The sequence below is a fragment of the Mus caroli genome, unplaced genomic scaffold, assembly GCF_978045245.1.
Source record: "Mus caroli unplaced genomic scaffold, Mus_caroli_1 scaffold_10, whole genome shotgun sequence".
Lineage (NCBI taxonomy): Eukaryota > Metazoa > Chordata > Mammalia > Rodentia > Muridae > Mus > Mus caroli.
The window spans coordinates 34,696,836-34,767,692 of NW_028227265.1; the positions used below are offsets into that span (position 1 = coordinate 34,696,836).

Genomic DNA, 70,857 nt, shown 5'->3' on the forward strand with positions numbered 1-70,857 from the left:
GTGCCCAGAAAAGAGTTTCAGGACAAGTCACTATTAAGCAAAGCCAGGGTTTACTGAGAAAAAGAACCAACATCCCAGCTACTGGGGAGGCTGAGATAGGAAGGTTCCAAGTTTGAGGCCAGCCTGAGCTACCAGGGTTCACAGGTGCTGGAGAGATGCTATCACAATAAAGGGAAATGTCACTGCTTTGCAGTGTGACCCAGGGTGTCTCACAGATAAGGCATGTGCCGCCATGTGTTTTACTCTTTAAAATTTTAATTTATTAACATTTATTTATTACATTTGTGTGCATAGGTGTTTTGCACGCATGTGCTAGCAGACACTCTACCACCTGAGCCACACCCCAGCTCCTCCTGCCATTTTGTTAGAACTTTTGGCTCTCAGTCAGCAAGAAACACAGACCGAGGCTGAGGGGGGCCCCTTACCCTTCTCATGTCTCCATTTTCCTTCAATCCTGCCCTACGGCCACAGCATCACTAAATTTGCTCATTCTCCCAGACTAAGAGGTCTTCCAAGGCCAAAGCCGTCCATTCTCTAAATACCTGTCCCCAGGTGTGCAGTACTGTGGCAGGCAGGTGCTAAGGCTTTGAATCTGACACTTGAATTCTGGGTCTGGCTTCTCCTTGCCCCTAAGTGACCAGAGGCAGTTTGCACTGACACCTCACCCTCCCTCACCCCCTCTCATGCTGTCAGGTCTGGCTCCATATTAATCATTGAACCACCATTAAAATTTCACTAGAAGGTAATGATGGTAAGAACCAGGTGGTGGTAGCACACGCCTTTAGACTCAGTACTTGGGAGGCAGAGGCAGGTGAAGTTCTGTGAGTTTGAACCTGCTATGTTGCCCTCTTGCCCAGGCTACTCTCAAAAACCTGGGTTCAAGAAATCCTAGCTGGGCGGTGGTGGTGCACGCCTTTAATCCCAGCACTTGGGAGGCAGAGGAAGGCGGATTTCTGAGTTCGAGTCCAGTCTGGTCTACAGAGTGAGTTCCAGGACAGCCAGGGCTACACAGAGAAACCCTGTCTCAGGGGTGGGGGTGGGGGAGTGAGAGTAAGAACAGCAGCCGTTATCTATTGAGACCAGTCTCCTGGAAACAGTGCTCAGAGTATAAACCCATCAGTCCCAGGGACACTCCTGAGATCAAGAGGAGAAAGTCCAGGCATCCTCTCTCCCCTGCAGGATGCTGACTATTTCAGGTCCTGAGGCCTGGGCTTTCCCCTACTTTGTCCAAACTTCCCTGTGGGCTGGGTCCTGTGCCATTGTTTTACTGTGTGACCTGGGGCATCTCACAAATGTTCTTGGGTGTCAATTCCATCCCCTGTAGGGGGAAGTCCACATAGTTCCCAGGAGCCTACTAAGATGGTAGAACTGGCAAAGGTGGGATCTTCCTTTGGCCATCCATCCTAGCGATTCTCTGCTTCCCTTGGAGTCCCGTGGCTGCCAGACTCTCTGCCCTCCCTACAGTCACAGCTGAGGAGGGTCTTTGCCTTTAGCTTGTCTGGCTGCACCCCTGTTCCCCAGGCTTCCAGTGCTTCAGACAGGATGCAGGGGAGGCTGACTGTCCTTGTGACCATAGAGAAGATTATATATGTCTAGCAGTGTCCCAGTTAAAACTGGTTTGGTCTGGCCTGAGAACCAGGTAGGAGATTGTAACCTGGAGACAGGAGCCTCACGCTTGAGGAAAAGGTGGCTGTCTGCTGATCCGCATCTTATGGGTATCTCTTAACCTCACTGCACCCCTGCTCTCCCTGGACTCCCATCCTCATCCCTGCACCCTCTTCCCAGTGGTTCCTGTGGCAGAGGCCAGCACATGCTGCTCTGTGCTGGAGCACAGTCACTGATGAGTATGCTGAAATCAACAACTCTGTTGCCAGGGACACGGCCTGAGCACGGCTTTGGAAACTCCCCACATGGGTTTCAAGGTCTCTGTTTGACTGCACACTGAAATATTTTCTCCAGAAAAAGGTCCAAATCCCCCATCCTTCTAGGGAAGCAGCCAGCAGCAGGAACAGAGTCTCTGAACATTACCTCTTGACTTGAGGCGGGCAGGACAGCCGTTGATTCAGGTCCTGGCAGCCCATCACCTACTCTTGGGGAGGTTCCCCAGGAAGTGGGGAAGGAGCTACAGGTGAGATAGACACTGTGGAGGGCTGTCTAAGAGGATGTGACAATTCGATAGTCTTTGCAGGTAGAATTCCTACCCAGAGAGGCAGGGAGGGCCATTCATATACCCATGGCAGAGGTACAGAGGGAGCACGCACACACACACACACACACACACACACACACACACACACACACACAGAGAGAGAGAGAGAGAGAGAGAGAGAGAGAGAGAGAGAGAGAGAGAGAGAGAGAGAGAGAGAGAGAGAGAGAAGCTGGGAGGCAAGCATGAACTCTGAGGGAAACAGCCCAGTCACTAGGTCAGAACTGTCCATAGCTGGTGAATAGACAAGAAGAGGTGAATACAGGACCAGGCTACAGTTGAACACTGTTGGGGAAGCAACATGAAGGGGCATTTGTGAGGGGTTTTCCTCGCCAAGGGATTACCCACAGCATATCTGCTCCATTATCCCAGCAATGAAGTGGATTCACTGGGGACCTTCCAAATGGAATGTCCTAGCATCTTTGGGCATGGCATGTTCAGATCCCTCCAACTCAAGGCAGCCAGACTCATGACCTATGCTCTGGCTTCCTCTCCTGCCCCTACCTCTGAACTCCTGTCTCAACAGAGTCCTTAGGGCAAAGCCATCTAGACTCTAGCTGCTAGAGGCATTGAGACCCCTCCCTTTTTTGACCAGAAGGAGCTGGGCCAGTGGAATTCTGGGTCTTTTATCCTGAGAGGTCCCTGATTCTATTCAAGTCTCTTCCTAGGAATGGATCTTAAGGTTTGGGATAGACTTGGGATGCCCTAGGTCACAGAGCAGGTAACTGGACTGGAAACTCTTCATTGCCTTCAATGGTTTGGGACATCTGTCACATAGCTGGAGCTAAAGGTAGCACAGAAATGTCATCCCAGGGCCTTGTGCAGGGAGTCCTCTTTTTTAACACCCAACAATCTTTTCCCATACCTCCCCTCCCCAATACCCTCAATCAAGTCACACACACCCCTGTACTTCCCCAGCCTCGGCCCTTCCTGCTGATCCACCTCCTCCTACTGCTCAGCTTTCAGTTCATGGACACCCATGGCTGTTCCTCTTGTCCAAAGCCTTCGCATCCATTTCTCCCACTCCCTTACACTCTAGACTCCTTCAGATCACTGCTGGGACTCCTTTGATGCCCACCCTACTGTGTTCAGAGGTCACCGAGTGACCTCTTCACACTTTACTTTTCTTCACATTGCATTGTGTGTTGTGTCGCACTCAAAGACTGTGGAATCCACAGAAACAGGAAAGACCCAGTAACACCCAGAGAACATTGCGTGTGCTCAACTAAATGCACCTGCTAATGAATGGTGCACACGGGGCTGGCTGGCTGGCTGGCTGGGTGAATGGCTGACAGGTGGGTCAGCAAGTGGACGGGTGGATATGTGGATGAATGGGTGTGTGGGTGGATGGCTGAGATGATTGATGCACACATGTGCACATGCATGGCCACTTACCAGTTTCTGAGCTGTCTAGAACTCACAACCCTCTAGCCTTGGCTTCCAATGTGCTGGCAATGGAAGGATGCTACACCATGCCAAGTTTTTTTTTTTTTTTTTTTTAAGATTTGTTTATTTATTTTATGTATGTGAGTACACGGTAGCTGTGGTTGTGAGCCTTCCTGTGGTTGTTGGAAATTGAATTTTTAGGATCTCTGTCCGCTCTGGTCAACCCCGCTTGCTTCAGTCAACCCCATTTGTTCCAGTCGGCCCTACTCGCTCTGGTCAACTCTGCTCACTCAGTCCCTGCTTGCTCTGGCCCAAAGATTTATTTATTATTATACATAAGTACACTGTAGCTGACTTCAGACACACCAGAAGAAGGCGTCAGATCTCATTACGGGTGGTTGGGAGCCACCAATGTGGTTGCTAGGATTTGAACTCAGGACCTTCAGAAGAGCAGTCAGTGTTCTTACCCACTGAGCCATCTCACCAGCCCCCACTATGTCTAGTTTAACAGATTTATTATTATTATTATACATAATTTCACTAATGTAGCTCAGGTGGCCTTGGAGTCACAATCCTCCTGCCTCAGCTTTCTGAATATTGGGATCCTAGGTGTGAGGCACCATACGGAGTTTAACTTATTGTGTCAATGTGTCCCAGTACTCACGGGTCTCTCTGGAGTCCCTCTGTCTCAAAAGAGGCAGAGAATTGAGCTAAATGCTCTTTATGAGCAGAGACTGGGCGTATTCGGGGCAGTTAGGGTGTAGACATGACCCTTTATCTCGTTCACAGCTTCCTGTGGGGAGTGGGCACGCCTGCTGATCTGAATCGCTTCTGTGGTAGCTGGAGTTACACAGCCTGCCTTCATCCTGGAGAGGCCCTCTTTCTCATCCACGGCTTGAGCACTGACAGAAGTTTAAGTGACAAGGTTTCTGTCAGTTTCTGACAGAAAAAGAAAAAAAAAAAAAAAGCCAGACTCAGGGCCAGGAAAATAAACAACAGCCACAGTAACGACAGAGAGTAACTGCAACAGTTACCATCTGTGAGCATCTACAAGGCACCTGTGGTAGGGATCCCAGGAGCCCTCTCCACCTGTCCCTCTGCTCCATAAAGAACTCTGTTTGACCCACGCCCTTCTCCAAGTCATCTTACTTCTTCTTTCACTGACAGCACACTGCCCTCTCCCTCGTGTGGTCCACCCTTCCCACTACCACTTCCTCTCCACTCATCTGTGAGGTGATTGCTCCTCGGCAGTGTGGCCAGAGGATTAGCTCATAAGGGTGCTAATTTCAGTCTTCATTCTTCATGTGTTGTGGGACTCTGAATTGTCCAAGGCTACATCCCAGGATGTGTGGCCACCCAGCATACACCCTGGGAGGAGCATCACTGTTCCTGCCCTGTCCCTCTTCCATCTTTCCAGGTTGATATAGCCAAGGACCATTTGGTGACCTTCACCTTTCTATCTGTGCAATGGGCATGATGCCCGGACACTCCATCATGGTGCTGTAGGTGAAGTGAGTATGTGAAGTTCTTTGTTCCCAAGAAAGGAGGCCATTCCTTTCCTAATCCTCCATTCCTCTGGGATGTGGGATGGGATCCTTCCTCAGGATCCCAGGGTGGGCCAGTAGGCATTTAGCAATGATAGCTCCTGGTTACACTGTCCTTGGGACAGCCATAGCATCCTTTGTATTTTCAGATGAGACTCTTCAGAGCGGTTTAGAGGCTTATCCCAGGGCACGGGGTCAGCAGTTTGCAGGAGCCCAGGTCTCTGGTCTAGACTTTGCCCACTTTCCCTCCTACTGTCACCTCTCCATGCTTCTGCCCTCTGGACATGTACTTCCTTAATAGACACCTATGGCTCCAGATGCTGACCACAGAATGCTTCTCGCTCATTCACCTGTCTATCTGTGAGTTCCTCAACCCTTCCCCTCGCTGCCGTCTGGCAACTGGGAGGTTGTCCCGTTAATGAATGGATATGCTCCCGAAAGACAGAATGCCATCCCTCTGCATCCATTCAGCCTCAGGACCGAGCTCCCTCTCCAACCGGCTTTCCCCTTTTTCCTCACCCCAGCATCACTCTCACCTCCCTGTCACCACCCAGTCTGAAGCTCTGCCCTTGACTCATTCCTGGCCTGCTTCCCCCACACGTCATCAGACAGAGGCTCTGCTCAATCACTTGTCCTCACCTCCTCCTCATTCCACTACCTCAATCTTTTCCTTTCCACCCACACAATCCAACCCATGGGGCCCATTTCCTCCTGGGAACTTTCTCCTACTACTACCTAGCCTGTATACAAGGCTACACCTGTATATCCAAGAGGTTGAGGAAGGGGGATTAAAAGCTTGGGACCAGCCTGGGCTATGCAGTGAGATGCTATCTCCCCTCTTGAAAAGCTATCATCACTTAGGGTGGTGCCATACACCTTTAATCTCAGCACCCAGGAAGTAAAGGCAGGAGGATCTCTGTGAGTTCAAGGCTAGCCTGGTCTACATAGTGAGTTCCAGGACAGCCAGGATGAACCTGTCTCAAAAAAATTTATCCACAAATGGTTCTGTATGGTTTGAATATATGAAGTGTCCCCCAAAAGGTTTATTTATTGGTTCAGAGGTTAAGAGCATTTATTGCTTTTGTAGAGGACCCATGTTTGGATCCCAGCACCTACACCGTAGCTCATAACCACCACTAGACACCTCCTTTTGGGCACTAGGCATACATGTGGTATATATACACACATACAGGAAAAGCACTCAGATACATACAGTGGAATAAATAAACACGGAGATTTGGTTCTGTGGCTTAAGGCATTCTCTGCCAAGCCTGACAATCTAAGTTTGATCCCAGCAACCCACATGGCAGAAGGTGAGAACCAACTCCAGCAAGATGTCCTCTGACCTACACAGGAATGTGGTGGCACATGCCACACACACACACACACACACACACACACACACACACACACACACACACACTTTTCCACAGTAATTAACATTTAAAGAGAAAGGTGATTAGCTCCTAAGGGTGCTAACTTCATTCTTAGGTCTGTCCACTGATGAATTTGTATTACATGGGCTCTGCGAAAATGGGGCCTGTGTAAAGGAAGTGGATCCCTGGGGAGGGGGGTAATGTCTTGTAAAACTATCTTATCTCACTTCCTTTGCGTCCTGTCCTCCGTGAGACAAGTGACCTTGCTCCACCATGTCCCTCTGTCATGCCTTTATGACTCAACACAGACCTGAGTCAATACACTGAAAACCTAAGCTACACGAAGCCCTTCCCCCTTAACATGTTTCTCCCAGGCATGTGTCACATGGTTAGAAAAGCTGACAACACCGGCTCTCCGTGTCCTTCTGCCTCTGGGTGGCTGGGACTGTCCCTTTCATTCCTAGCATCAGTCTACCCCTTGAGCATAACTCTCTAGACGATGCAAAATCCGTGTGCTCTGTGCAGCAGAAGAGTTCAGAGCAGTGGGTAAGCTGGGTGCCTGGCTTGGGATTCCTGTGTACCATTAATGGGTGGTGGCACTTCTTAGGGTCAAAGTCACCTCCCTCTGAACCCTTGGTTTCTTCATCTGCAAGATGAAAGAATTAATAGCAATGACATCAGAAGTCTACAGTGCCTTTTGGTGACTATAGCAGGCAGAAAAAAGAAAAAGAGAAGAAAAAGAAAGAAAAGCCATCTATATGCTGGTGACTCTGACTTTCACAAACTGCAGAATTACACGTATCCAGCTTCCTACTCAACACACCAAATAGGCATCTCCAGCCCCCGTGTCCAAAGCTGAGTTCCTGATTCCCTCACCCCCCACATGTTTCGCCCCCGTTCTCCACCAGCCCCTTCCTTCCGGTTGAACGGGCCAGAAGCCTGAGCGCTGTCTTTCTGCCTCTTTCTCTCTCCCTGCATTCCATCTGCTAGAGGGCACTCAGTGCATCCTTCGCCAATTCTCAGGAGCCATCCCTTCTCCTCTGGATTCCTTCATCCACCTTCTGGCCACTTGTGCTACACTTGCTCTGCACTCTGTCCCCAGACCAGTAGCCCCAAAGCCACAGCTCCCCTATGCTTAGAAGTTCCCCGAGTCTCTGTGTTGACTCAGGGAACAAGCCCGCAGCCCTCTTGGGGCACTCCCAGCCTTCCCCACTGACCCCACATGCCCTGACACACTCCCTTCTGGAAGAACCGTCTGCAGACATTCATTTGCACACCTCTAGATCCTTGTTCGGATGTTCCATGAGGTGCCCCAGTTTCAGCTGGCGTCCTGCCCCTCCTTGGCACTACTTTTTCCTTTTCTGCTGGCCTTCTGCTGCAGACTCATTCACGTCTCCTGCTTGTCACCTGCTTTCCAGTTGCACCCCAACCACATTCCCACTGGGCTGAAATATGTCTTTATTGTGGGCCCCTGGCCCACAATCAGCTAAGACAGAGAGAGAAGGAGGGGAAGGGGGAAAAAGGAGAGGAGAGGAGGGGAGGGGGGAAGGGAAGGGAGAAGAGAGGAGAGGAGAGGAGAGGAGAGGAGAGGAGAGGAGAGGAGAGGAGAGGAGAGGAGAGGAGAGGAGAGGAGAGGAGAGGAGAGGAGAGGAGAGGAAGCCAGCCTGGTGTGATTCTTGAGGCAGAATGCATAAGCTTTGCATAAGCTCTCTCATGATAATGAGCCTGTCTCCATGTCTCTGATGTCTCCATGTCTGGACATCAGGCGCTGAACTTCCATCCAGCATGTAAGTTAGTTCTTTTTGCCCATTGCTAAGGGCCAGCTCTTCCCAAGGAACACTTATTCCAGTTCCCAGGTTACTTCAAAGGCGGATCCTTGGTTCTCCAATGGCCCTGGGACCGTCCAAGGCTCACCCAACGGGTGCAATGGAAAGAAGCCATGGAGAAGTCAGTAGTCTGCCGTTGCTAGGGTGGCAGCTTGTTTGGGTTGCTAGAGGCTCTTTCCTGCCCAACCAGACCCTCTTGGTTCAGCACCAGGGCCAGCGCTAGGCACCCAAGTCAAGGAAGTGCAGTCTAGGCTAAATCTTGCCAGCTTGAAAGGCTAGTGTAGAAGGATCCCTGGCCCTGCCTCCAACCTTATCCAACGCCAGCCAGAGCCAAAAAAGCCATCAGGTAGAGGTCAATGAAGCCCCATCAACACTGGTGATTTGACCTCCCAACCACTTCATTTGGGGGAGGGGTGTGGCTCCTTCTGAGCAGGGTCCAGACCCAGAGTCTTCGTGGCTCTGAAGACACTCCCCCCCCCCCCCCCCCCCCCGTGCTTCTGAGAGAAGCTGGCACCCCACAGCTTCTGCCCCAGCCAGAAGGGACAGCAGCTTCCTCCCTGCTTTGCCTGCTGCTGCTCGCACACCCTTCCTGCCACGCCTGGGCTCCTTCCAGCTCTCAGCTGCGGCTTCTATTTTTAAATGAAACTAACGGAGCGTAATCCACCTCCACAGATGACTGGAGCTGCGTTGACTTTACAGATTACCTAGGGAAGATGGACATCTGTCCCATGCATCCTCTCTGCTCCCCATCTCCTCCCCAAGACAGTTCTTCCACCTTGCCTTCTTCCCATAGGAGCAGGGGGGTGGGGCTCCTTCCTCTTAGGTGATCTCCTCGACCCTCTTGGTTTCTCTAGATAGGGTTTCTGGTCTCTTTGTGTTGTCCTGGTGAACCTGGAACTTACTCGGTTGACCAGACTGGCCTTGAATTCAGAGATCTGCCTCTGCCTCCCAAGTGCTGGGGTTAAAGGTTTAGACCACCACTACCTACACACTACCCACCTCTTAGGTGGGCCTTTAAGAATGTGCAGGCAGGTCTTGCTGGCGTAGGCTTGTAATCCAGCTACTTGGAGGACTGAGGCAGGAGGAATACAAGTTTAAGGCTAGCCTGGGCTACTTAATGAGACCCTGTTTCAAAACACAAAAGTAGAAGTAAGACCGGAGAGCTGCTTCTGGGGAAATGGCTCAGTGGTTAAGAGGACTTGAATTCAAGTCCTCACATCTGTGTTGGTGGCTCACAACTGTCTGTAGCTCCAATTACAAGGGATCTACTGCCCTCTTCTGACTGCTGCAGTCACAGGCATACAAGTGATACACAAACATATAGGCAGGTGAAATATCCACAAACATAAAATAAAAGAGACAATTGCAATATTTTTGAAAAAGAGATATCTGGGAATGTGTATGAGTGGTGTAGCCTTTGTTTGGATATGTATGAGTCCCTGAGCTCAATTTCAAGTACAATACACATACACACACACACACACACACACACACACACACACCATATAGTGGGGAAGGAGGTGGTGAGGGAGTCGGAGTATAAGAAGGAGGTAGAGTAACTTAAGAAGCAGAGGGGAACTTCAGCATGCTGCCCTAGGTTGCTCAGGACTACAGGTTAGAAGTCAGACCAAGGGCTGGTGAGATGGCTCAATGGGTAAGAGCACCCGACTGCTCTTCCAAAGGTCCAGAGTTCAAATCCCAGCAACCACATGGTGGCTAACAACCATCCGTAACGAGATCTGGCGCCCTCTTCTGGAGTGTCTGAAGACAGCTACAGTGTACTTACATATAATAAATAAATAAATCTTTAAAAAAAAAAAAAAGAAGTCAGACCAAACAAATGGAGCCAGGACAGACATGGTTGGCACAGTGAGCCACACCCTTGTGCCCTGCCCAGGACCTTAGATGTGTTAGCCATGTCCATGAATGTGCAGGTGCTTCAGCAGTCACATCCCCTTGGACTAGGAGGAGCAGAGTTGGGCATCCGCTGGCCCCATGTTTCTTTGTACTTTCCTAAGCAGTGTGTACACCTTTAACATACGGTTGTTTCTCAGTACCCCAGGGTACTGAGATCCCAGGGTGTGGATCCAGGCCTTTCTGAAGATACCAATGCCTAAGAATGTTCAAGTCCCTACTGTGAAATGACCCAGTATTCACCAGTCTCTCTGATCATCCTCCTACGTACTCCCTTTAAATGATCACTTACATTGTCCGCCATTGTGGAGGCACCGTATGAATGCCATCTACCTTGGACTGCTGGAGAATAATAAATGATAAGAAGAAAAGCCCTATGTGTTCACTGGAGATTTATTTATGAGGACAGAAAATGGGGCCTTGTGTGTAGCAGACAAGCACTCTGCCACCGAGCTATATCGTCATTCCTGTTTTTGGTTGTTCTTTCTCTTAGACCAGATCTCACTAAGTAGCCCTGGCTAGCCTGGAACTCATTATGTAGACTGGGTTGGACTCGATCTCACAGAGCTCCATCTCCACTTGACTCTGCTTCTCCAGTGTTGGGATTAAAGGTGTGTGCCACCACACCTGGTGACACATTTTGACCTGATATTTTGGGTCTATGGTCAGTTGGTTTTGTGTGTGGACCCTGGGGTCTGGGTTGACTGTGTGCAATTCTGAAAGCGTACTTTAGCTTTGCACTAGCAGGATCACACTGGGTCGGTGTTCACACCCCCTAGCATTGTTAATCCTTTGCTGATGGGTGCCCATGTCTTTCTTCCCATGACTGTATGCTATTCTACACGTATATACATTATTCTTCTCAGTACGTTTGTGACTTTGGTTTGTGATATTTCTGAAACTTCTCTGTGTCTTTGTACACCCAGGAAGGTACAAAGAGGTGTGGAAGAGGTAACTCTTTTCAGTATGAACTAATCTTAGAGCATCAGCAGGAGTTATATAAGAACGTTTGTCTAAACGCTTGCAGCAGGGAATGAGGTCTAGCTTGGTGGTTAGGATGCATGAGGCTCTGGTTCACCACCACCACCACCACCACCACCACCACCACCACCACCACCACCACCACCACCAACAACAACAAAGCTCATGACACCTTTCAGGAAGGTGCCAATGAGATCAGAGCCTCTGGCAACTGACAGTGGCTCTTCCTCTTACCTCTGGGCCATGTGGATGACACTTCGATCCTATCTAGCTGGTGGTGACCATGATAATACAGGGTCCACTAAAAAGTGGTCCCATGTGCCCAGCAGAGAGCACTATGGACCAGAAAATGTTTGGTTAGGAATGAGCTTAAGTTCTGAGGCTGCCCAGAGCTCAGGCCCGCTAGGTTTCTCAGCTAGCCAGGTATCTAAGGAGGCTGGAGGAGAAGCAGGGCATTGCCCCAGCCCAGGCTTCCTGGGAGTTCTAACCTAGCCTAGGAAGGAATATCTTACAGAATATAACGGTGGGTGGAGGTTCATTCAGTTCCACTGGGACTTGAGTGCATTGCCCCGGCAGCCATCAGCGTCTTGTGTCTCATGGAGGCAATTACATATATCCACCACTGTCATTAAACTAAGTCAAGAAAGGCCTTTGAGATAAGTGACATCCAAGCTAAGCTCAAAGGTGACAGGGGAACAAAGATGGGTAACTTTTAGAGCCAGGCAAGAGGATCTACAAAGTGTGTGACCAAAGGGGTGGGTAGGTGTATTGGTCAGGGTTTTCTAGAAGAATGGAACTGATAGTTGATCTATGTATATACAGAGGGGCTCATTAGAATGATTTACAGGCTGTGCTCCAGTTAGTCCATCCATGGTTGTCTTTCACCAGAAAGTCCAAGAATCCACTAACCGTTCACAGTTCACAAGGCCAGAAGTCTCCGTTGGTCTTCGGCGAATGTTGTGATCCCAAAGAAGTAGGTTCTAATGCCAGTGAAGGAGTCAACTTGCCAGAGAGAGGCGAGCATGGGAAGTGCAAGTGGTTTTTTCTCCCACGTCCTATATATGGGCTGCCATGAGAAGGTGTGGCCCAGATTTAGGGTGAGTCTTCCTGCCTCCAATGATCCAATAGAGAAAAATCCCTCACAGGAGTGCACAGCTGTGTGGGCATTTAGTTAGTTCAAGATGTAGTCAAGGTGACAACCGAGGTTCACCATCACAAGTCCTCCCCTTGTCACCTGGACACCCACTCACATCTCCTTATGTCATGCTTTATTCCCAAATGAAAACAGTAACCGAGCCATAATTACACCAAATGTGATTCAACTGTCCCATGTACAACCTAAAACACTATGCATTTTAGAACAGGTGGCAATGTGGATTGAGGAACATAGTGTCTCATAAGTTAACTATGATAACCACTGACACGTTGCATGATGAAGAAATCGAGGAAAGAAAACAAACATCTGGACAAACACATTCCTAACAGAACAGGACAGAAACACTCAGATCAATTTAACCCTCATTTCTGCAGCTGGTCATCTGGCCTTAGCTGGTATTTAAAAATACCCATACTGTATTTCCTTATCTTCAGCAAGCACCTGGGCAGGTCTTGGTTGTATCCCCAGAGGATCGATCCATTTCTTCATTCCTGAAGGGCCTGTGCCCTTTGTCATTCTGACTGTAGTGGGCTGTTGTGCTTTTCCGTTGACTTTAATTACAGGCCCTGATAACTTGGAGAGATACCATAAATCATTTCCTGCATTCTCCATGTAATTTTTCTTATCTCCATTCAGGAGAATCAATCAGACTTTTTTCCTAGAAGTCTGGATCAATCACTCCCTCCTAACACTGCTATTCCTGTCTTAGCCTGTTGGCTTAAGGACATCAGAAGCCCAAAGTGGTCAGGGGGAAGTCAGAGCTTCCAGTTCAATGACATGTTTGTTGTATCTCCAGGCAGGAGCTCCTCCCACTCTGGAACCAAAACTTAGCAAAATTTAAGAGCTCTGGAGCAGGAAGCAAAAATTTTCTTGGTGGGCCACTAGGGATGAGAGTAAGTGCAGGCATTCCTCTTTCCACCTTCGATTAAGTCAACTGCCATTCTCCATGACCCCCTTCTTCTGCACAGGTCACATAGAAAAGTTAGAGAGAGATGCGATGTAAACCACCACCCCTACAGCTTTTAAGTCCTTGATGGTGGCCCTAATTTCTGCAGTTCCTCCAGGAATGCAACAGTCTTTTTGGTTCACATTTTCCCTGGTAAAGGTAACTCCCAAGGCTTCCGTTTAGCCTCTCTATAATAGCCCCATTCCACAGGTCAGAAAACCAGTGTGGGAATTCCTAATTTCTAATTATATCTATTCCAATTATACCTTCTGGAATTGGGGAAATAATCACAGGACGAGTTCGGAGATGTGCTCAACTTACTATGAAGCGGACTTCAGTCAAAACTCCATCAATCACTGGACCTCCATAAGCTCCAGCTTTCACTGAAGGGCCACGACGTTTCTTGGAGTCTCGTGGCATTGGAGTTAGTTCAGAACCAGCATCCAATAGACCAGGAAAGTTTCTTTTTCTGCCTTTTACAGGTTACCCAAGTAAGAGGCCAGAGGGTCTGTATGACTGGGGAAAGGCTAACAGGAAAACGTTTGGGTATTTTATCCCTTCTCAGAGGGAGCTGGCTATCCGTTCATTCAAGGGGTTCTGAGTCTGAAAACTGGTTCAAGTCTGGAAATCAACTTATGGGCCAAGATTCCCCTTTGCCACAATCCAATGTAGCCGTTCTTTTATTTGTTTGAGATTTTTTTTCCACTTATGCAGATCAAGCAAAACTACAGTAAGCTCCTTATCTGTTTCATGCCTGGAAACACCGTGACTGATCAGCCAGTACCAAAGGTCCATATAGGTCATGCTACTATATTAGTCCTTTTACCTGGAAACCCATTACAGGTCAGGCCATGATGGATGCCACTTTGTCTGTGCTGCCTGTTCTGACAACTGTGGTCATCTTGCCTTTGGCAATTCAGTGCAGCCACTTGGCCTCTGGTACTCTGAAGCTAAAATAAACCCATCACATCTAATTTATCCAACAGCATCTCTGACCCTAAGGTCTGACACAAGGAAAAGGGCAACCACACAGCTCTTCAAATGTGCTGGTGCCCCTCTCATCATTTTGAGTCTTAGAGGATTAGTGGAAGGCATGTTTCCTGGGCCTGTCCATGGTGGAGGATTAGGCTTTACAAAGAGTACTCAATCTAGCATTGTGATTTCCCTGAAGGGAGCCTTAAAATCCCTTCATCAATATTGTGGGGTATTCACCAGAGAAGGCAGCTAGGTTAAGCCAATAGAAAGTCTATATTAGCCAGCCAACAACTAGACTAGACTAGACTAGGTATTTGGGATCCCGGTGTAGCCCTGAGCCCTTTTTCAGGGTGAGTTTTAAACCCAAGAAAACAGTGTTCTGGTTTGATATAACTGTTAACAAGAAGAGTTAGCCTGAAGCAGAACTACAGAAGCCAAAAAGCAAGGTTAGCACATCTAGGGAGTTTTCCAGAAGTGTGGACTTTGATGGACAGGGCCTTTGTTCTGGTTTGGGCGGGTGGTGCTGCCTACATGCTGAGTTTTGTGGCCTGAATGGTACTTTCGTCACAGCATCAGTTGGGCTAAGGTCTCAGAGCCCACTAAGTCTGGGATCCTTTATGACTCTAAGCCAAAGGATCTAAGTAATTTCTAGCTTCTTTTCAGTAGGCCATCCATTTGACAAATGCTTCAGGCAACTGATTGAACTTTTAACACCATGTTTAACTGATCAAGCTTCCTAAACCTAGACTCAGTGGTCCAGATCAATAAACTCAGCCTGATCCAGTTGTAATGTAATCCCAAATGCTTAAAATCCTCTCCCACACACATTCCCCACATTTCTGCTTGAGTCATCGAGTCATTAAGCTCTTTCGTGGTGCGGTGCACTTCCCCATGGGCTACACTTTCTTTGTACCTCCCCTCTAGGAGCCTGCTTTGCCTTAAGTCTGGTTTACAGGTCTAGAGGCAACTACCAGAGGGCCCTTAGGGACACGGTACTATCTTGTCTGGTATCTTCTTCAAGGATAGCAGACAATGAAGGATTGATTTCCTCAGGAGGTGAAGGTTGGGGTACATTCTTTGCTAAGGGCGGAAAGGCTACCCAGCAAAGAGATGCCTCCGCAGCAGGTATATGAACTTGCCAGTGAGTGAGGGCAAACTGGCAAAAAGCAAAAGCTTCCCCCCTACTCCCTCTCTCTTTTTCTGTGTCTTTTATATGGACTGCTGTGAGAAGGCATGGCCCAGATTTAGGATGGGTCTCCTACTCTCACATGATCCAATCCAGAGCAACCCCTCACAGGTGTGCCAAACTGCTTGGGTTGTCAGGTAATCCCAGGTGTAGACAGGTTGGCAACCAGGAATGGCCATGGTAAGGGGAAAGGATGGAGCAACCATGGCCAGTGAGCAAGGACTGGGCTCAGCATATTTATGTCCATTAAGAGACAGTGTTCAGGGCTGGAAAGATGGCTCAGCGGTTAAGAGCACTGATTACTCTTCCAGAGGTCCTGAGTTCAATTCCTAGCAACCACATGGTGGCTCACAACCATCTGTAATTGGATCTGATGCCCTCTTCTGGTGTGTCTGAAGAGAGCAATGATGTACTCATATACATAAAATAAATAAACACATATTTAAAAAAAGAGAGACAGTGTTCAGCTGGGTATGTGGGTATGGTAGAGCATATGGGGGTATGGTAGAGCATGCCTGTATTCCTGGCACTTGGAATATGGAGATAGGAAGAGCAGGAGTTCAAGGTAATCCTCTGCTACATAGCAAATTCAAGGTCAAGGCCAGTCTGGGGTGCCTGCAATACAAGACTTATGTCGTCACCAGAAGGGTTCCAGCTTTTGAATGGCATAATGGCCAATAAGTCATCCTCCAAGCTGAGCCTGTGTTTTCTTGATGGTGTCAGAGCTAACCGGATGGGCCGGTTATGCTGACTCATAAAAACCCTCCAGCCTTCCAGATTAAAACCACAAATGTTTATTTGTTCTACTCCTGCATGTTGATTAGTTGGACTCTCTTCCACAGCCAGAAGTTCCATGTCCCTGGGGCTCTGGGACCAGGTACTTCCTGGAATACTGTAGAGGCTGGGCCAGTGGTGACACGCACGACATAAGTAAGTCCCAGAACCCTAACTAGGGACAATGAAGACATGACAAAAACATGTGATTGAGAAGTCACAGCACCCCCAGAAACTCAAAGCCCCAGCACCTCTCAAAACTCAATATGTTTAGTGAATACACAACTGACCGGGGAGGTGGGGTTGTTGCATACAGATAAATGAAAAGCAGGATTGGTGCATACAGCTGAACAAGAAGGCGTGATTAGCTAATCTCAGTAGGAGCAGACTCAGCAGGGGAGCAGCCCTTAGGCCATAACCAGGGCAGTTGGTGGAGAGAAAGCTTCAGCGGGCACATTCTGCACCCGGGATGGCTTGGCCACTCCCACAGGGCTCAGACATGGGTCCTTGACACAAGGCTTTCCGAGCAGTGCTCAGTCACTTAGCCTCCACTCGCTCCCTACTGTGCAGAGCGCTCTGGGGAGTGTCTGTCTGTCTACTCTGCTACCTCAAACTCTGCCAAGTCTACACACTGCTTCCCATCTCACTTACCAGAGCTGCCCCGCCAGCCCAAGAGGAGTGCCAGGTCATGTGCCCAAGAGGCAGCAAGTCAGGGACATTAATGACAACTCCAGTCTCCAAGGACTTGAGAACTTAAAAGACAAAAGAAAGAAAATAATAAGAAAACCCTGCCAACTTCCCTTCCTGCCCAAGCACCAAGCATCTTGCTAGTCTGGTTTGAATTACTTGTGATTCAATAAGTTTTGCTTTACCAAGTTCAAAACAATAGAGAGGAGACAACTATCAGCTTGAACAGAAAGTACTAGCTTAGGGCAAATGGTGCAAATTGCTGATTCTTCTTCTTCTTCTTTTTTTTTTTTTGAGACTTTATGTATTTTTGTTTTATGTGTATTTGTGCTCCATGTGCCTGCAGTACTAGAGGAGGCCAGAGATAGCATTAGATTCCCTGGGAATCTGGGCCTAGAATTAGGGACAGTGATGGATGAATGGTCATGTGGGTGCTGGGAATTGAACCTGGGCACTCTAGAAGAGCAGCCAGCGCTCTCTCTTAACCACTGAGCCATCTCTCCAACTCCAAGTTACGGATTATTGTTATCTGTTTAATAATACCGTAATGTCTTTTTTCTCCATTCTTCCCTCCCTCTGCTTCCTCTCTTCTTTTCCTTCCTCTTCTTTTTTTGAGACAGGTCTCCCTCTAGGTCTGGCTGGTTTTGAACTCTCAGCAATCCTCCTGCCTCTGCCTCTCTAGTGTTGAGATCTGACACTACAGTATTTCTTTACTTCCCTGAAGACCAGGAAGACTATATTTATTTATGGTCATCTGGTAATTCTATAGTCTTGTCTGAATACCCAATAACAAAATCCTGTATTCCTAGACCCTTGGGAGGCTGAGAGGATACTGTGCCCACCAGTTTGAGGTCAGCCTGGGCTACATATGATGCCCTGCATCCCCTCCCCCTCCCCTAATTAGGATGGTGGCAATCCCAGCACTTGGGAGGAAGAAGTGGGAAGATTATGAATTCATGGCCACCCTTGGAGACAAGTTATGTTCAAGGCTAGTCCACCCTATGTGAGACCTTATTTTGTCTTTGAAGATTCTATTTGCTGTTTATTTATGTGTGTTATATGTATTTTTTGTGTGTGAGCATGTGTACATGATATGGTGCCTTTGGAAGCTGGAGGAGGGCATCAGAACCCCGAGAACTGTTGATACGAGCTATTCTGAGCTGCCTGCCATGGGTGCAGAGAGCTGAACTCAGGTCCTCCAAAAGAGCAGCAGGTGTTTTTAACCACTGAGCCATTTCTTCAGCACCCCTCCAAGATCAAGTTTCAAAAGTGTGTGTGTGCAATTTCAAATCATGTAGAAATATGGATCATAGGTTCTAGTTACTAGCTAGGAACCCACCAGCCATAATTACGTGCCTTAAATGTTTGGTAAGGATTATTTTAAGATTTCTGAGATAAGTTCTTTTTTTTTTTTTTTTTTTTGGCTTTTCGAGACAGGGTTTCTCTGTGTAGTCATGGCTGTCCTGGAACTCACTCTGTAGCCCAGGCTGGCCTCGAACTCAGAAATCCGCCTGCCTCTGCCTCCCGAGTGCTGGGATTAAAGGCATGCGCCACCACGCCCGGCTCTGAGATAAGTTCTTATTCCTGTTTCTTTGGGGGGGGTCTGGGGGGGTTGAGATAGAGTTTCTCTGTATAGCTGTGGCTGTCCTGAAACTCACTTTGTACACCAGGCTGGCCTCGAACTCAGAAATCCACCTGCCTCTGCCTCCCAAGTGCTGGGATTAAAGACATTCGCCACCACTGCTCGGATTCTCATTCATGTTTTATATAGGAGAAAAACAAGGGACTGAGTCAAAGTTGCACAGCCAGAAAATCCCAAGTTATATTGTGTCCCAGTAGACAAGGTGCTCATTTTGAGCAGTACTGCTCTGCCCTCTAGGGGCAGCAGGGTGACCTGGAGGTTAAGGAAGGGCATCTGCTCTGGAATTCACCTGGCAGCAGAGGCACTGACTGCAATGGGTTGAGATTACAGAGGTCCCTCGGGAGTCCTAGCCGCTGAACTTGGCTCTGGTTCAGGTAAGCCAGCCTAGAACTAGGTTTTGCTTCAAGTCCTTGAAGTTGAGTCATTATGTACTTTGAACCTGTGCACGGGCCCTTGAGGCCTCTGAGCCCTCCCTGCAAACCCCCTTAGAGCAGCTGTATGCACTGATATATACTATGCTTGAACACATATACTACATGCAACACACACACACAAACACACACACACACACACACCCCTATTATTCGGCTCAAAGCTGGAAATTCCCAGCCATTCATTTGTGTGTTGTTCTTGTCTGTGGCCTCGCCCGTCTGGGGAATGCAGAAGTTGACCACAGATCTAGGAGTGATGGGACTAAGGTGGCAGGGCTGAGGCTGCCTACTGCCTAGGTTCCCTGATGACCGGGGACGGGGGGGTGGGGGGAGGGAGAGGGAAAGGGGTGTACCTGTTGCAGTGAGTCCTAAAACTCTGGCCAAGTAGGAGGTAGAGGCAAAGGTTGAGAAGGAGGGGCTGTAGCTTAATAGCACAAATCCCAGGCCTATACTCCCCAGGGCTGAGGACAGGAGGTCGGTCGGAGGGGCTCAGGAGTCTGCACACCTATGAATCTGTGGCTCAACCATGACCCATAGGAACAGTGTGGAGCTGGGCATAGTGGCACACACTGCGGCACTGGAAAGGTGAGGGGAGAGGGTAGACCATTAAGGCTTTAGTAAGTTGCTCTGCCCCTTTATTTCTGCTGGACTCCTTGCAGTGTAGGAAGAGGTCAAGAGAGACACCGTCAAAGCCAGCCTGGGCCACATGGGGAGACCTGGTCTCAAAAAAATCAACCTCCAACCCCCCAAAGTCTAATGACATATTTCTTAAGATCTGAACTCTGGAGAAAGGCCTGGTCCCGTGCCAGCTCTGTGGGAGACTGGAACGAGACTGGAACAAATCACAGGTCTTCAGATCCTGGGATGGGCCAGGTGCTATACCACTGAGCTGTGCCCCCGAGCCTGAGTTCACATATCCTTGGCAAACTTTATTGTTATGGTAAAGCTCACTGCCGGAAGAGCTTGGCACACAGCCTGCCACGTGGAAATTATGAAGGAGGAGTGCCTATTATCAGCACGGTTGCACGGAGTTTCAGAATAACTGCCATTTCAGACTTGGAATTGGGGACGGGAGTTGCCTTCGCTAAGTCAAACTGGCTGAACTGAAAGAGAAAACTGTGAGGGCGTGGAGCTTTGAGGTCCCTGGGGAGCCTTGAACCGGGATCCAGTTTTCTCGACTCCCTTCCTCTTCCTGAACCTGTTCAAGATGTCACCCACACCTGCAACCCTTCCGGCCAGGGGAAAGCCTGGGGCAACAAACTGGGGAATTAGGTCAGGAGGATGCAGGTCTGCCTGAAGAACTCTCCTCAAAGAGGGAGAGCTGACTGCAGCTATCATGGACTGCGGGTCTCTGCTCCTGATGAAAATGGGCAGGAAACGATGGGGCGAGGGAGGCCCCAGAAGAAAGGGAAGTGAGATCATGGTCTGCCTTCCCTTGACGTGTTTTTGATAGACACAGGGGCTCCAAAATAATGTCCTTACCAAGAGGGTGGTGACAATAAATGGCACCTGATGGATCCCAGTGAGCCCAGAGAGCAGGAGATGTCTGGGCTGCATAGGACAGCTGGTCCACAGGCTGTAACCCCCATGCCCAACCCCCACCTGTCACCTGGAAAGAACACAGGCCTGTGGGGTCCCCTGAGTCACTGAGAGAATTTAGGAAATGAGTGTACCTGGCTAACTTCCTGATTTTTAAATGCTGTCTCTAATTTTATTTTCAATGATTTACTTATTTTTATTTCACAAGTATGAGTGGGTGTCTGCGCGTGTGTGACGGTGCCTGGAGTGATGAGGGGCGGGGGGAGTATCAGATGTGGGTGCTGGAAGCCAAACCTGTGTCTTCTACAAGAGCAGAAGGTGCTCTTAACTCTTTCCAGCCATCTCTCCAGCCCCTCGCTGCCTCCAATGTTTTTTTTTTTTTAATTTATTTATTTTATGTATGTGAGTACACTGTAGCTGTACAGATGGTTGTGAGCCTTTATGTGGTGTAGGACCTCTGCTCCCTCTGGTCAACCCCATTCGCTCCAGTCAGCCCTGCTCGCTCCGGTCAACTCTGCTCGCTCAACCCTTGATTGCTCTGGACCAAAGATTTATTTATTATTATACATAAGTACATGTAGCTGACTTCAGACACACCAGAAGGTGGCATCAGATCTCATAACAGTTGGTTGGGAGCCTCCATGTGGTTGTTGGGATTTGAACTCAGAACCTTCGGAAGAGCAGTCAGTGCTCTTAACTGCTGAGACATCTTGCCATGATGCCTCCAATTTTAAAACTACAACGTAGACACTGAGTCTACGATGTTATTGATAGAAAGATGTTCTGACATTTAATAACTGCAGAATATGTGCCATTTTGCACTTTACTAATAAAATCTAGCCACTCAAGCGGTTGAAGGCAGGAGGACTATAAGATCTGCTTAGGCCAGTCTGAGCAACTCAGACAATGTGTCAAAACAAAACATGAAGAAGAGAGCGGAGGGTGCAGAGGTCAGGAGTACAGTGCTTTGCCTAGCACGCCTGAGGTCTGGGGTTTTAGCCCTATTCAAAAGGAAAACCACATAAACAAACAAACAAACAAACAAACAAACAAAAAACCAGCTAAATCACTGATAGCAAAGTAAATCCCAACTCTAACACATCACAGTGAGGGGAAAAATGTCCGTTTTAGAATTCATGAAAGATTGTATACCATAGGCTGGACCTGACCTGAGATAACCCTGTGCTGTTTTCAACCTGCACAACTAATGATGTATATTGAAAAGCGGAAGGGCCGCTGAGCGGCTCACACTTGGGTCCTATCTAGGAGCTTCCTGGTTTCTTGAGAAGAGCTAGTTGGTCCCTCTTCGTCTTTATATGAGTCAGGAATGAGTAGAGACAGTGTAGAGGAACATGTAGACACCATATAAGTGACAGTAACATCAGGGTGGTGGCTCCTGGACACTGAGTAGGACCCACAGGGATCCTGAGTCTTGACAGACCAAGAGATCAGTCACACCCACGTGCATAGAGGCCCAGGAAGGTGAAAGGTACCGGGTCACCATTACACACACAGAGGCAGCACTGGGCCAGGCCAGGGCCCAGTTCTCCTCATTCCCATCTGCAGGGCCTTCTGGGAAAATCCCTACCTCTGATTCAAATGAGTTAGAGACCCAGGTCTTAGAACTTGTCCAGTCTCCTCTTCCATTCCCCAAGCTCCCACCCCACCCCCACCCTGGCCGAGGCCTACCCCAGAGAAAAATTCCCTGATTTAATTCACAAGACTTTAAAATTTTATTAGTAAAATACAAAATGGCACAGACATTGGTAATGATGCTTGAAAAAAAAACCCTAAAGGATCAACAACTTCCAAAGTCCTCCTCAGATTGTTACGGCCCACATTCTGCTCGGGGAGGGAGGAACCAACAAAGTCTGACGACATTATTCCCAACCCTTAAAGGTTCCCCAACGAAGGAGCCAGGATATAGTGCACTCGGGCTGCTGCGGCTCAGGCCTACAACTGGTACTGTAGAGCGAGACCAGAGCCGCCCACAGGCTTCCCAGGATGAGGGTCGACAAGGGGTTGGCTTTCTCACTCTCAGGAGCCAACTGAGCTTCCACCTATTAAGGAGTGAGTCACTGGCTTCTGGGTGAAGCCCGCCCCTGGGAGGCTCCGAGGGTAAGAAGGTAAAGGAAGGTAACGTTGGAGCTATTCAGAGCAGGGTGGGGAGAGCTGCCCCCCCCAGGGGCGTGGCCTGCCGGCTCTGTGCTGTTCAGCTGCTCCTTGCTTCAGCAGTCACATTGTGCCCAGGGCAGAGTCCCTTCCAGAAAATGTCACGGGGCTCTTGGAGAATGCTATGGGAGTTCTGGCCCTGCCTGCAGTGGGGGCAAAGGTGAGTCCTTGGCGTGAACAGTGCTCTCAGAGATAGGAAAGGACCCTGACAGCCTCTGTATGAGCTGACTATTCAAGTACACACATGCACAAGTCCCTACACTGAAATTGGGTTTGTGGCCACTCCAGGGGTTTACCCTGGATCCTCTGCCTCCGAGGGGCTTGTCCTAATCTTTCCTATGTGGCTTGTCCTTTAGCCAGGGCAGACCTGTGACTGTCACCTTGGTGCATGGGGGAGGGGTGCCTAGTGAGAACACAGGGGAAGCCATCTGAGTTGGCCTCTGTTCCTGCAAGTCCCCAACTCAGCCTCCATTTTGGGGGGGCCCTACAGGGTACGATCTGCACTCTCAAGCCACCCCTTGCCAGCCCTCAGAATCGCAGGGTACAAAAACGTCAGTCCAGTGGAATGGCAGTGACTATTAATGTTGATAAGGGCCGGGGTTGCACCCAGGGGTGGAGACAAGGATCTCAGAGAAAGTGATGATGTCAGGGCCACAGGTTATTGCCAGCTCTGGACCACGTTTCTTTCCTTTTACAGGTGGGGCACTTTGTGGTGCCAGTAGCCGAGTGGGGACCGGACCCTTCCTTCAGACGCAGCATGCCTTCACAGCACATCCAAGTCTGGGGAGGAACACTTTAAACCCTCACGCAAGCTTGTCTCCCTTCACAGAGAGCTCCAGAAAACACAGCATTAACCTCATGCAAGAAAAGACACAACAGCGGTGTTGATGGTGATGGTGGTGCGCTCTGTACAGGGGATAGAGGGAGACATAGGGCAGATAGCACCGCAGCTGGCCGGGGAGGAGAAGGACTGGTGACTGCAGCAAAGCCAGGAGACACAAGGAGGTCAGGGGGACAGGCAGATAGGCCTGGCCTGCTGCTTGTGATATGGGCGGACCACGGTGCGCGCGGGAAACAGGTGTCGTCGCAGGGGCTGGGAATCCAATAAATAATTGTTCACTGGAGTTGGGGTGTCAAGGGCCCCTCTAACCAGCCAGCAGCAGAGGATTCTTTCAAATATAGAGGAGCTGGAAGGTCACCTGCTCTGTCTCTGATAAGTGAATAGTGGTCTAGGGTGGCCTCCGGGGCCACCCCTCAGGGTAGGGGGGGTCGGATGGAGCCCACAGCCCCTGGAGGGTCCAGCTTCTCCATTCCCATTTCCCCAGCGTGGATGAAGGTGGGTATGAGGATGGGGGGGGGTCCCCAGACAGCTGTCCGAATCACACTCTGGACACAGGCAGGCAGGCAAGCAGCTCACACTGGCACCAGGACGTATGAGTTACTGCCACAGCTACGGGGGACGTAGCGGAGGCCTTCTACCATTTCCCCCGCCATTTTGCGGGGACAGCCCTGGAGGCTCTGGTAAGCAAACATGGCCACCCCTAGGCAGAAGAGAAGACCAAGGAAAGCCAGTAGCCCCACTGCCTGCCTCCGGGTGGCTGCCTGGGTGTCGGGGACAGGAGTGATAAGCACACTCAGTTTCTGGGGATCTGCAGTGGCGTGGATGGGTTCCTCTATCTTGGGAGCCTGGCTGCCCGAGGCCACCAGCTCTGGGCTGGGGGTCTCTTCAGAGGAGATGGGAGCCACTGAGGGGTGGACTGTGTTGCCAGGCCCCCTCTCCTGGAAATTATCAGTATGAACTGGGTTTATCTCCTCAGACCCTAGAGACTTCTCTGGATTGAGATCCTGTCCCTGGACCCATGGGGGCTGGCCTTCGGACCCAACATTCTCCTCTGGGGTTGAAGGTGAAGTAGTGGACACCTGAGGAGATGGGGCTGTAGTGGAGGGGGACTCAGTAGCTTTTTCCTCAGCCCAGGGGCTAGATCCAGATTGGTAGACAGCAGGACTCGGCCAGACGGTGGTCGAGATGGCAACCGCCTCAAAACTTCCAATGCTCTGAGGCTTAGCCGTAAGCCCTGCATCCTGTGCCTCGGAAGTTGAGGGAGATGATCCGGTCACTGCTGCCGGTGGCTCTTGGGAAGTCCCCATGGGCCCCCTGGCCTCCTGGGAAATAGTAGTCAGCTCCAAAGCAAGCTCTTCCAATGTGGCGGATTCAGGCTTTGTCAGGGCAGATGGGGACAGTCCCCTGGTGGCCAAGGTGATCCCTGGTGTCACATTGTCCACCCGCTTCTCAAACTTGCCACCATTTTTAGTCAGGGCAGCAGCCTGGTGATCCAGATGCTTCATGGCGTCTTGGACCCATTTCTCCTTCGGGTCAGCACAGAAGTGTCTGTGCTGTCTCGTCTCCAGGCTATAAGGAAAACAGGGGGCTGGTGATGCCCAGATTCTAGACAGCCAGGCTGCTGTGGTGTGGGGTACTGCTCGCATGCTCTGCAGCCAAGCTGGCCTGGCTTAGTAGCATGAGGTTTGGGGCCCACTCCATCCCCTATGTCTCCTAGTCTTCCCTCGGCTGAGATGCCTGTGGTCTGGAGGGGAACCCTCCACCTCAGATGAACTGTGGCATTCAGCATTCAGCCTGAGGGACTTCCCCTTTCATAACCAGGAAAGTCCCAAGCAAATGGGCATCCAACTTTTGTGATATTGTTAAGCAAAATAAAGGGCAAACTATCTAGAGAAAGTGCATCGCGTCACAGCAGGGATTGTAAGATTTAGAAATAACCATAGTATCAACTGCATCTCTGCTACCAAGGTAAGGGGCTCTGGGCTCTGAGTGGGGTTTCTGTCTAGAGCTTCCCATGAGGCTGTCCATGACGCTTTGCCCCAACAGCAGCTCAGAGCTGACTGGAGCCCACATTCCACGCTACAGCCTCTGCAGTTCATACACACTCTACACTGTAGCCACTATGCTAATGCCCTTTAACACGTGGGAAAAGGAGGTTGACAGACAAAGCATGCCCAGTTGGGGTATTCTGGGAAGCTGTGGCACTCCCAAGGGTTCCAGTTTCCCTCTTCTACTTCCTTTAGAAGAGAGAGGGAAGCATTTGGGGGGTATCTGGAAGAAGTAATCCTTGCTGGGGGAGCAAAGCAAGCAGGCAGGAATGCACTTTGAACCCCACTCTTTGAGGGAGCGGTCTAGGGACAGGAAACGCTGGACTTCCTCCAACAGAGCCTGAGTTTAAAAGGACACTGATCATTTCCTGCATGGCTGAGGCTGCTCAAGGGGGCACCATCAGTGCTGGGGAAGGGACTCGGGACTGAGCAAACAGTATGCACCATGTGCCCCAGAAGGAACAAGGGACCAAACTGGCCAGGCAGAAAATGACTGACTGGGCCTGTTTCCTCCCCAGAGGCTCTGAGGGCCCTGCTCTTCTGTCACTTGGTGATGACCATCCTTGTGGTTAGCCAATCATTTTAGCTCCTCCACCTCCTCTCACCCTGCTGCTACCCATCTCCTGCCTAGTCTGGATCCTGCTCTAGTAGGCCACTTCCCTCAACCTCCCCATGGGATCTAGTGGGCTGAGGAGAGGAGGCTCCATCCTGGGTGCTGCCCTGAACCACGGTGAGCCTTCCAGGAAACCATTTCCCACCTCTGTTGTTTATTACTGATCTTAGGGTCAGCGAGATAGCCTGTGGGCCTGAAACAAGGCCCACACTTGCTAAGGCCTTTGGCAGGAAGCCCAGGGTGAGGAGGGGGAGAGGGAGGGCTGGAATGTCCTAGGGCCTCTGGGGGTCGAAAGGGATACCTACACAATGGCACGCTTGCCGCAGGACTCCTGGTTTAGCTGATAGCGGATGAGCAAAGCCACTGGGATTCGTGAGGTCATCTTGTCGCACATGATGTCGCATTTCGTCATGCCGAGATGCTGACCTGGATCCACAGAGGCCAGCAGTCAGTAGGACCCCTGGGCATCTGGTGCCCCATACCCATTTCAGCTCCTCAAGGCTATACTCCCAAGCCAGAGTCCACATCTAACCCAACCCTTGATAACCTGCCAGACAGCAAGAGTCTCAGCCTCTGGGGTTGTTTTGGACTGATAAAAAATTAACCTTTATTTATAAATCTCATTTTGCCTGATACCTGGGAAGCATTTCATGTTGTTGTTGTTGTTGTTGTTATAATAATAATAATAATAGTAATTATTATTATTATTATTATTATTATTATTATTATTTTAAGACAAGGTCTCTATGTAGCTCTGGCTATCCTGGTACTCATTAAGACGCTCAGACTGGCCTTGAACTCATCAAGATCTGCTTGCCTCTGCCTCCCAAGTGCTGGAATTAAAGGTGTGGACCACAATTCCTGGCCTGGAAACGTTTAATTTTTAAAATAAAGTCATAGTGGGCAGAGGAATCTAAGGGAGATGTGATGGAGCAGTCCTGCTCTTCCAGCCCTGTTCCACCCCCACGGCATTGCCTTCCTTGCTCATCCCTGTCTTGTGCTCAGCAATCACCCTACACATGCATCCTCCTCCTCCACACACATGTGATCAGGTGCAGAGATCAGGTAAGGTTCTGTGTTGAACAGGAGAGCTTACCTCCCTGGGAAGTGTGTGAGTGTCTGCTGAGCAGATCCCCCTGTGTTCTGCAGAATGAATTTGGGATAAGGAGTTCAGGAGAAAAGGTGGGAGCAAAGTAGGGGGCAAGGGCATGCAGATAGCAGGGATTTCTGTGAGTGGATAAACCTAGTTATTTGATATAAACATTTTTGCATTCTGTGTCTATCAGCCTGCATTGTCTAAACCAATGGTTTAGACAGTTCCTCACTGGTGGTGACCTCTGACCATAAAATTAGTTTTGTTGCTACTTCATAACTGTAATTTTGCTGCTGTTATGGATCATAATGTATGCATTCTGATATGCAGGTGGTCTTAGGCGACCCCTATGAAAGGGTCATTTGACCTCCAAGACATCACAACCCATGGGTGAGAACCTCTGATCTAAATCTCCAGCAGAGTGTCCTATCATCTGCCCCAGTGTAAACTCATGGAAAATGGTGTGTGTGTGTGTGTGTGTGTGTGTGTGTGTGTGTGTGTGTGTGTGTGTGTGTGTGAAGAGCTTGGGTTCTAGATCTGAGTAAAGGCTATATCGAACATCTAGAACCCAAGGACTCCCCAGGAAGTAGCATGGAGTAAGCTGACTCAGCTGTTAGAACTTGGGAGCCTAATTGTTCTTCAGCTCCACTGAAACACACTGCTTGTGCATAATACTTACACACATATGGATGTGCAAACATGCTCCATCTCGCCAAGAATGATGGGCGGACGGAGCTCAGGGATACAGTGGTGTGCATGAGTTTGTGCTCAGCACAACCCCTAAAAAAAAAGAACTAGCCAAAGCCAGCACAAAGCCTAACCAACTCCTTGCCCCATCACCTCCTGGCCATGAGTCACTCCACATTGTGGAAAAGGAAGTTTGGGCTGCAGGTCTGAGCTGGGTCATCAAGACCAGTCCTAGTAGTTCCTGACCTCATTGAATTACAGTGCTGTCTTCTCTCCCCTAAGAACTAGGCTATGAAAGTCACAGGTCAGGGCTGGGGAGATGGTTCAGTAGCTAAAGTATTTGCCACACCAGCTTGAGGATTTGGGTTTGATTCCCCAGAACCTATGTAAAAAAAACCATGCATGGTAGTGTGTGTTTGTAATCCCACACTGGAGGAGCAGAGATAGGCAGATCCGTGGGGCTCACTGGCCAGTCAGGAGTGACCAGTCACTGAGCTCCAGATACCAGGGAAGAAACTGTGTCTCAAAAAACAAGGTGGGTGGTTCCTGAGGAACTACGCTAGGATTGATCTCTGCTACCCCCAGACTCCTTCGCCCTCCTCCATTCCTCAGTAGACCTAAGAATAGCTCAGCTGTGTCCCCACTTCCTAAGACCCTGGTGCCCACTCCTCCATGGGTCTGGCAGATATCTTCCTGGAGAAATCATGGGATGATCTGAGATAGGCAGCTGTGTGGCGAGGATGATCCCCCAACTAGGATAGAGAAGACCACTACTGCCTGCAGAGCTGTGAGGGCCACAGAGCCCTTGGCTGGGTTCTACCAGGATGGCTATATCACTGAGAGAAGCCTTTCCCTTCTTTAGTCCTAAGTTCTCATTTCTAGAAAGGGAGACAGCGCTTCTGTCCAGCAAGCCACCTACTGTCCACTAAATGAGTTGAGGGATTAGAGATCCATTGTGTCTGCGCCACTGTGTTCCTCACTGCTGGCAACCTGGGCACTCAGTAAAAACTCATAAAAGAAGTAATATTTCAGTCTACTTGTCTTCCTTTACATATATCCACCCACCCACCCTTCCATCTATGTACCCATTTATTTATCCATTCATCCATCTGTCCATCTGTCCATCCATCCATCCATCCACCCAGCTTTCTATCCTCCTACTTACCTCCTTTCTCCTAGCTCCCTTCTTGTTCCTACTCATCCTCCCCCATCCATCTACCCACCCTACCCTACTCGCCCACCTGTCCGTCTGTCACCCTTTCAAAGTCTCACCCACCCATCAATTTCTTTTCACTCACTGCCTATAACTAATCCACTCACCAGTCATGCATGCATGCATCCATGAATCCATTCATCCATGCATCCACCCACCCATCCATCTACACATCCATCCATGCATCCATCTATCCATCCATCCATGCATCCATCTATCCATCCATCCATCTATCCATCCATGCATGCATGCATGCATCCATGCATGAATCCACCCACCCATCCATCCACGCATCCATCCATGAATCCATTCATCCATGCATCCATCCATCCATGCATCCATCTATCCATCCATCCATCCATCCATTTCTTAAGTCAGCCAGCACTGGCTTGAATGGGAGTTGGGGTGAAAATGGGACCTGTCTCAGCCTTCAGAAGGGTCCTGGATCTATGGGCAGGTAAGATACACATGATGATGATGAGGAAGGTTGAGCACCTACTGTGTTTCAGATCCTGTGTTCAGCACACACACATCTGCTCAATAAGAGCAGTAATAAGTAAGAGAATTAATAAAACTCCCAACCCCTGCATAGGGCACATTGCTATCCTCTTCTTATAGATGGATGCAGAAGCTGAAGATCAGAGGGTTCAGCCGCTTGCCACTGTAAGCACAGTCTACTGCTTGTGGCAGAGCAGGTTCTTCCTAAACGTACAGTTGCATAATCCTGGCAAAGCCCCACATTCTGGCCATTCACAAACACCTTAGGATTGACAGGAATGAGAGATAGCTTTCAAATGTGAGGAGTAATCAGGGGAGGCTTCCTGGGAGAAGCATGCTTCCGGTTGTCCCTTAAGGACTGCTAAGACACAGTGGGTGGGCCCTGAGGCAGCTTTTCTCAATGGCTGTACTGTTCTCATTTTGGACCTGCTCATTTTTTGTTGTGGGGACTGATGCTGTGCACTCTACACCAGGAGCTGAAAATATTGGGACATTTGTAATATAATAATAATAATAATAATAATAATAAATTTGGAAATTGCCAAATATCCCCTGGGAGGACCATCATCCTATAGAGAGCTCATTCATTTCCCAACCTCCTTCCCACAGATAACGTCAACATCACGTAGGCACGGGACAGCACATTTCCCATAGGCCCCTCTCAGGAGGCTGAGGCAGGAGGAGAGCTACATGGAAAGACCCTGCCTCAAAAACAAAACACAAACCAAGCAAACAACACAAGTTAAGCCACCCCTCCCTTCCTGTGCTTTTTCCTTCTAACAGACTAATGGCTTACTGGTTTATTTTTGTGTACTGCAGCCAAATTTCAGCCCCCTGAGAGCTGGGTCCCGTGGCCCCTTTATTCCCTGCTGTGGTCTTAACACCCAGAAATGCGCTTGCCACACAGCAGGTGTCCAGTGTGCCAACCAAGTGAATGGACGAGATGCATGCAGAGGTGCTTAATGGCATATAAAACCTCGACCAACAGAGAAGTGTGTGTGTGTGTGTGTGTGGGGCTTCTAACTAAATCCATAGGGCCCTCGATCTGACTGACACTGGAGCTGTCCGCCTCTGCCCCCCTCCACCCCCACTGAGGATGGGGGAAGCAGGCTGGAACATCTGAAAGCAGATATTTTTTTCTTTCTTTTTCTCTTTCTTGCTGAGACTTGAGTGGGAGTGAATGCGTCAGTGCTGGAGAGCAGCCTTCCCTGCTCCAACTTGCATTTGCAGGTTTGTTACATAAAGCGCTGAGCGCTGGCTCGCTCGCCTGACACAGCCCTGCAGACCCACATTTGGGGACTGACGCAGATGCCCTGCACCAGTCTGCAGCAGCCCTAAAGCCTGAGACACCCCCCACCCCTTGCTGAGGGAGCTCCAGGGTGAACCCAGCTGAATACCTCATTCAAGGAGAGAAGAAGCTGAGGTTCACTGGGGTTGCATCATCTATCCTCACTGTGTCCTGGCAAAGCCAGCAACCACGATTAGGGTCCTCAGACATCAGACATTCTGGGTTTTCTTTTCAACCTTGCCTAGGATTTCCCTATCAGCTTAGGAAAGTGATAGCCACCACCATGACCACATGCACTTTCCAAAATGCCTCCCTAGACACTGGAGTTTTCTCACCGGTAATGTGATGAATGCTACAGCAGCTGGGACCAGAGAAGTCAAGACCCTGCTCCACTGACACACAGGGAGGTGATGGCAAAGCAACCTCCATCTGATTCCTACTTCCCAGTGTGCACTGTCTACAAATATCTCAGGCTTGAGGGCCAGGGCTCAGACAGCAGAAAGGCAGGCACAATTTTATCCCACCACCCCCACTCCCACCCACTCACCCACCCAGCTCCCTGTGGCACTGATGATTTAGTTCCATGGATGCTGGGGGTTGGCTCTCAATTTTTCCAGTTTCACTGTGCGCCCTAAGGCAGAGTGCCACCTTCTCTGAGCGACAACCTGCTAATTTAGCCTGGCTAAATAGCCTCGGCCCTCCCTGAGGATGGATGGAGCTCTAGAGGTTAACGGAGGTGGAATGGTCAACAGAGAAGGTGGGCAAGGCTGTTGGTCTCTCCTTCATTAAGTCCCTGGGCATCACTCTCTCCTGCCCTGCATACTGGCTGAGCATCCTCAGACAGATCTCTGGCTCTAGCTCTCCATCTTTCCTATGTCCCTAGGAATGTCTACACCTTATACTACCAGGTAGTGGAGTCCAGGAAGCAAGTCCGTAGAGACAAAATATTTTCTAAGCTGGGTTTGGAGAAAGTGGCAAGGATGATGGGGGAGACACAGGCAGAGAGACGACAAGCTGCACGCCAGTACTAGAGACAAGCTCCATCCCCGTGAGCTGCAGTGACCTTGACCTTAACTATTTCTGGGGGCCTGGAGCGACAGGGCAGGGGAAAGTCCTACCTAGTCCCTGGCCCCGGGCCAGAGCTTATACAGGTTATAGTTAACCTCAGTAGGAAGAACCACCTCTTGTCCGTCAGCCAGAAGCCTGCTCAGGTTTCTCTCAGCCCTCGCTCTCCTCCCCACACAGCTTCTGCCTCCCACAGACCCTCCGAGGTGTCTCCCCGACTCCCACCCCAGAAGCCACTGGGATGGCTGGGACTCGCAGGGGCCTATTTTCCCCAGGGAGATGCAGTCTGCATACCCTTCCTTTCTTCCCCAGGTAGGGTCGGGACCCACTCACCCGCCAGCAGAGTACACAGATGGAAGAACGCGGCCAGGCGCAGCAGCCACGCGAGCGGCGAGGGAGCCATGGCTGAAGTGCAGGAATTCGGCGGGCCAGGAGGCTGGGCCGCGTCGCAGCTCCTAATAGTCACTCGCGGCTGGTCTCGGTTGCTTTTTATAATGGGCTGGCAGCCTCCGCCCCCGGCGCCCGCAGTAGGAGGCGGTGGGAGGGGAGAGGAAGAGCCTGTAGCTGCGGCTGGATTCCTCCCAGGTTGCCAGGGAACCAGTTGCACTCCTGCGCTGGGCTCCGCTGCGGGAGCGGCGCGACGGGAACCTGGTGGGTTAACAGGGTTACTTACCTTCCCTGGAGAATCTAAGTCTTTTCTAAGCGGGACACTGAGCCAGAGACATGCAGAGCGCTGGTCCCCGCCAGGCAGGATCTGCCAAGCTCTTTCTTGATCTGGGGGCGGGTGGGGTCTTTCGCCCATGTGATGCAGAACCCCCAGCAATCACCCCTTAAAATCCCCAGATACATTTCAGCCTATGTATCTGCTGGACTCAACACCGATCCTGGCAAGCAGTTTCCTGAAACATAGATCCAGTCCTGCCTTCTATGGACAGGTGGGGAAACTGAGGCCCAGAGAAGGGAGAGACCATTCCAAATCACACAGAGCTTCACTCGATAAACTTATCAAGACCACAGAGGAGATGACTGCAGAGCCAGGGCTGCTGAGGACATAGAGGGAACACGGGCCTCCTGGCCTCCTTAGCTGTTGTGTGCCCCCTCTAGCCTTTGCTCTACCCAGGGCTGGCTGTGCCTTCTGTTAGCTCCCAAAACAGCACAGCCACGAACTTGTCTTCGGAGCTAAGGGTCTCTTGGCTCCTCTTGGACCCTAGTGCAGAGCCTTAGAGAGGTCCTGCCTCCCTCCAGGGTAACTCTGCCACTGTAGAGTCTGGCTAACCCAACTTCTGGCTTGGATCTTCCAGAAGCTTTCTCGATGAGACCAGGCAAGACCTAACAGCAAGGCTTGGGTACTGCACACAACCTGACTTCCCGGAAGACAGGGAGTACAATCCTAGGAGTCTAGAAAAGTCAGAGCCTCCCCAGCCTCGGGCTGGGAGTGAATTGCGCTACTCTTTTTGGGCTGCCAGCCAGAAGGAAAAACCAGTTTGTGTAGAAATCTGTCCTAGGCTAAGGTGCCAGCTGGACCATAGCCAGCCTGGTCCAGACTGCAGAGGCTGCAGCTGCCGCCCCCGAAGACCTCGTGCTCTCTCCTGCTATCCACTGTGGCAGGGCTGGCACCTGGGGTGGGAACTGATAGTGTTGAGGGTGGCTGTTCTGGCAGAGATCAATATCCACTGAGGCCCAGAGAACCTGCCCTCAGCTGGCCAGATAAGAAGCCAAGAAGCCTCATTTTACAGCTGGAGAGACTTAATAAGAAGTGATAAAAATGGAGGGCTGGGCCAGGTAGGGTACCTCATGTTTGTAATCCCAGCACTGAAGAGGTGGAAGAAGGATCGTCTAAAGTTCAAGTCTAGCCTGGGCTACATAGTGACTTCCAGCCTGGCTAGAACAAAAACAAAAACCCCAAACCAAACAGAGAAATAAAACCCAGAAGTCTAGGTTTCTTTGTGCCCATGCAGCAAATAGGATAAGAAGGGGGGGGGGACCAGAGGAAAAGGGAGAGAGAAGAGAGAGAAGACAGGGGTAGGTAGGGGAATCCAAGGAGGATTATGGGAAATCAACACTTACGTATTTAAAGGGAAAGGATCTGGGAATGGAGACTTGGAATCCCTGACTGGAGGGTGAGCTCCAGAGTAGACTTTGGAGGGCAGGGAGATGGTTTGCAGGGTGCAAGCCTGGCTCCGGAGTTATCGTGAAATGTTTGGGTTCTGTACAGTTAGGAAGGAGGCACTAACGTAACTAGGATCCAGGCACTCTCTAATAACGTTTCCCATGGTGCTGGGGGCGTAGCTCGGCTGTACAGCACTCACCTGGCATGCCAAAAGCCTGGGGTCTATCCCCAACTAAACAAAACTTAATGGAGTTCCATGATTAACCCACGTAGTCATGATAACACACCCAGGCTATAAGGCTAACATCCATCACTGTGGTGAGCTGCTTTATGGATGGAGTAGCTGAAGATAACCAGGGAGGAAGTCAAGAAGGATGGGATGACCAGCTAGCTGTCTCTTGGGTCTGAGTCACCACCCACTGGCAAGGAACCATTTGATAAGCAAGTGTCTGAATTGAGAAGGTAAAAACAGCTTTACTCTAACTTGCTCAGCTCCAGGGGTATTCCATGTTCCCTCCAGACCCAGCTTCAGCTCCAGGGGCAGTCGTGCTCCCTCCAGACCCAGCTTCAGCTCCAGGGGCAGTCCGTGCTCCCTCCAGACCAGCTTCAGCTCCAGGGGCAGTCCGTGCTCCCTCCAGACCCAGCTTCTTGACTACAAATGGTTGGTCCCACCCATCTCATCCAGGTTTCAAGGAGTGACTGTTGAGATGCGGTTTGGACACAGTAGCCAGGTTTTCAGGCCCATTGACCCAATTCAAGCTCAACTCTGCCCTTCCTAAAGGTCCCACTTGGGCAAGTTATTAATGCTCTATGTACTGCAGTGTTTCAGTCTGCAGTATGCTGAGGTGGTTTGAAATTTTTTGTTTTGTTTTGGTTTTTTGAGATAGGGTTTCTCTGTGTAGTCCTGGCTGTCCTGGAACTCACTCTGCAGACCAAGCTGGCCCCGAACTCAGAAATCGGCCTGCCTCTGCCTCCCAAGTGCTGGGATTAAAGGCGTGCGCCACCAAGCCTGGCGGTGGTTTGAATTTTGACCCCCATCTACAATTGTATTTGAGTTTTTGGCCCACGGGGAGTGGCACTATTAGTGGGTGTGAGCTTGTTGGAGGAAGTGTGTCAACTTGGAGGTCGGCTTTGAGGTCTCCTACACTCCAGCTCTGCCCAGTGTGGAATCAGTGTCTCCTTCTGCTGCCTTCTGATCAAGATGTAGAACTCTTGGCCCCTCCAGCATCATGTCTGTCTGCACGCTGCCATGCTTCCCACCATGATGATAGAGGATTAAACCTCTAAAACTGTAAAGCTAGCCCCAGTTAGAGATCTACCTTTATAAGAGTTGCCTTGGTCATGGTGTCTCTTCACAGCAATGGAACCCAAACTAAGACAGATGCTAATGGCCACCACTGCAAGTCCCCGGGGAAGTGAGTGAAACTGAGGGCTTTCTCAGTGCCCAGCATGTTTACAAGTCCCTTGTGTGTGCCTGGGGCTGTGGTAAGATAAAGAGACTCAGGGACTAGCAAATAAGCCAGAATTCTTGGCCTCAGTGAGCCTCAGCTCAGTAGCAGGAGGAAGGTCCAAGGCCTCCCCAGGACTCTCAAGCTGTGGGGCTGAGGCAAGAAATTAGAGAGCAGTAAGCTGGCAGTGTAGCTCAGTGTTCCAGTGCTTGGCTGACATACATGAGGGCCTGGGTTCCATCCCAGACTATGAAAATAAATAATAAGAAAGGAAGGAAAGGTTGGAACCGGGGGTGTGTAATTTATTTGGTAGACTACTTGCTTAGCTTGTGCAAAGCCCTAGCTTCCATCACCAGCAACACATAAAATTTGGTATGCTGACTTGCACCCATGGTCCCAGGGCTTGAGAGGTGGAAGCAGAAGGATTTGAATCAAGACCACCAGCATCTACACAGCCTGTGATATGAGTGAGACCCCAGTCTCAGGAGAAGACAAAGAAGAAAATGGAGGAGGAGGAGGAGGCAGGAGAGGAAGAGGAGAAGGAAGAGGAGAAGGAGAAGGCAGAGGAAGAGGAGGCAGAGGAGGAAGAAGAGGAGAAGGAAAAAGAAAAAGGAAAGAAAGGGAGGAGAGAGGGATGAATTCTTTGCCCAAAGCAAGGCAAAGCAAGGCTGGCCCCTCAACCATTCTTTGAAACATTTCAAGCAATACAGAAGAGAGAACGACAGAAAGTATTTTCATAGTTCAACCTCCAAGATTCAATGCTCAACATTTTTCATATTTGCTTTATCTTCCCCTCACCCCCTTGGCTAAACTATTGCAAAAAAAGTTTCTGGCCGCTTGACATTTTGCCTCCAGTAGAGCAGGGTGCCTCTCCATTTTCATTCATAAGTATGCAACAATTATAATTCTTCCACCTCACAGAAACAACAGTAACTCGCCTATGTCATGTAACACTCAGTTCACATTCCAATTTGTCCCCAAATGTATTCTTCTTTCTCCTTCACTACCTCAAAGTCTTTTCGTCCTTCCTTCCTTTCTTCCTTTCTTCTTTTCTTTCTTTCTTTCTTTGTTTCTTTTTTTTTAATCTTCTTTCTTTATTTTAGGATTTATTTTCACTCCTGTGCATGTTTGTGTGTGTGCCACCTGTGTGCAGGTGCCTGCTGAGGCCAGGAAAGAGCGCGGAATCCTCTGGAGAAAGGGCCACAGGCGGTTGTGAGCCATGGGAGGTGGGTGCTGGGAAGTGAACCCAGGTCCTCTGTCAGAGCAGCATACCTCTAAGCCATCTCTCCAGCCCTTCTTCACCTTTCCTACTCATTCCTTTCTCCCAGCCCCCTTCAGCCTCTCTTTCACAGGATCTCCATAACTAGCCCAAGTAAACCTTGAACTCAGAATCCATATATTTCAGTTTTACCAGTGCTGGGATATCCAGGCTTGAGTCACAGCTGGCAACATCTGCTTTTTTTTTAATCCTTTCTGAATTAGACTATCATCTAACCTTGTGCATTGCATACAGTTATTTTCTTGTACAAGTTGATACTTGTAGACCACTCGCTCATTTTTATTTTTATTTTTATGACATTGACCTTTCGAAGAGTCAAGAGCATTGTTTGTACAAAGCTCTCGTCCTAACTTATCTAGTTACTTCCTTATGAGTCATCTCATTTTTTCCCCTTATCCTGTGTGCTTCCTATAAACCAGAGCTTTAACCAACAGTTGGATGAGACCCAGAATTCACATTCAAAGCAAGACACTGGCATGAATGAGTAAGCCCGGGAGCTGTGTGTGAGCAGGGCGCTCACTTTCCCTTTGGTGCAAAGGGATTAGCAGGTGAATGAGTTGATTTTGTAGAAGTACTGTTGTCTTGTGACTCACAAACTTTCGGGCATGCCCTAGTCCCACAATATGCACGGAGGCAGGTTTGTTTATTTATTTGTTCCTTCATTCATTCATCCTCCGCTGGTGTGGCCCAGGCTGGTCTAGAATTTACTACACAGTCCAGGCTAGCTTTGAGTTTGAGAGCCTTCTCTCTGCGCTTCTCATGTGTGCAGGTCACCAGGCTCCCAGGCAGTGTTCTAACCAAACTCTCCAGGTGAGGGCAGAGCCTAGTCCAGATGAAGGTGCTGGTCTCCTTGGTAACAAGAGGGATCCCTGCACCAGTGGTTCTGAGGACGGGGCTGCAGGGAAGCTGCAGTTGTACCATGACCTAGTGTTGACAGAGGAAAACTGGGGTGTGTGGTGGGGAGTGGGGAGTGGGGAGTGGGCGATTTTGAGCTAAGGATGACTAGGGAAGCAATTTTAATGATATTCCACATCATTAATTCCACATCGTTATACAGTGGAGCATTTTTTGAGAAGGGGAACAGATTCTCATTTAGCCCAGGCTGTCTTCGAACTCCTCAACCCCCTGCCTCTATCTCATGAATGTTGAGATGCCAGGCATGTTCCACCAGGTTCTAGGACTTTATGTAAGAGAAATAGAACCTAGGGCTGTGAACATGCTAGGCATGCACTCTGCCAACTGAGCCAAACCTGGGGACCACCCAGCATCACTCAAAACAACAGACAGTACTTGTTGTTGTTGCTGCTGTCATTACTGTTTCATTTTGCATGTTGAATGCTGTTGGCATATTAAGCATGAAGATGGGTTGGCAAAATTGACCTGCAGCTTCAGGGATGTGGAAGGAAAGTTTACACAGCACTTATGTTAACCACCAACAGCAGATGGGCAGTTTGTGGAGATACTATGGTATGCAGAGATAGAATAAGTGTGGGGATACTGAGCAAAGAGGTGGTCTGATGGTTTGTATACGCTCGGCCCAGGGAGTGGCCTATTAGAGGGTGTGGCCCTGTTGGAGTAAATGTCTCACTGTGGGCTTTAAGACCCTCATCCTAGCTGCCTGGAAGTCGATATTCTGCTAGCAGCCTTCAGATGAAGATGTAGGACTCTCAGCTCTTCCTGCACCATGCTTGCCTGGATGCTGCCATGTTCCTACCTTAATGATAGTGGACTGAACCTCTAAACCAGCCTCTAAGTGGACTGAACCTCTAAGCCAGCCCCGATTAGGCGTTGTTTTTAAAAGAAGAGTTCTTGGTCATGGTGTCTGTGCATAGCAATGAAAACCCTAAGACAGGTGCTATTTCAGGGGGGTGGGAGTGGGGGTGGGGAATCCTCTTAGAACATACTAAATTAGCAGGGAAACTAGTGACCCAGGAATCAGAGACAAACTTGCTTAGCAGATAGAGGAGATGGAATCCTCTACAAAAAAACAAAACAAACAAACAAACAAACAAAAAAACCCAAAACCAAACCAACAACAACAAAAACCAAACCTTTAACAAGACATTAGAATTCCTTGGGGTCTCCAAAACCGATATCTCTAGGGTCTTAGGTATGGGCTGTGTTTAACAGCTTCCCTGGTAAACAGAACAAATAGCCAGATTTAAACATCCTTGAGCAGTGTGCTGTTTACCTTCTCTGTGTGTGCTTGCCTAGGAAGGGCTGTGTTTTCCTTCATATTTTATGTGGCACTTGGGGTTGTCTAAAGCCTAGGATCTAGGGAAATGAGACTACACACCCTACCCATAAGCTCACCGCTTCTCTAGCTAGCCACCAAGCACAGATAACTCAAGTGTAAATATAAATTGACTCTGTGATATCAGGTGTGCTGTACACTTGGGTAAAAACTGCTTTTGGTCCACAGACCACGGCCTTCCATGGTTGGTTGTTTTTTCTCTTTAAAGTCACATCCCCAGCACCATGTAGATTAAGTCTTAATGTTTTTGTTTTTTCCATCAACAATTGCATGAAGTATTTTCTTTAATCCTTTACTGACATGGAGAGCTGGGGAGAGTAAAAACACTGTCCCTTGGAGCTGTAATGAGCTTTGAGCAGCACTACCAGCATAGTGTTCAAGTTCCTGGCTTTAGTGAACACGGACATCCAGGACACAGAGTCTCAGCTTAGAAACACTCAAGACAAAACAAAACAAAACAAAACAAAACAAAACAAAACAAAACAAAACAAAACAAGTCAGTGTCTACAGATTCTAAACAAAAGGCTACAGGAGATGGAGTGTGGTATGTGGAGGCTCACACCATAATCTCAGCACGTAGAGGCAGGAGGATGGGGAGTTCGAGACCAGCCTTGGATGCATAGCAAGACCCTGTGTCATACAGAAATTGAAAACATATTTTAGGCCACTAGGTGCCCATCCAAAGCCTGTAATTTAGAAAGGGGGAAAAATCATCCTCCCTTTGCTCAGAAGATCACAGGCAACTTCTTAGAAGTTATGTTTATAGTAGTCCCAACCCACGCGTGACTGTCTCCCAGTAAATGTGTGGCTAAGTGCTACAAAGTCCCATCATCGTCCTGAGAAATGGAACTTTTTTTTCATATAAAACTACTTTATTACATCTTAAATTATAGTACAATTTAATATAGTGTCTAGCTTGTCTCCAGCCTCCTTATGGTAAGCTGACTCTAAGATTAAGCACAAAGGTAGAAAGGGTACAGGTACAGAGAGCTCTGCAGTTGTTTGGTGGAAAGAGAAAGGGCTTCGCTGTATTCTCTTTGCCAGGCCCAAACCTACTACTACACAGTCTCAGCGCAGCCTTGTACAGAATACTCTCCGCTGTAGAAAACAGAATGGCATAGCCACTACTGCTTCTATGAGGGGTGCAGGACACACAAAGGTGGAGGAGAGGACCCACAGAACACTGCTGTCTGATCGCTGCTGCTAAACATGGCTCGAGATGAAAACCACAAAGATCTGCACGGTGGCAAGATGGTCTTCCTTGGCTGTGGAAGGCTGTTCTATGGAGGCAGGCTTCCAGGAAGTGACAGAGGCAAAAAAACAAAACAAAACAAAACAAAGCCAGGAACAAGACTGTTTATGGACAGGTCAGAAGCTGCCTGAGTACTGGTTCTCCCTCTTTTGGGGGCAGGCATAGAGGAAAGAGTTTATCTGGCTTACACTTTTACATCTGTAGTCTATCTCTGAAGGAAGTCAGGACAAGAACACAAACAGGGCAGGAACCCGGAGGCAGGAGCTGATGCAGAGACCAGGGTGGGATGCCGTTTACTATTGCTCCCTCTGGCTTTCTCAGCCTACCCTGTTTTTGTTTGTTTTTCACCCTTTTATTGAAAATAGATTTTTTTTTTTACATAATATATCCACATCACAGTTGTTACTCCCTCTACTTTTCCCAGTTCCTTCCCATCTCCCCTGCCAGCCTTTCCTTTCTGTTTCTGATGCAAAAAGAACAAGCTTCTAAGAGACAATATTAAAACATAACACAATATAATAAGAAAACAAATATGATCACGTCAAATTTGGGCAGGACAAGCCAAGAGGAGGAAAAGAGCCCAAGAGAAGGAACAAGAATCAGAAACCCACATAGACCCACTTGTTTGTATACACAAGAGTACCATAAAAATACTACACTGGAAGCCTATGTGTGTATATATATACATATATATGTATATATATATACATATAATATATGTATACACACACACACACACACACAGAGAGAGAGAGAAGCTGGTACAGCCCCATGCAGGCCCTGTGCCTGCTGCCTCAGTCTCTGTGAATTCACACGAGCTTTGCTCATGTTAAGAATCTTGCCTTCTTGGTGTCCTCCATGCCACACACCCCCTCGCCCCGTCTCTTATACTCTTTCTGCTTCCTCTTCCTTAGATCCCCTGAGCTTTGATGGGGAGGGATTTGATGGAGACTTCTCATTTAAGGCTAAGCGTTCCAAGGCCTCTCATCCTCTGTGTAATGCCTGCCTGTGGGTCTCTGGTATTTGTTACATCCACTGCAGGAGGAAGCCTCTCTGATGATGGCTGAACAAGACATTCATTTTTATCCCTACATTTTCCCTCTTTTTTTTTTTTTTGACCAATAGTATTTGGCTTTTATCTTAGGTCCTGGTGCTATCTAATCTCTGGTTCTTGTTCATGCAAACTGTTGGGTATAGATTCCATCTTGTAGAGTGGGCCTTACGTCAAATCAGTTATTGGTGGGTTATTTCCATGAGTTTTGGGCCACCAAAGCCTAAAATATCTTGTGGTCAGGATACCATTGTGGATAAGGGGGTTGTTGCTGACTTGGTGTTTATATTTCTCTTCTGAGAGGGTGCTGAGTACCTTCCTGGACCGAGAACCTGGACCACAGGTGTGAAGGTTCTATGAAGGTTCAAGTTCTCCATATTCACTGGTTTGGTTAGGTGTTGTCTTCAGCAACAGGGCTTTGCTGTTGGTCTGTGGAGAGTAACCTATAGTCTTGGCAACATCCCCATGGGAACCCTTTGGCCAACAACTCAATTAGATGTAACCCAATTCTGGTACTAGATGCTTCCTTTGGTGACAAGGAACAGTTAGTTTAGGACTCTGTCTCCCTCATATTTGACAATTTCACTTAGATTGCCTTCATATAGGTATATTTTCTAAGCAAGTTTCTAACAGTATTAGATTTCCATACTACCCCCTCAAATACCCCTTAATTTTAGCTATCTTTCCCAGTATTCCCTCCTGCCTTGGGCTAGGTCTAATGCTGTTTGTATTATGTTAATTTGGGTCCCCAAAATTACACAAGAATCTACATGTCCATACATCAGACACTCTGCCCCCCAGTTGATTTTGATTGGAAAATAAAGTTGCCAGCAGCCAATGGCTGGACAGGGAGACAGAGGCGGGACTTTTAGGATTCCCAGGGAAGGGACTGGACTGAGGAGGGAAAGGAAGAGGAGATCCTGATTCGTGGAGAAGGTGGAGGAGAGGAGATGCCACGCTTGAGAAGGAACAGGACAGAACACAGCTGCCATGTAGGAGCTGGGGAAGAGTGGCCCCAAAAGGGCCCTGACTGGGTCTAGGACAACAAAGATAAAATGTAGATTTTAGTACGTAACAACTTCAGGATATCAGAGGGAGGTAGATTAGCCACATAGAGTTTAAGAAGTGTCCCAGCCATTGACTATTTTAGACATATCAAAATATAAAGGCTATGTATGTGTATATTTCATTCAGGAATGCAAAACATTAAGATGGATAGCAAGGAACTCTGCTGCCACTGGGATCAATTTGAATAGATTAATTAATTGGGTACTGCTACACCTCCCTCATCTCCCTCTTCCCTCCATGTCTCTACTTGATCCTCCCATTCCAGCCCCCCCCCATCCATCCATAATTATCTGTTCTATTTCCCTTTCCTGCTGAGATCTATCTGACTTTCTCTAGCCTTTCACTCTATACTCACCCTCTGTGCTTCTGTGGATTGTGAGCTCTGGTTCTCTTAACTGCTGAGCATAAAGAAGTGCATTTAAGAAGAAAATGTGAATACTTCCAAAATCCTGCTACAAATGACTTGATATTTAAAACTACTAGGGTCTAGTAAACCAAGTCTTCAACTGGTTTTTCATGGGTGCCACAAAACAGGATCTGGGTCAAGAGGAGTGTCTGTCTCACTCTCACAATCGGGTTACCTTCTGGTTAACATTTTACTGTAACATTTCCCTTTAAAATTCATCCAAATAAGAAACCAAAGACAGTGTCCCAGAAGAAATGCACAACTTGTTTTAGTTTACAGCACAGAGATCCTTCTTTTAATGGAAGTTGTGTTCTTGGCATCAGAATTAAGTGAAGGAAAAGAGCTCTTGCCCTTTTGAAGTTCTGACGGGAGGTATGGGTGTCTGAGTGGGACAGGATGAGCTATTGCTATATACCTCTTCAAAGTTGGAATGGTCCTCCAGTCACCATGGCATCCACCTGTGGTCTTAGCTCCAGATCTTGAGAAAACCGTCCCAGGATTCTGTTGCTACAGCCACTCCCAAGCAACGGATGAGGTTGTGGTGTCCTGCTCTGTCAGCATCCCAGACATTGCAGGTGAAGTCACCGTTGTATCCAGCAAGAAGGAGGCAATGGCCACTTTTGGGGAAGAATACAAATGTGATCCCACAGATGATGTCATGGGAGTAGGTCATGAGCTCCTCCTGGTCTGCATGGAGGTCAAACAGCATCATCTGAGACAGCGGCAAAGGCATTGTCATTATGAAAGAAACAGACAGCATTGATGTGAGACTCACATCAAGTGTGAAAGGTCTGCCTGCACATCCTTTATCAGAAATTCCAAGGCTTAAGGCTTGGTTGAAGCATCGAAAGCACCAGAGACAAACAGTCTGGTGTCAGGAGGACAGGCTCATGCCATGTCCAGTGTGTCAAATTAGTGTGGTTGTCTGTTGGCCTGTCTTCTTGATGTCCCACAGGACACATGTAGTATCTCTAGAGCTGGTGACTCTGATTGCTGTCCAGGAACCAGCAACAGGACAGATAATTTGCATGTTCTGCCAGCTTACGACTCTCACACTCATTCCCTTAGGGAGTTTGGAACAGATGTTATCCAGGCCACCACAGGTTGCATACTTCCCAGGAAGAGTGTCTGTATAGGTCATGACCGAGAAAGAGCACCGGGGAATGGCATGAACCTTGTTTGTGGTATAGCTGTCCCAGATGGTGAGTTTTCCATTCTGAGAAGAACTGGCATAGAGTCTGGAGACTGTGTCACAGTGCCTGGCATAAATCTTGGCCTGATGTCCTCTCAGCGTTCTCCTGGTTCACATCTGGATGGTTCCCACTGAACCACTCTCATTTCTGATCTGCAAGAGCTGCATCTGTGCACAAGTTTTGAACATGTCTGATCTGGTTCTTCAGTTGCTCAGCCTCCTCTGGTGGCTGGCCAAGCCCACTCACTTTTACGTCCCGGTGCTTATGGCATTCTGCAGAATCTGTGATCACCATCTGGAAGTGTTTCTGGTCTGTTCTCCCAGACACGTGAGTCTATCTCAGCCTCAGCCAGCCTGGCAGGTGACCATGCTAGAACATGCAGGCCTGGTCTTAGCACTCTCGGACTGATGCAGGAGTCCACAAGTCAGGTCAGTCCACGGAGGCTGTTTTGGTCCTGGCCCCACTACCCTCCACATTGTCATCCTCTAGAAATGTCTGACCTCTGTGTCCTCTACACAGGCTTTCCTCTGCGTGCACTCCATTCATTCCTTAACTGGTTCTTTTAGAGGCTTCCAACACATTACTCTGGCTGACCATTGCTGTCCACATCCAGAACTCTCTCTTCCCAAATGGCTCTTGCCTCTATCTGCCTCTTGTGACCACCATTTTAGGTTTTTTTTAAAAAGATTTATTTATTTATTTTACACATATGAGTATACTATATGTAGTTGTCTCTTCAGTCACACCAGAAGAGGGCTTCAGATCCCATTATAGATCTTTGTGAGACACCATGTGGTTGTTGGGAATTGAACTCAGAACCTCTGGAAGGGCAGTCAGTGCTCTTAACTGCTGAGCCATCTCTCCAGCCCTCCCCGTTTTTTATGATGTATTTTATGCGTATGTGCCGCAGACCCTCTGGGTCCCTTTGTCTGCGTTGAATGGGTCTCTAGTCGCAGGTGGGCAAGGAGTCGGCAGGAATTGACAGACAGACTCGACACAAGGGAGTGTGGATCTGAATGTAATTTTTCAAATCGAGCATCAAACTTTTTTTTTTTTTTTTAAGATTTATTTATTTATTATATGTAAGTACACTGTAGCTGTCTTCAGTCACTCCAGAAGAGGGAGTCAGATCTTGTTACGGATGGTTGTGAGCCACCATGTGGTTGCTGGGATTTGAACTCCTGACCTTCGGAAGAGCAGTCGGGTGCTCTTACCCACTGAGCCATCTCACCAGCCCCCAAACTTTTTATACAGAAGAAAATAGGGAAGTTAGGTGACACACATGCAAGGTACAAAGGAGGTTACAGGATGCTTAATGTCTCTTACACAAAACAAAGGAATGTAAACACAGAGACTGGCAGGAACTGGGCAATAAAACAACTAGAACAAAGTCAGCTCTATCTAAGGTCAGCCATAGTCTTAGAAGCCAGGTGTGAGGTCTTTACACTCTGGGGCAAGGGTTTTCACACCCAAGCCATGGTTCTAATAAGGGAGTTCCACTCTAGCTAACCATCTTATGAATAATGCAATACTCTAAAACCACAGCCTGATCTACTTCCTAAACCATCGTAAATTCCTGTATACGAGAGCGACTTGGCTTTTATTCTAAGTGACAGTGTAATACTAGAGGCATGTCTAGTCACTGAATAGGCAACATTCTTACTGAATTTCAAGCCCATGGTCAGCTCAAGGACTTTCTAGGATGTTGGAACACTGGCGAAGGCTTAGCTATGTCAGAATTCAATCTTAAAAGGCACTTATACTAAAAGAGAGCACATGGATCCATACACCAGACTAACTCGGGGATAGGGTATGTGTATATGGGTTATGAGAACGCCAAAGTTCCAGGAGGTGAGTTTCCGTGAAACTCTGCCTTGTGAGTGCTCCCAGGCCTCTCGGCCTGCAAAGCAAACTTTACTGGAGTGTGCATAGCATGTATGAGTGCTCTAGCTGCATGTACACCTGCATGTCAGAAGAGGGGATCAGATCACATTATAGATAGTTGTGAGTCACCATGTGGTGGCTGGGAATTGCTCTTAGAACCTCTGGAAGAATAGTTAGTGCTTTTAACTGCTGAGCCATCTCTCCAAGTCCAATTTTGATCATTTTTATCCTTTATTATCTTCTCTCATCCCCACACCCTCAGCCCTGCTAAACACTTTGTCTTAGCCAGAGTTCTATTGCCTACAGCAACTCTTATTTACAAAAGCATTTAATTGAGGCTTGTTTACAGCTTCAGAGGTTTAATCCATTATCATCATGGTGGGGAGCATGGCAGCAGCACACAGACACAGTGCTGGAGAAGGAGCTGAGAATTCTACATCCAGATCCACAGGCAGCAGGAAGAGGGAGACACTGGGCCTGGCTTTGACTTTTGAAACCTCAAAGCCCAACCCCAGGGACACACTTTCTCTCCTAATCTTTCTCGAGAAGTGTCTAAGCATGGATGACTTAAGCATTCCCATATATGAGCCTGTGGGGTGATCCTTATTCCAATCACCACATTCTATTCCCTGGTATTCCCTGGGTAGGCTTGTAACCATACCACAATGCAAAAAAAAAAAAAAAAAAAAAAAAAAGCATTCAGTCCAACTTCGAAAGGAATCTCTCCAGCTTCCTGCCTCTTCCCTCCTAACCATTATGAAGGATGAGATTATTCTCTGATTTACTTCAGTATGTTTGTCTTTGGGTTTTAGGGAGGCTAGTGGTTTGAGGATGTTAATTTTGTAGAAAATGTTTACCAGCTCATTTTCCTTGAAATCTCTGGGGTCTCTTATACACAAAATCGTATCATATGCAAATATACTTTGTCTTCTTTCTTTCCTATTTGCACTCCTTTTTACTTCCTTCTGCTGTCTTGTTGCTGTAGCTAAGACTTCAAGCTTTATATTGGATAGAAGTGAGTGGGGATGCCTTCATTTTATTTCCTGAGCTTAGTAGGGAATGTTTTGGCTTTCTCTTCTTCCTTCTCCTCTTCCTCCTTCTCTTGCTCTTCCTCCTCCACTTCTTCCTCTTCCTCTCCTTCCTCCTCCTCCTCTTGATCTTCTTGTATTTACCATGATAGTGCATTTAGGTTTGTCACATAAAAGCTTTATCACTTTAAAATATATTCTTTCTCTCCCTGGTCCCTTCAGGGCTTTTATTGTGAAGGGATGTTAGATTTTGTCAAAGTCATTTTCTGCCTCTGTTGAGATGAACATGTGATATCTATCTTTGAGTTCATTTATGTGATGAATTATATTTATTGATTTCTCTGTGTAGAACCATCCTTGCATGTCTGGAATGAAGCCACTTTGATTGCAGTAAATAATCTTTTTTGATGTGATGTTGAATTTGGTTTGTATTTTATGCAGATTTTTTTTGCATCTATCGCCACTGATGAGATTTGCCTATAATTTTCTGTTTGTCATGTATTTATCTGGTTTTGGTATCCAAGGAAAACTGGCTTCCTAAAAAGAATTTGAAGTGTTCCTTTCCTATTTTTCAAAATTTAAATTTTATTTATTTATTAGTGTGAGGTGTGGGTGCACAAAAAAGCCAGAGGACAGCTTTTGAGTCCTCTTTTACCACCTTTATGTAGATTCTAGGGATCAAAGTCTGGTTGCTGGCTGGCACAAGGATCTTTATATTGTGAGTTATCTTACTGGCCCTCTTTGTTTTCAGTTTTATGGAATAACTTGATATTGTTATTTGTTCTTCTTTTTTGAAGACTTGGTAGAATTTTCTACTGAATTCATCTGGCCCTGGCCTTTTCTCATTTGGGAAATTTTTAAAAATTATCACTGTAATCTCGTTGCTTGTTGTAGACCTTTGGTATCATTGGTAGGATCATATCCAACTAGAAAGCCGTACACTAGAAGGTCTAGCCATTAGCCTTCTAGTTTCAATGCATACAAATCTTAAAACACACCCTTATGGTTTTCTGAATCTCCTGTGGTGACGTCTCCTTTTTCGCCTCAGATTTTGTAGGCCTGTGTCTTCCCTACCGTTCCTCTGATTAATAGGCTGAGGGTTTGCCAGTCTCTTCTTTTTAAAGAATCGACTCTTTGCTTCATTGATTCCTTATGTTTATTTCATTAATTTCTGCCACAATCTTACTCACATTTTGAGATTTTTGATGACTCTGACATTCTAGGTCTGTGGTAAGCCTTGCAAGAATGAGTTCTTGGTCCATCACCAGTCTGCGGGGAGGCGGGGTGGGGGGTGGGGAGATGAGCAACAACGAAAGAAAAATACAGTGTTTATTCTTGTGACTAGAATGTCCTGAAAATTCATGTATGTAATAGCATGAGTCAGAATTCCCCTCTTTAAGTGCTGAGTAATCATAGCTCAGCAGTGGTGGTCCATGGCTCAGGAGGCAATCCAAGCAGATCTCTGGGTATGAAGCTAGCCTGGTCTACAGAAAGAGTTCTAGGACAGTCAGGGATATGTAAGGAAACCGTGTAACACACAAAAGGTGGCTGGAGAGATGGCTCAGTAGTTATGATTGTGCTTCCAGAGGACCTGGGTTCCAATTCACCAGCACCCACATGGTGACTCACAACTCCTGACACCTTCATACAGACATGCAGACAGGCAAAACACCAATGTACATAAAATAAAAATATATAAGTTACAAATGCTGACTAATACTCCACCGTGGCTGAGCCTCATCTGCTTACATCCTTGCTGATGGATGCTGAGGTTATGTCCATCTGTTGACAGTGGCAGAGGGTTACAATGAACATGAATGTATAGCCATCCCCTTGGCGTGTATACATATTACCCACAGGCTAACCTGTGGGGTCGCATGGCTCCATCATTTGGTTTTGGAAGAACAGCCAGTGTTTTAAACAGCCGCTGCAGCAGTGGGTACTCCAAGCACCTGTGCCCAGGAGTTCACAGGTCTGCACGTTCTTGCCTATACTTGTTACCTTTTAGGTTTCCTGTTGTATTTTCTGTGGGTTTTATTTGCATTTCCCCCAATGGCATATTTTTCTTTTCTTTTTTTTTCTTTTCTTTTCTCTTCTTTTCTTTTTTTTTCTTTTTCTTTTTTTCTTTTTTCTTTTTTTCTTTTTTTATTTTTTTTTTTGGTTTTTTGAGTAAGCATATTTTTCTATGTTTTCTTGGCCACCTGAGTATCTTCTGTGGAGAAAGGTCTCTTCAAGTCCTTAAGACAAGACAGGAAAGATTATGGAAGGAAACAGGAAGGGAAAGAAGCCTCAGTCTAGAGTCTCGGTGAAGTCTCTTGCTGGCGCTTTTACGTTGATGTGTGGAGTTAACATAGAAACACTGTTTCTTCCTGACACACTTTGTGTGTTAACACAGCAGAGAACAAGCAGGAGACCTGAGTGTCTATGACCTGGGGAAAGGTTTATCCCCGCTCCTAGATGGTCTTTGGAAACCTCAAACTTTGTTCGGGGTGACTGAGACTTATCAATAGTGGTTCTGCTCCCCAGGAACCATCCTGGGATCCCATCTGGGTTCCTTAGCCACCCTTTGGAAAATAAAGCTTCAAAATTCATCAGGCTGGTAGATATTATAAAGACAATGTGGTGGGGACAGGGGAGCTGTCTTTGAGAACCCCAACCTGTATGCTTGGCTTTCCCTTTCCCCTTGAGCTCCTCGATATTGACCCCTGCTTCGAAATCTATTAAATGCCTTTGAGTCAACTCCAAGTTCGCTCCATGCCATCTTGTCCTAAAAATTCTTTTCTGTGCCAGAGGCGAGGATCTGGTTTCACCGGAGTAGAGGTCTCTAAAAGGAACTCTTCAGGCTGCTGTGAGCACCAGCCCAGAGCTGTGTCTCCGCTCCTGTCACTGCAGACACTGTGTCTACTTTGTTATTGGGTTGGTGGCCTGGATCTTCTTGTCTTACCAGATTCTCACTCATGTGTAGAGAACTGAGGCTCAGGGGGCAGAGCACCTTGGTACCTCTGCAAAAAGAAGCCTTGCATCTGCCAGCTTCCTTGTGTGTGCCTCCAGATTCTTGCTTCTTCCTGGTAAGTGCTCTGTATCTGCAGCTACGGCTTAGAGAGTCCAGTGAAGCGGTCATGAAGGGAACAAGGACTGACAGGATGTGAAAGGTCCACAGTCCACACAGGACACACCAAAACCAAGCTCCCAGCACAAAGGAGATTTATCTGCCCCAGGGAGGCAAAGGGCAGAGGATAAGAGATGAAGACAGGAGACTGATGAGAGAGAAGAGGAAAGGAACAAGGGAGAGGGGGAGGGGATGCTTGTCTGGGAGGGACAAAGGACTACCTCTGGATAGAGAAGAGACAGACATGGCCTGTGAGCAAATGAGTTTATAAAGGGAAAGGGGAAATCCCAAGTTAGGATGAGTTGGTTTGTTTTGATTGGGCCAGTTAATTAAGGTGTCCAAAAGGGAGATTTTTGACTGCTGGACTTCAATACTTTGCTAACTGAACCTTAGTGGTTAGCCCCAGGAGGAGGGATTGGCCAAATAGAGTGACCTTGGCGGGTAGCTTTAGGAACATAATTAGTCTAGCAAGAAAGAGGGAATGGGAAGGGATAAGACTTACCAGAGCTATGTTTGCCATGCTCTGGCCTGCCAGAGCCCTTCAGTCTCGCCTTTCCTTTTTACCATTGGGTCATTAGGTGTTGGGTAAGTGGGCACTGTTTTCGCTGGTTGCTTCCTGCAAACACTGGGGTGTTGTTATTAGGGACTCAAGGAAGCTGGAATGTCGGTCAAGGCCAAGTAGAACAGGCTGCCTTACTTGTTGTCCAAGCTCTGTGGGACCATCTGAGGTAGTCTGTGAGGCTGGACTGTGATGTAGATTCTGGGGAAAGAGCTGAGGCTGGCAAGTTGCTGGAGCAGGTTGTAGTTGATTTAAAATCTGCTGGGAGAGACAGACAGACTAGAGACAGAAGTAAAGTCTCTGTCTTTAAGGAGTTTAGGGGGATACATGGGTATACATCTGAAACTTTTAGGTTTATGGTCCTAGTAGTTAGGAGAGGAGAGGCTTGAGACCAGGGAGAGGGGGAGAGACCCACCTTTAGGAGTAGACAGGTGGGGGAACAGGCTGTTGGTTGGCAGGAGTCCTTTTGATCTGTGAGAAGTGGATTCAAGTTGATTTTTGCTGCCTATAAGAATCTTCAAGTTCAGCCGGGCGTGGTGGCGCACACCTTTAATCCCAGCACTCGAGGGGTGGAGGCAGGTGGATTTCTGAGTTGGAGGCCAGCCTGGTCTACAGAGTGAGTTCCAGGATCAGCCAGGACTATACAGAGAGACCCTGTCTTGAAAAACCAAAATAAATAAATAAATAAATAAATAATAATAATAATAATAATCTTCAAGTCCATAAAAAGAGATAAATGTTTTAGATATGTTAGTATTATCATTGTTGGTTATCTGTACTGAAATCCACAAGGTAGCTGTAGGAAGGGAAGCTTAAGAGGCAGAGTCTGCCCAGGACACCTTAAGACCAAGTTCTCAAGTTCTCAGCACAAAGGGGATTTATTTGCCGCAGAGGGATAAATAACAGGGAACAAGAGACAAAGATAGGAGAGGGAGGATGAGGGAGAAAAGGAGAGGAGCAAGGGAGAGGGGGAAGGAATGTTTGCCTGGGAGGGACAAAGGACTGCCTCTGGATAGAGAAGAAACAGACATGGCCTGTAGGCAAATGGAAGTTTATAAAAAGAAAGGGGAAACCCCCTAGTTAGGATGAGGTGTTTAATTTAATTGGGCATGTTAATTAGGGCAGCCAAAGGGGGGCTTTTGATTTTGAGATTTCAAGACTTTGATAGCTGGGCCTCAGCCTCAGGAGAAGGGGTTGGTCAAATGGGGGGATAGACCTTGGTAGGTAGCTTTAGGAATGAAATCTAATGGGTTTTTAGCAAGGCAGAGGGAATGGGGAAGGGTAAGATCTGCCAGAGCCATGTTGGCCATGCCTACCAGAGCCCTTCAGGATGCCAGGCAGTGGAGTTTACACTCAAGAAAATACAAAGACATTGAACTCAAAGGGTCCTTCTTTGTTTCCTGGGTGGTGTGAAAGGTGTGTGTGTGTGTGTGTGTGTGTGTGTGTGTGTGTGTGTGCTAGTTTGAATGAAAATGGCTCCCATAGAGTCATAGGAAGTGGCATTATTTTATTGGTGGTTTGGCCTTCTTGGAGGAAATGTGTCACTGGAGGTAGGCTTTGAGGTCTCAAGTGCTCAAGCCAGACCCAGTGTCACTCTCTCTTTTTACTGCTAATGAATCCAGATGTAGAACTCTCAGGTACCTCTCCAGCACCATGTCTGCCTGTGTGCCACCATGCTTCCCGCTATGACAATAACAGACTGAACCTCCAAACTGTAACCCAGCCCCAGTTTCATTTATAAGAGTAGTTTTGGCCATGGTATCTCTTCACAGCAGTAGAAATGCTGAGGCGGAAGTTGGTACCAGGGACTGGAATGTTGCTGTGATAGGCCTGGCCATGTCTTTATCAGGAGGGATGTGGTCTTTGAGACTTTGGATTAGGAAAGCAGTTGAAGGCTTTAACCGGAGCTTAATGACCCGTCCTAGTGGGGACATGGAGAAACAGAGGTGCGGAGGGTGCTTTGAACCGCGCGGGCCTGGCTCAGAGGATTTCAGAGGAGAAGAATATTTGTATGTGGCCTCGAGATTGTCCTTGTGATATTTTGAGTAAGAATGTGGCTACCTTTAGCCTTTGTCCAGAAAAATCTGACTGAGGCTCAATTGAAGAGTTTTTGGATCAATTCCACTGGCAGAGGAAATCTTAAAACAGCCTAGGACGGACTCTATTGTGCGGTTGTTGGTGTTCTGAAGATCTATAATGAAGAGGAGCAGGTTGAGCAAGGTAAAATACAAAATGTACAATTTGGGGGGAAAGGGGGCACCAGGAAGTAAAGTGGAGCTACGTCCTGTGTTCAAGGAGATAAACATTTTTTTTTTTAAAAAAAAAAAAGCTTAGTGCTAACTGGAATAAAGGGAGTGGTGACCACAGGACAAGATCCCAGCCAGGGAAAAGGAATTAAAGAAAAGTTTAGAGCCAGGTGTGGTGGCACACACCTCTAATGCCAGCACTATGGAGGCAGGGGCAGGTGGATCTCTGGAGTTTGAGGCCAGCCTGGTCTACAGAGTGAGTTCCGGGATAGGCAAGCTTAGGCAATGAAGGAAACATTGAAAAACAGAGCAAATTGGTTATACACACACACACACACACACACACACACACACACACACACATATATCCTTCAGGATGCCAGCCAGTGGAGTTTACACTCAAGAAAACACAAAGACATTGAACTTGAAGGGTCCTTTTTTGTTTCCTGGGTGGTGTGAAAAGGATGCCCCCAAGCTCACACAATCCAGTCACTCGGCTAAGCAAGGCCACGCTCCCTCCAGAGGAGCAAGAAGGTTTATTCCCTTATTCAAATATACATATATATATGTTTGAATGAGGGGGCCGTGTTCCAGCCCCAGCAAGCAGCAGAACTTGGCAGCTTCAGGCACACGGTTCTGGCTTTAGAATCAAGAACACAAGAAAGGGATTATAAAATCTCCCTCAGGGCTGGTGAGATGGCTCAGTGGGTAAGAGCACCCGACTGCTCTTCCGAAGGTCCAGAGTTCAAATCCCAGCAACCACATGGTGGCTCACAACCATCCGTAACGAGATCTGGCGCCCTCTTCTGGAGTATCTGAGGACAGCTACAGTGTACTTACATATAATAAATAAATAAATCTTTAAAAAAAAAATCTCCCTCAGCCACTAAGGAAAGCCACCAATGACACAAGGTACAACAGGTGCACACCCCGTTTCCCACCATCCCACAAACCTTCCTTCTCCATGGAGGGGTCAGACCCTGGAGGAGGGCAGGTCTGGGTAAAGGAAGGCCCCGCTCTATTTCACAGCAACACAGATGACAAGGAACCAAGCCAGGTATTATTGGTGAGCATTTATTTTCCCAGAAGTAGGAGAGGAGGGGGAGGGACCCTCAGGACATGCATGGGCAGTGAGCAAAGTAGCACTAGTGGTGGCCCTGGTCGTCCAGATGCTCCTTCTGGGAGGACAGGAGCCCTGGACACAGCTGTGGCTGGCACTGTCAATCCCTGTGATTTGGATCAAGCCCTTTGTGGTCCCATATGCTGTCAGCTGAGGCTCAGAGAGGAAAAGCGATGCCCCCAAGCTCACACAGTCCAGTCACTCGGCTAAGCCAGGCCATGCTCCCTCCAGAGGAGCAAGAAGGTTTGTTCCTTCCCCTGGGACCGCTGTTGTCTCCAGGGAAGCAAGAATGGGCTCTATATTCTTGTCTTGGCCTCAGCCACTCAAGAATAATTTCAACTAAGTTCTTTAAGTTAACTCTGCCACTGGCTGCAGCTCCCACAACCGTCTGTTTTCTGAGGTATCACTTTGTATGGCCCTTCCTGCCCCCAGATCCTAAAACTCTCCAGTTCGTCTATTTGGCCTCACATATATTTATTCTCTTTCCTATATAAATATAACTATAGCTTATAATACCAAACAAAGTGTGGCAGTCACTGACACCATAGCATGACTTCGACTATCAGCTACACAGGCAAGGAGTCAAAGGTCGAGTGGGGCAGAGAAAGTAAAAGACCCTATCATGTGGTTGAAGAGGGGTGGAAGTTGATTCTTGGTAAATTTAGGGTTTCACAGTTGATCTACATAGGCCCTTTCTAACAACCCGAGTCTCTGTGTTGACAGAAAACTGCCTGATATTCAGGGATGGGAGAAAGATTCCTTTTACTGATGGAGTCTGCAGCTCCTTTAAGAAATCTGATTCTGAGCCTGCTCCTGTGCTCCCTGCCCTGTGCTGCAGACCAAGAAACAGGAGGAGCTCTGGTGGGGACCTTGGCCTAACCCTGGGGGGCCTGGTGGACCAGCCTGAAACTCCCAGAATTCTACTGAAAGTAGGTGGAGGCCAAGGAAGTCTGACGTTTGGGGCTTGGTGGATGCCCACTGGGACTGATAGGAACTTGGGAGGTGTGTGGTACTGGATAGGAGCCTGCAGCAGGAAAAACATTCTGGGTATTAGAAACCCCCCAGAAAGGGAACTAGGTAGCTCATATTTGAAACCTATGGGCCTTTCCTACATGCAAGAAGAGAAGAGGGCCAAGGCTGGGGACGGGGAAGGCATCATAGGATCAGGGCATCAAAACAAGGACCCTGGTCTCATCTAAAGCAGTGGGGAGTAGGCATTGGGTAAGGCTGGTCTGAATGTGTTTCCCAGCTGCCACATTGAAGGGGGATGAGCTGGAAGGGATAGAGACCAGAGCCTCACAGAGTGACTGCCCAGGGGATGGAGGTGAGTAAAGGTGGCGTCGTTGGCAAGGCTCTTGCTGGAACGGCAGAAGAATAGGGCTTGCTGAGCCTCCCTGGACCACACCAGACCCATAGTCATCAGGTCCTCCTCCCTAGGACAGTTTACGGAGTAGCTTCTTCACCCAGACCTGCCTGGGATCGGCACAGATATCTCGGTTCTTGACGGTTATCAAACTGGAAGAGATGTAAAGAAGAAAGTTGTAGCATTAGCAGGCCTGCTGCTGAAAGTATGGACCTACCTTCCAGCCTACCTATCTGGATTGCTTTCTAGTTTTGCTCCTTGTTAGTAAGTCAGCTAACTTCTCTAGGCCCTAGTTTCTATATCTGTAAAATGGGGCTGACGGCCCTGCTCAGCTGTGTGATATTTTGATGAAGCCGTCTAGATACATACCGACCTGCTCAAGAAAGCAGACACTACTAAGGGCTACAGCACATAGCAGGTGCTATATATAATTGCGTCAGAAGATGACCCTAACGTTTTACATTGGTTTCTTTTTCTTCTCCTCTGTGTGTGTGTGTGTGTGACAGAGAGAGACAGAGAGAGACAGAGAGAGAGAGACAGAGAGAGACAGAGAGAGAGACAGAGAGAGAGAAATGTGCACATGCATGTAGAGACCAGAGGTCAACATAGAGTGTCTCCCTCATTTGCTATCCATCTTACTTTAAAAAAAAAAACAACCCACAAAAAACAAAAAAATAAACCAGTTCCTTGAACTTGAAGCTCTCCAGTTCAGCTAGACTGGCTGGCCAGCAAGGCTGAGAAATCTTCCTATCTTTGTTTCCTCAGGAATGGGGAGTATAGGCACATGATGTCACATCTGGTTTTTGTTTGTTTGTTTTGTTTTGTTTTGTTTGTTTGTTTGCATGAGAGCTAAGGATCCGAACTTGGATCCTCAGGCTTGCTCAGCAAACATTTTACTGACTGAGCAGTCTCTCATTCCCATCTCTAATTCTTGCAACCACTCTATGTCCCATGTCCCTGTGCTCCCTGTCCCTGTACGTCTGTTCTACCCACAGATGTGAAGAAATTTGGCTGAATAAAAGAAGGAGTAAGGGGCTGGAGAGATGGCTCAGTGGTTAAGAGCACTAACTGCTCTTCCAAAGGTCCTGAGTTCAAATCCCAGCAACCACATGGTGGCTCACAACCATCCGTAATGAGATCTGATGCCCTCTTCTGGTGTGTCTGAAGACAGCTACAGTGTATTTACATATAATAAATAAATCTTAAAAAAAGAAAAAAGAAGGAGTAAAATATGTCTAGGGTCGGAGCTGGACTGTGACTTTGAAGAGATCCCTCCCAGGCCTCTTTGAGAGTCCCAGAGCATCTGGTGGAGAAACAGGTTTGCCTGGGATGGTAGTGTTAACTGCCAATTGGCAGTATCTAGGATCCCTTAGGGAGACCTCTGGGTGTCCCTGTGGGGATTATCTTATTTTAAGTGATGAGAGAAGACCCATCTTAATTGTGGTGGGGCTCTTCCCTGGGCGGTAGATCCTGGATGGTATAAAGTAGAGAGAGCAAGCTGAGCATTTGCATCCATCCCTCTGTTTCCTGAGCATGGATGACATGTGACGAGCTGCTTTCAGTTCCCAGTGCCTCAACTTCCCTGCTGTGATGCCCTGCACCTTGAACTGTGTGCTGAAACACTCTCTTTCTCCGCTAAGTCATTCTTGCCAGAATTCAGTCATTTGGCACAGCAATTAGAAAAGAAACTAAGACACCCAACAAAGTGTGACCCAAGGGAAACCTGAAGCAAGTGGGGCCAGCTATGGGCACTGAAGCTGAAGTTAGCAAGGTGGGTACAGGCCGGCTGGTGGTGAGGTCTCTGCTGCCATTCCATCGTAGCTTCCTAAGAGTCCGGCCATACAGCTGAGAGCTGCTGGCTCCCCACATACCTAACCTGTCCTTGCATCACTGACTACTGAGCAGAGCCCAAGGGCAATAACAACCTGAGCCTGTCCTTTTGTTTTTGTTTTTGTTTTTGTTTTTGAGACAAGGTGTCACCATGCAGACCTTGCTAACTCACTATGTAGACCAGGTTGGCCTTGAACTCATGGAGAGCCATCTGCCTCTGCCTCCTGAGTCCTGGGATTAAAGGTGTGGGCCACCATGGCCTGCCCGAATTTGGCTTCTTAGGGCAGTTTACCCAAGGCTGGTCCCACCCTGTGCATCTGTCTTTCCATCTGTCAAGCCATATTCTTTCTAGAATCCCTTTGGGCTCAGAGTCAATGGATCACTAGTGTCTGTCCTTCACGGAGCATCTCCTGAGTAAATAAAAGGTCATGAGCTCTGTGACTTCCACTTGTTGTAGCTGCCCTGTGATGCTAAAGAGACCCTTAAGCTCATGCCACCTCCTCAGTGTGCAAGGAAACCAGACAGACTACGACTGCTTGCCCCTTGCTGGAGCCTAGGTTGGGATCCCTTTGCTGAGCCTGAGTCCTGGAAAAAGGGGAAAGGGAAACTCCTGAACCTGGGTCCCTTTTTCTTTGCTGAGCCTGGATCCTCCTTCCCTTTGCTAGGCCTAGATCCCCTTCCCTTTGCTAAGCCTAGGTTCTCTTCCCTTTGTTAAGCCTAGTTTCTCTTCCTTTGCTGAGCCTAGGTTCTCTTCCCTTTGCTGAGCCTGGGTCTCACCTACGACGTGGGTTAACCTCCTTGTAGAATTGCTTTAAAGATTGAATGAATCACAAGGGTAGTATTCAAATTAGCCTGGGCACATGGGCAGCCATCTATGGGTATCAGCTCTTAATAGTATGTCTCTGATTGAAATGGCTACCTCGAAGAATTCCAGAGCACTGGGAGGACCCAGAATGTCTTGGCAGGTTTGGCTCTAGGAATGCTGTTTGTACCCCTACAACTAACATTGCTTCCCATCGCCAATAGCCTGTGGTGATGGGAAGCAGATACATGCCATGCTGGGTGGTACCTATTTATTCAGCCATCATCCTCAGCTCTGTCATGTCACAGATGTTCAACAATATCGATGGAATAATACCATCATTCTGGGATTCCGAAAACCCAAGCCTGGCTGAGTCATCCCATCCAGCCAAGCCTTCTTGAGTTGGAGTTTGATACATCCTGCCTACCCTTGGGCCATACTTGTCAGGCTCTTCCTCCAAGGTTCTGAAGCCCCAGCTCCCTACTCACACAACGCCAGGCTTGCGGCAGGATTTTGAGGTCCAGAAGAACTCCTTCACTAAACGTGATGGCAGAGGATGACGGATGTAGTCCTGGCAGCAGATACTGTCTTCCACATTGGCACCATAGGGACCTGGAGGAAGGGTACCCAGGGGATATTAGCTGGAGCACAGAGAGGCCAGCTTCAGCCTTAGCCCTGACCACAGGCTGACCTATAGGAGTAAAATTCTCTTCCACACTGATGGATATCTTCTAGGGATCATCACCCTAGCCTGGGGAGTCTCTGAGATGCCACTAAAGGTCCAATGTCTGGGGACAGTCAGCTCCAGGAAGTGGATTCAGAAAGACTAAATATCAACAGGCTTCTAAATGGGTCCTGTACCTCTGTCTGAGCCAGGAAGAGCCTCATGCTCACCTTGGGTCAGTCTGTGGACAATAGCACCAGCTTCCCAGGATCTTGTGGAGTACTCAGCCCTACGGCAGACCCACCTACCCCCCATGTATACCACACAGAATTAGAGTTATGCCTTCCTCTTCTCAGCGCCTTGGTGAGGCTACATCAGAGAAGCCGAGCGAAGGCGAGCATCCAAGGTCATGGTGAGACTGTAGCAGAGTCAGAATCAAGACTCAGACATGTGACAGTCATGATACTGACCTGGTTCAAGTCCCACTCTGTCCCTGACTGACCCTAGTCATCTGTCATCTCCAAGGCCCGTGGAGGAATACCAATTCCGTAGGGGCTTGGCTACACGGAGGCTCTCCAGACACTTGATTGGTTGGTTGTAGTTGCCTCACCGTGTCCCCTCTCCTGCCCGACTCAAAGCAGAAGTGTTGACACTATGGTGGGAAGGAGGGGTATGGACCCTGTATCCACCACAGGCTCCAGAGCAGACCTTGGGTGTTGGGGTGGGGGGGCAGATTTTAAGAGAGGTGATACCTTCCCTGACTCAAGCCTGGTACCTTGCAGGCTCTCTATCCACTCCCAGGGACCCTATATTTGAGCTATGTGGGCAGCAAGATCCCCATCAAGATACCACCAACCAATTGGCAGATCCTAAAAGCCAAGCCTTCCTAGCGACCCACTTTATAAATGTGTATATCTGGGTTTTGAGAAGTAATAGAGCTGGCCCACGGAAGTGCCAGAGTTAGCCCAAAGCCAAAGTGAGTCCAGTGGCAGACTCACTCTTGGACTCTTTCCAGATTCTCTGGTGTTCACCCTCCTACTCCCCAGCCTCACCTGCATCAGAGGTCTGAATTGCCACAGCAAGAAGGACGAGAGCCACCAGGAGTGGGACACGCAGGGTAGCCATGATGTTATGTGTCCTCGTCAGGTGTCTAATGACCAGATGGCAGGAAGGTCTGATATTTAAGCGCTCTCTCCACCCACTAGTTCAGGCACCTCTTAGTCACTACCAAGCCTGACATTCATGTCCTGAAAGAAGAAGTCCCACTTCCCCTGGCGGGAGGATCCAAAGGCGAGGAACTACTCAGAGGGGACTGCCACTCTCCCAAACTGTGGGTCTCTAGAGGATTGTAAAGTCCCCTTAGCGGTGCTCTGCAGAGGATGTCTGTTCTATGACCTCAGCCATGTCACTAGGGGTCATGGAGAGGACCTTGATAGGGATGGAGAAGCTAGGCAAGGGTTCACTGCCCACCTCAGTGGCCACTGGCACATGGACATGGACAAACTGTACCTAGATTGGGGACTTTCTTAATCCCTAAAGGCCGGGCATCAGGTTCTCATTTCAAGGGTGGAGGCCCAGAGTCCTTTGGGGCAGGCTCTTGGCCCCATAACCTGACTCTTGTTGGGTTTCTCAGTAGACAGCCTCACCCAGCTCAGAGTGCGCTGCTCCTGCGCTCGCACAGAGCCTGTACCCTCTCAGTCTTCCCTTACCCACTTCATCCCCTCCTCTTGCCATTCCACTGACTCTCCCCACTGATACAGCCCCGTCTGCAGTCCAGTCCAGCTCCCCTTCCTGCGTGGACGCCACTAGATTCGCCTCCCCATGCTGCAAGCCAGAGTGAGTGTGCAAACTCAAAGCTCCACGTGGCCCTCTCCTACTTTAAAGCCATGCTGGGGCTCTCCATTCACCCGAGGATGAAAACCAGGCTCCTGACTGGGGCCTTCAGGGCTTCTTTTCCAAAACTATTCACCACAGTCGGAGGGACCACGCTACACTGCTTTACGGTTCCCCAAAGAGATCTATGGTCTGACCCTGACTATATTTCCACTTTCTGCTTCTCTATTGCAGAAACTCCCACTCGTACATGGAGACTGTTTGAAATGTCACTTCTTTGGTAAGCCTACCTACTCAGGAATTCACACTCTCCAAGGAACCTCGAAACACGGCCCAGGAAGAGACTTTCTCCTAAGCTCCTCTCCTAAGCACAGGGGAGCTGATCCCTCATCTTTCTCAGTATTCAACCTGTTGAGTTGTCTGCTGGCTGACTGTGCGCTCCAGCTTCCCAGCTTTGTGAGCTGTCACCCATGCTGCGGTGGGCTTTGGTGATGCAGCTGTCTTAGAGACTTCATTTTTGTTCCTGTAAATAACCCCCCCCACACACACACACATATTCCTGTAAGTAACCCCAATAAAACACATGGTTCACCAAGTTGGACCTTAGTAGTATCCGTACTTTGGTCTGTCTATGGCCTCTCTATCTGGAGTGAGTAGATGTGTGTGTTGTGTTTCCTCAGGAAAAGTCTTAATACACATTAGGCAAAATAGAACATTCGGGAAGGGATGACAGCCATGGTCGCACAAACATTTGAACAAGCCTAATGCTGCTGAGCACACTGTACACTTAAAATGGTTTGAAATATTAAATATGACCTAGAGAGATGGCTCCGCCATTAAGAGCACTGACTGCTTGCTCTTCTTGAGTTCGATTCCCAGCAACCATATGGTGGCTCATAACCATCTGTAATGGGATCTGATGCCCTCTTCTGGTGTGTGTCTGAAGACAGCTACCATGTACTCGTATAAATCAGTAAATAATATTTAAAAAAAAGAAAAGAAATACTAAATATGTGTTGTGTATTTCATACTAAACATGTAGCCCTCTCCAACTCAAACCAAGCCTCCAGTACTAATTTCTAGTTAGAAAAAAATACAGGTGTTGGAGTTGGTAGCTCACACCTGTATTCCCAGCTACTCCAGAAGGTTAAAAAAAGGGGGGGGGGTTGCTTAGACTCGAGAGCTCAAAACCCTTTGGGCATTATAGTGAGATCCAGTCTTTAACAAAGCAACAGCAAAAACTGGAAGAAAACAAGTTACTCCACAAAAGCAATTTGTCGATCACCAAAGGCACATAGGATCTTCCACCTTCAAATCAGCTGTCCTAGGTGTGTGTGTGTGTGTGTGTGTGTACATACATACGTATTTCAAAAGTTATGTGGCTGGTCATGGTTACATATACCTGCAATTCTAGCACTCAGAAGGCCAAGACAGGAGGATCCCTGGAAGTTTGAGAGAAGCCCATGACCCAATCTCAAAAACACAAAGCTAGGGTTGTGGAGCTGGTTCAGTGGACAAAGTACACATGCATGAAGACCCGAGTTTTGGTCTCCCAGATCCACAAAGGTCAGACACGTGACTATAATGTTAACCTCCATGATGAGATGAGGAGTGGGGACAGAAAGATCCTTTGAAGTTCTTAGTCTGACTCACAGCCTTGTTCATCACGTGCAATGAGCAAGAAACGCTGTCTCAAGGTAGAAGCCAAATACCAAGCCTAATACTGACACCAATCAAAGACCTTCCAAAGCCAGGCAGTGACACGCCCGACTGTAATCTCAACATCTGGGCGTGTGAGCTAGAAGGATCACCATGAGTTTGAGGCCAATCTGGGCTACATCCTGCCTCAAAAAATAAAACCAAACAAAAGCAAAGACCTTCTAGAAATAATCAGGGAGATTTGAATACAGACTGGTATTAGATGCTGTTATATGTTAGAGTAGATTTGTTTTGTGCATTGACTACTTCAGTGTGTGTTAGAGATGGTCTTGTTCCTAAAAGAGGCACACTGAAGTATTTATGAGTGAGAATAATAATTTTAGAGTTGGGGAGAAAATATATGGTGTTAGATATAATATGGGTATGTGATACCTTTGACTATAGTGTCAATTGCATACTTGTGTATACAGAGTAATATAGAGAGAGTACAGTGTATGTGTATTTATAGACATAGATGCATGTATAAAATATGTGTATGTATGTGTATGAGATGCATATATAAATGTGGAAGTATGTGTTCAGAGAGGAAACAAAGCCAAAATGGCAAGTCGAAGTTGCCACCAAGGATGGGACTTGGTCATGCATAGCTGCTGAACAAATCTAACAACACACTTGACCACTGAAAGTGTATCTCATTGGGCTTGGTGGTCTATGGATAGCCCTAGAACTAAGGATGCTGAGGCAGGAGGATCAAGAGTTTGAAGATAGCCTGGGCTACATAATGAGACCCTATTTGGGAAAACAAGCAACAAAACAAAAACAAAGAGTTGTTTTACGTCTTAGTTTTGAAACAGGGTCTTGCTGTAAAGCCAGGTTGACCTCTAGCTTGTAGCCACTCTCCTGCCTCATGAGTACTGGGATTGCAGATGTGTATCAACATAGCCAGTACCAAGTTAAAAAAAAGGTAGGGGTGTGTGTGTATGTGTGTGTGTGTGTGTGTGAGAGAGAGAGAGAGACAGAGACAGAGACAGAGACAGAGAGACAGAGACAGAGAGAGTGTCAAACTATATTGTCCAGGCTGATCTCAAATTTCTAAACTCAAAGTGATCCTCCTGCTTTAGCCAAGAAATATTTCTTTAAAATAATTTTGCATTTATTTATTTATTTAGAAAGTGAAATCATGTGGATTTGGAGAATTAAGTCAACAGTTTGACTCCAAGCACCTTTACCGTCTGAGCCATATCACTGACCCAAAATCTTATGTTTGTCTGTGAAAACCCTTTCATTAGAGCACTGTAAGTAAGTAACATTTGGGGCTTTTTTACAGGGCCCCTTAGGGCCCAGGGCCCTCCATGGGTGGGCCTGGGGGTCTCCCCTGGAGAACACCTGGGTCCCCAGGGACTTGGCATGCCCCAGGGTTCTCATCCCGGCCCCATCCTCCCTGCCCTGGGCACACCTGCAGTCTGGCAGCCTTTGCACTACCAGGGCTCTTGGCCTCCCTTACAGAAAGAGAGGCAGATACGAGGTAAAGCAGCCCTGATGCCCAGTCGGGGCACAGAACATGGAGATAAGCTTTCAAGGGAAGGGAGGGGAATTCTTGGGGCTGCAGGTGGTAAAGTCCCAGGACACTGAGTGGTAGTGGGTGTGGGGTGGAGTCTAATGATGAAGGGGCTGCTCTTATCTCCCCTTGGTGGCCATACTGTCTCACTCTGTGCCCTGCAAGAAATAGAAGACTCTCCTACAATCCTCTTGTCCTAACCTCCCTTTTCTTTTGTTTAAATTAATGTCTGTTGGTTTTGGAGAAAGGGTCTCACCATGTAGCCCCAGATGGCCTAGAAGTTACTGTGTCAACTAAGCTGACCTGAGACTTGCATTAATCCTCCAGCTGTGTGCCACCATTCCCAGCTCCAAATTAATTTATTTAATAAAAATATAAAGCAGGAGTGGGGGGTGTTGGCACATGCCTTTAATCTCAGCACCAGAGAGGTAGAGACAGGTGGATCTCTGTGAGTTAAAGGCCAGCCTGGTCTACACAGTGAGTTTCAGGACAGCAAGGGCTATCCTGTCTAAAACAATCACTGCAACATCAGAACCATAAAGCAGAACCTGGTGGCACATACTCATCATGCCAGGTCCGTAGGAGGCTGAGGCAGGAAGATTTCTTGAATCCTTGGAGTTAAGACTCAGTCTGCGCAACATAGCAAGACTAGAGAGATGGAGCTGGGGAGATAACATAGTAAAGTGCTTGCTACACCAACATGAGGACCCAAGTTCAAGTCCCCAATCCCCTCATAAAGAGTCAGCTACAATGCCTGGGGAAATGAGACAGGAGACTCACTGGGGACTTGCTGGCCAGCTGGGGTAGTCTAGTGAAATCCAGAAACTACAGGTGCAATGACAGACCTTGTCTCAAGAAATAAGGTGAGGGCTAGAGGTGTGCCAGCTCAGTCATTAGAAGTACATACTCTCTTGCAGAGGATCCGAGTTCAGATCCAGGCATTCACATGAGGTGGCTCACAGCCACCTGTAACTGCACACACAGGAGAGCAGTGCCCTATTCTGGCCTTTTTGGGCACTGCACTCATTTGTATGTATATACCCCCACAGAGACACATACCTATACATATCGTTTAAAAATTTTAAATTACACCTTTAAAAATATAAGATAAAGAGTGATTGAGGAAGTCAGATGACATGGATCATAACCTCCATATGCACATGTACACACACACACACGCGTGCACAAATACAGGTGCGCGCGCACACACACACACACTCCAAAAAAAGAAGGGCTGGAGTGATGATGGTTCAGCCGTTAAAGGCTAGGTTCACAACCAAAAAACATAAAAGAAGTAGAAGAAAGTGGAATAAGAGGGAAGAAAGGAGGGAAGGAAAGAGGGAGCAAAGAAGACAGGGAAGAAGAAAGGAGGAAAGGAGGAAGGAAGGAAGGACGGATGGACGGACGGGGAGAGAAGGAAGGAGCCGAGGGAAAGGAAGATGGAAGCATTCAGTCAATATACACCTTGGTTTTTTTCATCCACAGTGAATCTTGGCTGCAGCCCTGGGCCCCATCATCTCTCATAGTTTATGGTTCTCTGCTGGGTCAGTGTCCTGCTGTAGTTAAATTGGGGGTCTTCCAGTCTTTTGTCTTTACATAAGAAAAAATGCTCAAAGTTCTTTGATCGAATTTCCAGGGGGAAGACATGCGGTAGATAATTCCTAGAAGTAAAGTTTTTGCTTTGACTGCGACTCAGAAAGAAAGTCCCGGACCCAAACAGCCACAGGAGCTTCCTCCTTTCAGCTGAGCAAGGGGGTGCCCCAAGTGAGGAGCCCCCATGCATGCAGTCAGGGGACTGTAGGGCTCTGTGAGCTCAGCCCTGAAGCTTCCCCGGCACGCCTCTCCTTGGCTGTGAGGAGGTGGGCTTCCCAGCTGGACTCCAGGAAGGAAAGCACACTTCAGAAAGAGACAGGAGCACGGTTCTGGCAAGACCAAGGCCTTGTGAGCACAACAGTTGGATAAAAGCCAGTGAGGAAGCAAGCAAGGGTGGCCAGTCTATGGGCCAAAGCAGGAGACTGAGGCAGGCAGGCTAGGATAGAGGGCTAGGGATGGAGAAGTGAACGCCTTTTGAAGCTGATTGGCTCAAAGGTGACATCACTACTATAATGATATTTAATAGCAACTCCAACTGTGATATAGTCTGGTTCTAGAATAGTCTCCAAATGTCCCTGTGTTCCTATGCTTGATCCCCTGACTGGTGGCACTTTTTTATGGCACATCCTGCCTTTCCATCACTTGGGAGGCAGAGGCAGACAGATTTCTGAGTTCGAGGCCAGCCTGGTCTACAGAGTGATTTCCAGGACAGCTAGGACTATCCAGAGAAACCCTGTCTCAAAAAACCAAAAAACAGAAGAAAGAAAAAAAAAAGAGGTGAAACCTGCTTGATGAGGGGTGGGCAGTTGTGTAGCACGTACCACTACTAGGATGTGCTGTCTTACCGAAGGCCCAAAGCAACAGGGCCAAACACAGTTGAAGCATCCAAAATGGTGAGTCAAAACAAAACAAAACAAAACAACAAAACCTTTTTTCTTTATAAATGGATTAGCTGGGTTTCTGTTATAGTAACAGGTGCTGGTTAGCAAAACTGGATACTGACTGGGGCCAGACTCACTCTGTTCTGTGTTTTACATCCATTTTCTCACTATTTTCCCCAAGGCAACATGTTGAAAGGGCTGGTGTTGGTTCCACTGCTCAGTGAAGAGACTGAGGCTCAGAGAGGAGCAGGGGCCAAGTCAGAGCAGAGACAGTGACAACAATAAGCCATGTGTGGAATCCAGCTCAGCCTGAGATCCACCTGAATACCAAACCCTGATCCCCAAGAGGAACTAAGGTTCAGGAAAGAGGCAAGAAGCCTTCTGCCAAGGCCACTCTAGTAAAATATAGATTCGATCCCAGGTTTTAGGTTTGCATCTTAATTGATATTGAGATTTTTCTCTTATTAGTTTTAAGATTTATTCTTATTTTTAAGACTAAGAATATGTGGATGCATGCATTTCTGTGCATAGGTGTGTGCACATTAGTTCAGGTGCCCACAGAAGCCAGAGAACATTGGCTGTCCTGGAGCTGACCTGATGCTCTGGGTCCTGGGAACTGAACTCAGGTCTTTTGAAAGAGTAGCATGTACTCTTAACTCTGGATCTATCTCTCCAGCCCATAGGTATTTGGCACGTTTAATGTGTATCATGACACACATATGTAGCCCAGAGGACAACCTCCTAGAGTTAGTTCTCTCCTTCTACAGTGTGGAGTCCTGGGGATTGAACTCAGGTCCTTGGGCTTTGTGGCAAGCACCTTCACCCACTGAGTCCTCCATCCAACCTTGAGATTTAATTTATGAACTCCTAAATTCATCCTTTTAAAACATAAAACTCAGCGGATTTTAATGCATCAAAGGATATGTGACCACCACTCTCTAATTCAAAAAGAAACATAGTCTCTATTCTCAACACCTCGACCTCTCGGCAACAAGTAATCTGTTTTCTCCTGTTTTGGTTTGCTTCTGTGTGTGTGTGTGTGTGTGTGTGTGTGTGTGTGTGTGTGAGTGCATGTGCGTGTGCGTGTGCGTGTGCGCGTGCGCGTGCGCGCGTGTGTGTTTTAACCTTACCTTTCTTTCTTTTAAGACAAAGTCTCACTATGTAGCCCAGGTTGGAATAGGATTTGATATGTAGACCAGGCTGTAGACCAGGCTGTCCTGGAACTCATGGAGATCTTCATGCCTATGCCTCCTGAGTGCTAGGATTAAAGCCATGCACTACTGCGTCCAGTGAATTTACCTTTCGAGGGCACTTCATGTAAATAGGATCATAGGATAGGAGATTTCTGTGTCTGATTTCTTTCATTTAATGCAATGCTTTCAGAACTCACCTATGTCAGAGTTTCTATCAGCATTTCATTTGTTTGTATTGATGAATCATATTCCATTTTTATAGACAAGGCACATGTCTTACATCTTTTTGTCAGCTGATAGACATCAGAGTTGTTTCGTTTGGGGACTACCATAAGAACATTGCATGATTATTGCTTACAAGTTTCCACATAAGCATATCTTTGATTCTTTGGGGTATATGTGTAGGGAGGAGTGAGGTTTCCAGGTTAGATGCTAACCATATTTGACTTCTTAAGGGCCTCCAGCACTGTTTACAGGGAGAGCTGCTATTTCCCATGCCCTCTAGTAATGCGTGGTAATTCTAACTTACAACCTCTCAACAGCTTGCTATTACTCTTTCTTGACTGTCTTGATGAGGGACAGCATAGGAGGTGTGAAGGAGTAGCCTGTGGCTTTGACTGCTGGCGTTGAGCATCTCATCATGTGCTTATTGGACATTTGCGCATCTTCTTTGGAGAAAGAGAATCCGTCCAAGCCTTTCACCTATCTTTGTTTGAACAGATTTTGACGTGAGTGCTAGATCTCCGTTGGGTGGCTTGCAAATAGTTCCTCTTATTCTTTGTGCTATCTCTTTGCTTCCTGGGGATGCTCACCGTGATAGCCTCTAACTTGTCCTCTATTTTGTTCCTGTGCTTTCTTGGCACACCAAACCATTGCGGCATCCGTGGCTATGCAGGGTTCCTATATACAACATAGAATCATCTCCCATGTTCTGCTAAGAGTTTTATAGTGTTAGCTCCTCTGCTCAACTCTTCAATCCATCTGGGCTCATAATATGTGTACCAGTCTGCACACCCAGCTATCAGAACTACTGTTTAAAAAATATTTATTTATTTTACTTGAATTGTATATGTGTGTGCCTCAGTATATTACGTGTATGTATCACATGGGTACAAAAGCCCGTGGAGGTCAGAAGAAAGCATTGGATCCCCTGGAACCAGAGTTAGAGATGGTTGTGAACCACTGGTGGATGCTGGGAACTGAACCCAGGTCCTCTGCAAGAGTAGCAAGTGCTTTTAAGCACCAAGCCATCTCTCCAGCCGTAAAGGTTTCTTCTTATCTTATATGTATGACTGTTTTTGCCTGTGTGTATGGATATATATACTACATGGGGACCAGACTCTCATGGAGGCAGGAAGAGGGAGACAGACCAGCTGCAACTGGAGTTACTGGAAGTTGTGAGGCAGGTGGGTGCTGGGAGCTGAAGTCCTCTATGAGAACAGCTAGTCGTCTTAACCGCTGAGCCATCTATGCAGCCCCAGAACGACTTATGGAAAAGACTATTTTTCTCTACTGAATTGTGTTGGCATATTTGTCAAGATCAGTTGCCCTTAAACGTATGGGCTTGTTTTTAGAGTCTCAGTCTGACTGCAATGTCTTGATTATTGTACTGTATTATAATTCCCTCACCTGGCTTTTTTCCCCCCTTTTCTATCTCTTTCCTCATATTCTCCCTGCCTCATCCCACTTCCCTTCCTGTCTTCCTTTCCTTTCCTCTCTTCTTCTGTTTTGAGAAAGAGTGTAGCCTTGCATTAACAATTCTTCTGCTTTAGTCTCTCAAGTGCTGGGGCCCCAAATGTTGACCTCCAGCCGGGCCTTATCTTAAATTTACAAACCTTTCAACCTTAGAGGTGAGTGGGTTTTTTTTAGGACCTGCAGCCCAGGTTATGCAGTAGACAACATTTTACTGTATTTTGTTTCATCCTTTTGTGAATCTTTTAAGTTTTTTGTTTTTTGTTTTTTTTTTGATACAGCCCAAGCTGTTCTTCCTCACCTTTCACCCCTCCTTTTTTTTTTCTGTGCATAATGGCAAAACCAGGACCCTGACATCACTTGGGATCCTTCCCTGAGTATATGCTTATGATTTTGTAGATTTCTAAATAGAATACAGCATGGTTCTGTGCTGCTGTGCTGTGTTCCATACTTTGCAGCCAGCAGTTTTCAAGTGGGTTCTTGCCTGCTCTCCTCCAGTCCTGTTTATCATCAGGGCTCTCCACTTTCACTTTCGCTGTGTTGAGTCCTGCTGTGGTCTCTCTCCTTTGCTGTCTATGGATCCCCTCAGCACCAAGGGTCTAGGTTGTTTCCAGATTTTCAGGACTGATGGCTCTTCCATAGTGCTGCCGTGTGTGTGTGTGTGTGTGTGTGTGTGTGTGTGTGTGTGTGTGTGTGTGTGTGTCCCTGCTCCCTCTGTCTCTTCTTGCTCTTTTGTCCCTTTCTGGTTTCATGTAGTTTTTATTGGCCTCAAGCCTGCCATGTTCCTGATTCAGACTCCCCAAATGCCAGAGTTATAGACACAGCCCACTCAGTCTGGCTTCTCATCCTTTGGCTCTCTTTAAGGACTCTGCTTCCCCTGTAGGCTTCTGGGAGGCGTTGTCCCCACACAACTGCCCCATACAGAGCCAGGGTTGGGAAAGGCACCCTCCTTGCTCTGTGCATCTCCTTCTGAGCTGCCATCTCCCTTCCCTAAAAGTCTTGCCTCCTTGCAGGGCACTCACACATTCTCCCCTCTACCACCTACTTCCTTTGTTACTGACAATGACAGCTGCCAGCTCATGGTCACTCTCATCACCAGGGTTCTCTTTCATAGCATATTTCATGCTCATCTCTCTTGGTTTCACAGCCCCGTCTCTTCCAGAGAACTTGGGCCTCACCTCCTCAGCCTCTCCTGCCCATGGCCATGCCCTTGACCATGCCGGCCCTGGTAACTGCTAGAACATGTTCTCACCTTGAAACACCCCACTGTCACCCCCATCTTGACCTTCCAGCTCAATGTCCCGAGCATCCAATTCCTGCCATCCAGCCCCAAGGGACTGAATTGGTCCCTTGTCCCTGGCTCCCTCACCCTGTCCTTATTTCAGCTTCCACTGTAAGCAACGTTTGCCTATACCTTCAATGTGCAGTCATAATGCCTACTCCTGTTTTCCTGCTTCCTCCTGGAGAATCCAGGGCCCCAGGGAAGCCCCCATCTCCACCAGTTTCGCCCTGGTGTAGCTAAGCAGTGGTTAGGGAGAAACTGAATCATGCCAAGTGCTGGTTAAGGTCACAGCCACCCTTCATCCTCTGTGATGCCCAATCCCATCACATTTCCCCCAACCTGTGCATCTATCTCCCGGGTCTCCTCACAGGGAACCAGAAGTAGGTGTTCCCAGTCCAGTGCAGGTCTCCTCC

General features: G+C 48.0%; 2 protein-coding genes and 1 pseudogene across 2 annotated transcripts; all 3 read right to left on the reverse strand.

Moving 5' to 3' along the window:
- Positions 1-22,284: 22,284 nt before the first annotated feature.
- On the reverse strand, positions 22,285-32,583 carry Cx3cl1 (C-X3-C motif chemokine ligand 1). Its single transcript, XM_021170703.3, has 3 exons — positions 32,421-32,583; positions 26,549-26,669; positions 22,285-25,151 (listed from the first exon to the last, which is right to left on the reverse strand). The coding sequence occupies exons 1-3, from the start codon at positions 32,488-32,490 to the stop codon at positions 24,155-24,157; spliced, it is 1,188 nt and encodes a 395-aa protein (XP_021026362.1). The 5' UTR covers positions 32,491-32,583; the 3' UTR covers positions 22,285-24,154.
- Positions 32,584-43,421: 10,838 nt separating this feature from the next.
- Positions 43,422-44,442, reverse strand: LOC110300882 (guanine nucleotide-binding protein G(I)/G(S)/G(T) subunit beta-1 pseudogene; annotated as a pseudogene).
- Positions 44,443-55,503: 11,061 nt separating this feature from the next.
- Ccl22 (C-C motif chemokine ligand 22) lies at positions 55,504-59,899 on the reverse strand. The gene is made up of 3 exons (XM_021170941.2): positions 59,806-59,899; positions 58,578-58,701; positions 55,504-55,609 (listed from the first exon to the last, which is right to left on the reverse strand). The coding sequence occupies exons 1-3, from the start codon at positions 59,876-59,878 to the stop codon at positions 55,528-55,530; spliced, it is 279 nt and encodes a 92-aa protein (XP_021026600.1). The 5' UTR covers positions 59,879-59,899; the 3' UTR covers positions 55,504-55,527.
- Between the last annotated feature and the right edge of the window lie 10,958 nt (positions 59,900-70,857).

Excerpts from the sequence above, each read along its gene's own strand:
- Cx3cl1 (XM_021170703.3), bottom strand. The coding sequence starts at position 32,490 with ATGGCTCCCTCGCCGCTCGCGTGGCTGCTGCGCCTGGCCGCGTTCTTC. Across the intron at positions 26,670-32,420 it reads TCTGTGTACTCTGCTGGCGG|GTCAGCATCTCGGCATGACG; the intron begins GTGAGTGGGTCC and ends CTGTGGATCCAG. Across the intron at positions 25,152-26,548 it reads TGCGGCAAGCGTGCCATTGT|CCTGGAGACGAGACAGCACA; the intron begins GTAGGTATCCCT and ends TTTTCCTTATAG.
- Ccl22 (XM_021170941.2), bottom strand. The coding sequence starts at position 59,878 with ATGGCTACCCTGCGTGTCCCACTCCTGGTGGCTCTCGTCCTTCTTGCT. Across the intron at positions 58,702-59,805 it reads AATTCAGACCTCTGATGCAG|GTCCCTATGGTGCCAATGTG; the intron begins GTGAGGCTGGGG and ends CCCTTCCTCCAG. Across the intron at positions 55,610-58,577 it reads TGCCGCAAGCCTGGCGTTGT|TTTGATAACCGTCAAGAACC; the intron begins GTGAGTAGGGAG and ends CATCTCTTCCAG.